Source organism: Nicotiana tomentosiformis, chromosome 3 (genome assembly GCF_000390325.3).
Source record: "Nicotiana tomentosiformis chromosome 3, ASM39032v3, whole genome shotgun sequence".
NCBI lineage: Eukaryota > Viridiplantae > Streptophyta > Magnoliopsida > Solanales > Solanaceae > Nicotiana > Nicotiana tomentosiformis.
In genome coordinates, this window is record NC_090814.1 from 60,837,661 (window position 1) to 60,909,749 (window position 72,089).

The 72,089-nt window shown below is 37.0% G+C and overlaps 4 protein-coding genes across 6 annotated transcripts; 3 read left to right on the top strand and 1 right to left on the bottom strand.

Moving 5' to 3' along the window:
* Positions 1 to 13,842: 13,842 nt before the first annotated feature.
* On the top strand, positions 13,843 to 14,716 carry LOC138907881 (secreted RxLR effector protein 161-like). The gene is made up of 3 exons (XM_070198502.1): positions 13,843 to 14,007; positions 14,199 to 14,266; positions 14,377 to 14,716. Exons 1-3 carry the CDS (start codon positions 13,843 to 13,845, stop codon positions 14,714 to 14,716), a joined length of 573 nt encoding a protein of 190 aa, XP_070054603.1.
* A 3,909-nt stretch (positions 14,717 to 18,625) lies between these two features.
* LOC104086411 (uncharacterized) lies at positions 18,626 to 25,826 on the bottom strand. 3 transcript variants are annotated; one of them, XM_009590653.4, is made up of 7 exons: positions 25,271 to 25,826; positions 23,927 to 24,725; positions 23,386 to 23,665; positions 21,150 to 21,257; positions 20,770 to 21,048; positions 20,370 to 20,513; positions 18,626 to 19,178 (listed from the first exon to the last, which is right to left on the bottom strand). In XM_009590653.4, the coding sequence occupies exons 1-7, from the start codon at positions 25,554 to 25,556 to the stop codon at positions 19,002 to 19,004; spliced, it is 2,073 nt and encodes a 690-aa protein (XP_009588948.1). In that variant the 5' UTR covers positions 25,557 to 25,826; the 3' UTR covers positions 18,626 to 19,001. The 3 variants fall into 3 exon arrangements, with proteins under 3 accessions (XP_009588948.1, XP_009588950.1, XP_070053110.1); XM_009590655.4 differs by having other exon boundaries at positions 23,927 to 24,750; positions 25,271 to 25,469; XM_070197009.1 differs by lacking the exons at positions 23,386 to 23,665; positions 23,927 to 24,725; positions 25,271 to 25,826 and adding an exon at positions 21,437 to 21,527.
* A 2,227-nt stretch (positions 25,827 to 28,053) lies between these two features.
* Positions 28,054 to 30,862, top strand: LOC138907882 (uncharacterized). The gene is made up of 4 exons (XM_070198503.1): positions 28,054 to 28,996; positions 29,085 to 29,456; positions 29,643 to 29,761; positions 29,960 to 30,862. Exons 1-4 carry the CDS (start codon positions 28,054 to 28,056, stop codon positions 30,860 to 30,862), a joined length of 2,337 nt encoding a protein of 778 aa, XP_070054604.1.
* A 1,596-nt stretch (positions 30,863 to 32,458) lies between these two features.
* LOC138907883 (secreted RxLR effector protein 161-like) lies at positions 32,459 to 33,019 on the top strand. The gene has a single exon (XM_070198504.1). It carries the CDS (start codon positions 32,459 to 32,461, stop codon positions 33,017 to 33,019), a length of 561 nt encoding a protein of 186 aa, XP_070054605.1.
* Positions 33,020 to 72,089: the final 39,070 nt, after the last annotated feature.

Genomic DNA, 72,089 nt, shown 5'->3' on the forward strand with positions numbered 1-72,089 from the left:
TTTCTCCCTTGATATCTTCTTGCTTACTCTTGTTGCAATTGTCATTAGCCAATAGTTAGAATTTTAGTTAATATTAGTTTTAATTTATAAATTTAAATTGTTGATCATCTTGAATAGAAATAAAGTTGTAAACTACGAAAACATTGTTTAACTCCAATCCTCGCAGATACGATATTTTCTATACTATGTTCGACTAGCGAGCATAATTTTGTATTATATTTTTAGCTCGTCAATTGTTTTAAAGTCATTTAAACTGCAATTGCAATTTAAGAAATAGAACTAGGAAATTATTTTTGTTATTTTTCAAATATTGTAAAACGCCTAGGGCTATGATCTTCACCTAGGTGTTTGCCTAATGGGATATAAACTTTAAAGCTTATTTTATTGGTCGGGGTGTATTATAGCTATCAACACTTAATACCTCTCGGTCAAAGAGTGATTTTGCCAAATTTGGCTTTCTCAAGTCCAAATGGGTATTGAACAAAACGGTTGATAAAAGCTCAAGTCGGGTTTTTACTATCTCTAGGTTCAACCCTTTAATTGGGCTTATCAATCTCTCGATTGACCCAATTTCTTGTTAGCCAAGTTTTTATAGACTAAGTCTCTCTTTCTCAAGTAGAGACCAAGTCAAATAGGCATGAACTAATGTTTGCAACCATTAATTCCACAAATAAAAGCAAGAACAAGAATAAATAATAAATACCCAACCATAAACAAGCAATAAATCAAACACCCATTAAGTTTACACACTAGGGTTGGGTCACAACCCTAATGAAAATCTAGCTACTCATGCTTGGAATGGAAGAAATATAAGAAGAAATAATAATAAAACTCATATTGTTAATTAAAATGAGAAAATCTATGTTCAAATAGCCCAAAATATGAAAAATTACTAAAAAGAGTAAAAACAAAACGGTTGTTGTAGCAGCTGATGTCAAAAATTAACCTAAAAATGTGAAACTTATATATTTATACAGGGCTGGAAATTTCTGACAAAAATGCCCTTTTGGAGGTTCTGCGGCCGCACAATTCCATGTGCGGTCCGCACTTTTCTTCAGCTTGACAGGATTGAAAATCTGCAGCTGCATAATTCTGAACTGCGGCCGTACTGCACTCTTTCTGCGGTCCGCAGATTTGTAGCTGCCACCGCATCTTGCTCTTTTGTGGTCCGCACAATTGTAACTGCAGTCGCATAGCTCTTCTTCTGCGTCCACATAATAATTATGCGGGCCACACTTTTGATAGACTTGAATTGTAGATTTTCTGAACTTTGCTCTGACTCAGATTCTGCGGCCGCACAATTCATGTGCGGATCGCACTTTGCACCAGTCTCTCATGGATTTTCCTTCATAACCTGCGGCTGCAGATGATATTCTGCGGTCCGCACTTCTGAGCTTTTGTGCCTTTTTTGTCCTTGAGTTCAGGTTACTTCTTCTTAAGTTGGATTTCATCTCGGGAGTTTATTTTCCAATATTCCTGCAATTAAACACATTTTATCAGTTTTGGGCACACAATTAAATGTTTTTGGACTAAAACAAAAGCTAAAAAGGCGCTAATAAATAGTCAAAATCCCCACTTATCAACTCCCCCAAACTTAAGCTTTTGCTTGTCTTCAAGCAAATAAAGTGATTCCCACCTCCACAAGTTAAGAGTCATTCCAGCAAAACAAAGTGAGTCACTCACATATCAATTGGGACCAACAATTACCTACACCACTTATGAATTATCAACAAGGCAACAAGTTAAACTTTTAAGCACAAATAGTTCTAATATGACACTTGAGCTTCAAGAGTTGACTTTATTCATCAAGTAAGCTCGCTCTTTCTAGGTCATTGTGGATCCCAAACTCCTCCTCCTCTACTCTTCGTTTAACTATCTCACTAAAGAATTTAGCACTCAATGCAAGGATTTGCGAAAGGTTCACTCATCTCTCTCAAGGGATTGTCGCAAGTACGACTTTAAGTACCATAGGTTTGCCCCTCATGTAGATTACTACTAATGTAAGCTCACTCGGCTTGAAATCACGTAGGGCTTTTTCAAGATGCAATGAAGGCTTTTGGACTAAGGTTGAATATGCTATGATAGAACTGGTTCATCTTTCCTTAAGCACTCCATTTTCGTTTTTCGTTTCATACTTTGCTAACTCTTTGAGGCATTTTCTTTTTCTTAGGGGAACTAGAGAGACTTAACATCACTCTTTCTTGATCATGACGTTCATTTTCTCCCTTTGATTTCTCCATGCTTTGTATCATTACTTTTCGTTGAATCCCTTCAACTCTTCAACTTATTCACTTTCTTTTTGCATTTTTCTTTTTTTTTTCTTGCCTTTCCTTCTCATCATTTCTTTTCTATTTTTGTGCCTTGATACCTCTTTCAAGTTCCTCGTATCCCCCCCCCCCCCAAACTTACGTTTTTAGCCAATTTTTTCACAAAAGTGTTAAGAAAAGCTCAGGTGCCAAGAGAGGTTCACGACAAAACGGGTAAAGACTTGTAACATGGTTATCAAATGAGAAAGGTTTTAGGCTCAAATGGGTTGACTAGGGATAAAACATTGGTGGACAATGGAAAACTTCAAGCGGGACAAGGAGAGCCTACAATCACTTCTCAAGCCAAGCAAAACTTAAAATATTTCCTAGAAACACATTCGGGGCAAGTTCTAGACTATTCGCACGGGTACTTGGACTTGCACAACAACATCTCACCTCTCCCGCAGCTGGATTGTTAAAGAGGATAGAGTCGAGGGCCCACAACGACCATATTCAAGATTGAAAATCACTATGGTTCGATTAAACCACTCGATGATAGCCTAAGTCAACACAAGAGTCACAAGGTCACTAACTAGAGCTATTTCTTTCCCAAAAAACCTTGTTTTTAATTATAAGCATGCCGTTAAGTGTGTTGGTACCAAGTGAAGCATTTTTAACTCTTCGAGCATGACTCAATTAGGCCTTGTTATTCATTACTACTACTATTAATACCTAAACACCAAAAACGGACTTAATCCCTTAAGAAGGTTGACACGCCATCCATCGTTGGGAAGAGTCACCCGGTTCACACAAAAACTACCTTTGGAAAGAACCGTGGCATTAAGAAAACTAAAGGCCTATTATCCACTAAAACATAAAAAGAAGTTATTAAATAAAAAAGAAGCTAATAAAAGTAAATTACAGGCCAAATGTCTCATAGTTATCAAAAAACATACTCATCAAGATGTGTCAAAGAAACTCCACCCCCACCCCGAATAAAAATAAGCATTATCCCCAATGCTTAACAAAATAAGAGTAAAAGAAGGGTGAGAGTGAAGAAAACTCCCTATAGCTCTGTGTCCATCTCTGTGTCCCCAGCAGTGGCACCGACCTCAGCCTCATCTAATTGGATCTCATCATCCTCAAGTTCGGGAGTGGCTGGGTTGGTGAGCATCTAACGCACTACCTCATCAGTGTCAGTAGCAGTGTCTGTCTCCTCAAACTGGCCAGTTGGTGCTATAGGATCTGGGCATGGGTGGTGCGAGTCAATCAGCATATCAAATGGAATGTCTCCAGCTGTTGCAAGCTTGGTAACTGGTCACCGGAGCTTGTCCACTGACTTTTTGGAGGCCTGGGACTTTCGCATCTTCTTCACTTATTTGCCCAACTCCTCGATAATGGACCCATGTTGTATCAGAGTGGCCATAATAGTGTTTTGATTTTCCAGGAGCTTCTTCAAAGTTTCTTCAATTGTGGGGGGAATCTGGGGTGCCGGAATGGATGATTGTGCTGCAACCTGACTGGATATGTCAGACAACTTTGCAGTAGTTGTCTGCATCCCAGTTGTTGAGGCTCGCTAGTGTCTAGGAGACTCACAATATAGAAAGAGGACCAGAGGGCATAGGCATCGGCTTCAAAGCTGGGGTGGAAGGCACTGAGGCTGAAGGTGGAGGCATGGCAGTTGTACTGGTAGAAGGCTCGGCTGAAGTGGATGGTATGTCAGCTGTCTCTGTACCCACCATCGATGGCTCATCAGACTGGCCTACGGTGGTAGTCGGCTGACCCTTTATCTTCGCGTTGTGTGTATCCATCAGAGAATACCAAGAGAAAGTCTTCTTCGCCCGAACCTTCGTGGCATAATCTCTGGGCTCTACTCATGCATCCGTAAGGTACTCAGTGATGGTGTTGGGATACGGGTAGGAGGTATCATCTTGCCTGGCGACCAGTGACATGTTGGCCGACATCAGATCACCCACATTGATCGGGTACCCCGACCATAATAGAGGCGACTAGAACTGCCCGTGGAATAGGTAGGTTGGTTTCATTCTAGAACGAGTCTAGTCTGCTGCATACGAAGGTCTGTCATCCCTTCGCTTCAAAATTTAGGGTGTTCTGCTGAATAGGAACCCATGCAGTGATCCATGGTGGTGGTGGCCCAGGGGATGAAAGAAGCTCAGCTAGCCATGGGCAAGCTGAATCACCCATCGCCAGCTTCTCCAGATATTGTGCAAGCTCCACATCTTCAAACCCCAAATAGGAGTTCAATATGTGTTGGTCAAATCTCACCTTCAAATTTCTCACTTTGTCACTTTGGTCCCTTTGTTTATGTGTCCCACATTGGCATAGAACTCCCGGACCAAATACTCCTTGGTGTCCACAACATTCTAGGTGAACCACATCCACCCCTTCTCTCTCGGAACTATCTCAACACTGTTGGATTGTACTTGTCGAGATCTTTGAGTAGGAACTGTTGCTCAAGAGTGAGCGATCTCACTGGCCACCATCCACGCAAGCTGGTGAAGGCAGCTAGACTGACGAAACGGTCCTCCCAGACCTCTTTGTTCTTTGACCTCTCAAGGCCGGTAACTGTAGTATCACCCCCTCGGCCATCATCTGGAACATCGTCAATAGAAGCCACTGGTGCCTCAGGGACAGGTGTAGAAGAGGGCTCTAAAGCCCGACTGGCACTCTCCGAACCCTCGGAGGTTCTATGTGAGGAGGAAGGCTCGTCCCGAAGTTGATACCTTCCCTATGGCAGTGATTGGACAGCAGGCTGCTCTTGCACTGAGTCGCCCTCCGATGCTTCCCGAGATGGGGAATATGAACTAGACTCAGAGGGCTCTGGACTTCTTCCTCTGTCGAATGTAGCTTTCTTGGTGATAATCTTTTGGAGGGCGAGGGGTAAAGTGTTTTTTCCTTGACCTCTCGAAGGTTCACCCCTCCCCTTTTATGTATCTCCACGACCTCGAGATCTAACCATTATCTGTAACAAGCAACAATGGCAATCAGTTGTAATTAAAATGCAAACAAATAGTAACACACAGTTTAGAACATGCTGGCAAGGTGGGAAGTGCGGTCGTAGACTGGGTTATGCGGATCGCACAATTTGAACTTGCGGCCGCAGAAATACAACTGTGGACCGCACAATTATCATTGTGGCCGCACATTGGACATCCCAAAATGTCAACTCTCTGAAGACAAAGAATAGGCTGTTTTGTAGCCGCACACACTTTTCTGCGGTCACGGTGGAATTTCTGCGGTCCGCACAATTTCAAGTGCGGCCGCAGAATTTACTTGACGAAAGACCCTAAATCTCAACTTTTGCGGGCCACACAATTTCTTGTGCGGACGCAGATTTTATACCTAAATCGATCACACTTCCTAGGATTTTCAATTTTTTTACACACATTCAACATGTTATTAACAAGTAAGCATGAAAATCAATTTACCTAGTCCCCATAAAGCAATTAGCAATTGATCCATTACAGATCGAACCCCATATGGTAGTAAAATTAAAATCTATTAACAAATGGCCTAAACTACCAAAAATTGTAAATTAAACTAAAAGATTGAGAAATTCTATGTGTAATTGAAGCATACCAGATATGAAGTAATGTAGATGAGTGATCACAGATGTGGATTGAGTGTGGCCGATGATTGAACAGACGATTTCAATGTTTTAGAGCTTAGAGTGCCCAGAGAGGGAAAAAATATATAGTAGCCCCTAAGGTTACTATTTATACTTAACGATCAGACCTGAGGGACAAAGGGAGGAGTGTGGTCGCAGAATTCCTTCTGCGATCCTCACTCTACTACCTGGGGCTCAAATGCCCTTGATGATCCGCGGTCCGCAGAATTTGTGGTGTAGCCGCAAATTTTTGGTGCAAACTGCATATTTTGTTGTGCGGCCGCACTTTGGCCATTTCTTTGATAGACCAAACTTCAGAGAGTTTGCAATTTCCCATCTCAATTTGTGTGTTCCGCACTTTAATTGTGCGGACCCAGTTCCCTTATGCTGTAGCACCCACAATTATGCGGTCCGCACAATACATGTGTGGTGCGCATTGTCTCCACACTTAGCCAAATTTTTTTCTGAGCACAGTTCCTGTAAATCACACTCATTCCTGCGACACACTTCAAATCTAGTTAGCACAAAAATAACACCTATCTACAAAATAAGAAAAGAAAAAGAAACGTGGATTGCCTCCAAAGAAGCGCTTGATTTAACGTCGCAGCACGATGCAGATTACCATCACTTCAAATGAACAATTGCCACCATGTGGCCATCATCAACTTGTCCCAAATAATGCTTCACCCGGTGACCATTGACTCGGAATTCCTCATCATTTTTGTTCTTCAAGTCCAATGCACCAAAAGGTGTCACAACCATAATTTCAAAGGGACCACTCCATTTAGATTTCAGTTTTCCGGGAAACATCTTCAATCGTGAGTTGAACAACAACACAAGATTGCCCACATTGAACTCTCTATTTCGGAGGTATTTGTCATGAAGGTGATTCATCTTCATTTTGTACAAGGACGAACGTGCATAAGCATGGTACCGGAACTTATCCAATTCATTCAAATGTGCAACCCGCAAATTAGCGCCTGCATCCCAATCAAGATTCAACTTCTTTAAAGTCCACATGGCTTTGTGCTCAAGTTCCACCGGAAGATGACAAGCGTTACCAAACACCAACCAGTATGGAGACATCCCGATAGGAGTTTTGAAAGCAGTCCGATAAGCCCATTGTGCATCATCAAGCTTCTTTGACCAATCCGTCTAGTTAGCATTCAGTGTTTTGGACAAGATTCTCTTTATCTCCCGGTTGGAGACTTCCACTTGCCCGCTAGCTTGTGGATGATAAGGGGTCAAAATCCTTGTTGCAAAAATGCGACCCCCATCGCTTATGATAGCCCGCAGAGTGACAAATCTTGTGAAAATATTATTCTTCAAGAACGCCACCACATTTTTCACTTCATTGTTGGGTAGAGCAATGGACTCAATCCATTTAGACACATAATCAACCGCGACCAAAATGTAGGTGTTTCCGCAAGAACTCACAAAAGGTCCCATGAAGTCAATACCCCACACATCGAAGATATCAATCTCCAAAATGGTAGTGAGAGGCATTTCATTTTTCTTTGAGATTCCACCGGCCCGTTGGCATTCATCACACCTCTTCACCATATCACTTGAATATTTGTAGATATTGGGCCAATAAAATCCACAACTTAACACTTTAGCCGCCGTTCTTGCTCCGCCATGGTAACCACTATAAGGCGAAGAATGGCAAGACTCAAGAATAACATTTTGCTCTTCATCCGGCACACATCTTCTAATTACCCCATCCGTGTAAATTCGGAAGAGGTAAGGCTCGTCCCAATAATAATCTTGACAATCCCGTTTGAGATTCTTCCTTTGATTTGAAGAGAACTCATCCGGGATGATTCCACACATAAGGAAGTTTGCTAGATCAGCGAACCATGGCACATCTTCATTGAAATAGCCAAGAGTTGCTCGTCGGGGAAGGAGTTATTGATTTCAAGGCCATCATGCGGCCTCCCCTCCTCCTCCAAACGAGACAAGTGGTCTGCCACTTGATTTTCACTCCCTTTTCGATCTTGGATGTCAATATCCAACTCTTGCAATAATAGCACCCATCATATCAACCTTTCTTGCTTATAAGATAGCAAAGTTCCGCATGATCCGTATGAACAATAACCTTTGCACCCATCAAGCATGGGTGGAACTTCTCAATTGCAAACACAATGGCAAGGATCTCTTTCTCTGTAATAGTTTAATTGACTTGGGCATCATTTATGGTCTTACTAGCATAGTATAAAGGATGAAAAATCTTGTGATACGTTTCCCCAAAACCGCTCCAACCGCTACATCACTAGCATCGTACATAAGCTCAAAAGGAATACTCCAATTAGGAGTTGTGTTGTGATAATGGGAGTGGTTGTCAGCATGAACTTTAGCAATTCAAAGGCTCTCATGCAATCATCATTGAAGTGAAATTTAGAATCTTTCTCTAATAGCTTGCACAATGGATTCACCACGTTAGAAAAATCCTTTATAAAGCACCGGTAGAACCCCGCGTGACCCAAGAAACTTCTCACGCCTTTCACTGAAGTTGGGGGTGGAATTTTAGAAATCACTTCTATCTCCGCCTTTTCGACCTCTATGCCATTCTTTGAAATTTTGTGGCCAAGGACAATGCCTTCCTTGACCATAAAATGGAATTTCTCTCAATTCAATACCAAGTTTGTTTCTTCACACCTTGCCAATACACTATCCAACTTTGCCAAGCAATTATCAAAGGAATCCCTGACTACCAAGAAATCATCCATGAAGACTTCAAGGTAGTCTTCTACCATATCCGTAAAGATCGCCATCATACACCGTTGAAAAGTTGCTGATGCATAGCATAAGCCAAATGGCATCCAGTTGAAAGTGAAAGTGCCATAAGGACAAGTGAAAGTTGTTTTCTCTTGATCTTCCAAGGCAATAAGAATTTGGTTGTAGCCCGAATATCCATCTAGAAAGCAATAGAAAGCACGGTCGGCCAACCTATTAAGCATTTGGTCAGGGAAGGAGAGTGGAAAATGGTCTTTCCTTGTGACTTTGTTTAGCTTCCGATAGTCCATACACACTCTCCACCGGGTCACCGTTCTTGTGGGAATCAACTTGTTCTTGTCATTGGTGACCACTGTTATGCCCCTATTTTTCGGGACACATTGCACCGGAGCAGTCTATGAACTGTCGGAAATAAGGTAGACCACCCAGGCATCCAACCACTTGATAATCTCCTTTTTGACCACGTCTTGCATGGCTTCATTGAGTTTCCTTTAATGTTCAATGGAGGGTTTGGCATCTTTCTCCAAGTTAATCTTGTGCATGCAAAATGCGGGGCTTATTCCTCGAATATCCGCCAAAGTCCACCGAATAGATTTCTTCCTCTTGTGGAGCATCGCCAATGTAAATTCAACCTGCACGTTAGTCAAGCAAGAGGAAAGAATAACCGGTAAAGTAGAACAAGGGCCAAAAAACTCATACTTGAGATGTGGAGGCAGTGGCTTCAACTCCAAGATAGGAGGCTCTTCATTGAAGGCTTTGTAGGAGGAGTTTTCCTATTCTCAAGATCCAAGGAAAGTTTTCGTGGTGCATAGTTGTGCGACCCCATTCCTTGCAAAGAATTAACACATTCCATGAAGTCATCCATCTCATCATCATCAAAATTGAGCAAGATAGCCTCCAATATATCACCCACATTAATCGTGGAACTTGTATCATCAATAATCACATCGTTCACCAAGTCCACGAATGAACACACTTTATTGCTAGTCACACGTGGAACACCACCTTTTCATCACCCACCTGCAAAGTGAGTTCTCCATCTTCCACATCAATAAGAGCCTTCCCCGTAGCAAGGAAAGGTCTACCAAGAATAATCGGCACCTCATAGTCCACTTCAATCAAGAATAACAAAATCCACCGGGAGAATGAACTTATCAACACGAACCAATACATCTTCAATCACCCCCAACGGTCTCTTCATTGTACGATCGGCCATTTGTAATCTCATAGATGTGGTCTTAGTTGCCTAATTCCCAAGGTCTTGAAAACCGAATAGGGCATCAAATTGATTCTCGCCCCAAGATCACAAAGAGCTTTGGCAAACTCGGCACTTCCAATGGTGCAAAGGATTGTGAAAGCACCGGGATCTTCCAACTTAGGAGACATCGAATGCATAATTGCACTCACTTGGTGAGTGACTTTGATAGTTTCAAAATTCATCGACCACTTCTTTGTCACCAAATCCTTCATAAATTTTGCGTATCCGGGATTTTTCTCCAAGGCTTCAACTAATGGCACATTTATCGAGAGACTCTTTATCATATCAATGAACTTTTTGAATTGACTCTCGCCATTTGCTTGGCAAGCCTTTGAGGATATGGAGGAGGTGGCTTAGGCAATGGTGCTTTAGCCTTTTGCACTACCAGTTCCGGTATGTCAATCACATGCTCCCTAGACGAATTCACTTCCACTTGAGTCTCTTCCACTGTGTCATTAATATCAATCCGCACTTCATCATTTGTTTGTACTACATTCGTTGGGATCTCCTCTTCTTCTACCACTTGCTCATCATCCACAAGTTGTCTTTGACTTGAGGTGGGTGTATTCTCACCTCTTCCACTTCTTGTAGTAACGGCCATGGCATGCCCCGTATTGTTCCCACCCTTCCGGTTCACCATCATATCACTTGATAGTGCCCCCTTAGGACGAGAATTTAAAGCTTGAGAGATTTGACCCATTTGCACCTCTAGATTGCTTATCGATGTGTTGTGTGAAGCAAGTTGGGCATCGACATTCTTCTCCATCATTTGCTTGAACATGTTCTCAATGCAGCCCATTTCATTGTTGGAAGAACTAGGACCATGGGAAGTATAAGGAGGTGGGTTACTCGATTATTGATACATCGGGGGCCTTTGAAAACCCGACTCCCGATTTCCTTGGTTGTTATTCCACCCACCTTGATTGTTGCCTCCCCAATTTCCTTGGTTAGTATTGTTACGCCATGTCCCTTGATTATTGTTTCCACTCCAATTGACTTGATTGTTGTTGTAATTCCAATTGCTTTAATTGTGAAAATTCCAATTGCCTTGATTATTGTTATTATTCCAATTGCTTTGATTGTGAGAATTCCAATTTCCTTGATTATTTGAAGGTCTCCATTGTTGTTGACTAGGGCCTTGGAAGTTGTATCTTTTCCCTTGAAAGTTGTTCACATATTGGACCTCTTCCTATTGATCATTATAAGAATCACCTTGATCAAATCCACTATCATCTTGCACAAAATTGTACACTCTTTGTTGCACTTGTGGACTTCTTGTTCTTCTTTTGTTCACCATCATATATCCTTCCTCCATTGCATTTACTTGCCTCGGGCTTTGCACTTGTTGAAGTTGAGCCTTTGCCAGTTGGTTCATGGTGGTTGTCAACTCGGTTATAGCTTGTCCATGGTCATGTAACTCTTTATGAAGAAGAATCACATTGGGATCACCTTGTGGAATATTGGCTCTAAATTGCCACACCGATAAAGTATCTGCCATCTCATTCAAAATATCACATGCCTCTGCATAAGGCGTATTCATGAAGTTCCCACCGGCAAGCTGATTCACTACACATTGGTTGGTGGTATTGATCCCCCGATAGAAAGTTTGTTGAATCATGTTCTCCATCATATCGTTGTTGGGGCACTCTTTCACCATTGTTCTATACCTTTCTCATATCTCGTGTAGTGGTTCATTGGGCTCTTGCTTGAATACTAGAATTTCATCCAGAAGAATAGCCATGTGCCCGAGAGGGAAGTACTTAGAAATAAATTTCTCCGCTAGTTCATCCCAATTATGAATGGAATGTTTTGGCAAACGTTCCAACTAATCTAAAGCTTTCCCCCGTAGAGAGAAGGGAAAAAGCCTTAGCCTCAAAGCATCCTTGGAGATATTTGTTTGTTTTCTCCCCAACACGTATCGACGAATCCCTTCAATTGTTAATATGCATTTTGACCAGGTGCACCGGTGAAGAACCCTCGTTGCTTGAGCAAAGTGAGCATCACGTTGGTTATTTGGAAGTTGCCCGCCCTAATACAAGGAGGGACTATAACACTTGAATACCTTCATTCGGCAACACCTGGTGTGGAGTTGTTCCTGGTGGAGGTGGGGGTGGAACGAGAACATTGTCTTGAGCCGCTCGGCCTCGTCTATTGGCTTGAGGTTCAATAGGGACCTTATCCATGTGATCATCCTCAACGTCCACATCCCCTAAAGCTATATTTTCGAGCTCGTTGTTTGCCATAATTGCACCTACAATACTCACACGTTAGTAACAAGGAAGAAAAATAATATATCCCAAAAATACACCTAAATATATAGCTAACACTGTTTTTAGCTCCCCGACAACGACGCCAAAAATTGATCTCGTCCAATTTCACTCCTCAATTGGAGGTTATGAAAATGGTCGATGCAATAATAATACCCAACAAGAGTCGGTGTCAAATTCCGCAGGGATCTATAAAAGTGGGAGTTAGTAGTATATATCGTAGCGTGTGAGTTTGTATATCTAAATTTGCACTTACACAAAATTGGGTTGTTTTAAAGTCTAATTTAAATTACAATTGCAATTTAAGAAATAGAACTAGGAAATTATTTTTGTTGTTTTTCGAATGTTTTAAAAAGCCTAGGGCTATGACCTTCACCTTGATGTTTGCCTAATGGGATATAAACTTTAAAGCTTATTTTATTGGTCGGAGTGTATTATAGCTATCAACACTTAATTACCCACTCAATACCTCTCGGAAAAAGAGTGATTTTGCCAAATTTGGCTTTCTCAAGTCCAAATGGGTATTGAACAAAACGATTGATAAAAGCTCAAGTCGGGTTGTTACTATCTCTAGGTTCAACCCTTTAATTGGGCTTATCAATCTCTCGATTGACCCAATTTCTTGTTAGCTAAGTTTTCCTAAACTAAGTCTCTCTTTATCAAGTAGAGACCAAGTCAAATAGGCATGAACTTATGTTTGTAATCATTAATTCCACAAATAAAAGCAAGAACATGGCTAAATAATAAACACCCAACCATAAACAAGAAATAAATCAAACACCCATTAAGTTTACACACTAGGGTTGGGTTACAACCCTAGTGAAAATCTAGCTACTCATTCTTGGAATGGAAGAAATAGAAGAAAAAATGATAATAAAACTCATATTGTTAATTAAAATGATAAAATCTATGTTCAAATAGCCCAAAATATGAAAAACTACTAAAAAGAGTAAAAGAAAACGGCTACTGTAGCACATGATGTCAAAAGTTAACCTAAAAATATGAAACTTGTCTATTTATACAGGGCTAGAAATTTCAGACAAAAATACCCTTTCGGAGGTTCTGCGGCCGCACAATTCCATGTGCGGTCCGCACTTTTCTTCAGCTTGACAGGATTGGAAATTTGCGGCTGCATAATTCTGAACTGCGGCCGCATACACTCTTTCTGCGGTTTGTAGATTTGTAACTGCGGCCGCATCTTGCTCTTCTGCGGTCCGCACAATTGTAACTGCGACCGCATAGCTCTTCTTCTGCGGCCGTACAATAATTGTGCAGTCCGCACTTTTGATGGACTTGAATTGCAGATTCTCTGAACTTTGCTCTGACCCGGCTTCTGCGGCCACACAATTCATGTGTTGACCGTACTTTGTACTAGTCTTTGATGGATTTTCCTTCATAACCTGCGGCCGCAGATGATATTCTGCGGTCCGCACTTCTGAGCTCTTGTGCCTTTTGTCCTTGAGTTCAGATTACTCCTTGAGTTGGATTTCATCTGCGGGAGTTCATCTTTCAATATTCCTGAAATTAAGCACATTTCATCAGTTTTTAGGGACACAATTAAACGCTTTTGGACTAAAATAAAATCTAAAAAGGTACTAATAAGTAGTCAAAATCCCCACTTATTAAGTACAAAGCTAGATTAGTTGTCAAAAGACTTAATAAAAAAAAAAAGCTGATTTTGATGAGATATTCTCTTCAGTTTCGAAGATGTCATCCATTCATGTGGTTCTAGGCTTAGCTGCAAATCTTGATTTTGAAGTGAAACAAATGAATGTTAAAACTGCTTTTCTCCAGTGTGATCTTACATGCAACAACCAGAAGGTTTCTAAGTCAAGGGATAAGAAAAGTATGTTGCAAATTGAAGAAGAGCTTGTATGATTTGAAACAAGCTCCCAAGTAGGGGTACATGAAGTTTGGTTCTTTTATAAGTCAACACGGCTTCAAGAAGACTTCGTCAGACTATTGATTTTTGAGTAAAAAGTCTATGATGATGACTTTATTATTTTATTGCTTATATTGATGACATACTTATTGTTGGTCATAATGTTTATACAATTCAAAAGTTGAAGTTAAAATTGAATAAGTATTCTGCTATGAATAACTTAGGACCAACAAGGCAGATTCTTGGCATGTAGAAAAGTAGAGTTAGAAAATACTTTGCAGGTTCAACATAGATAAAGTTAAGATTGTCAGTACACCTTTAGCTATGCACTTTAAATTAAGTATGAAGTATCCTTCCAGTGATGATAAGAAGGACGATATGAAGAAAGTTCTTTATGCTTTAGCTATTGGTAGTTTGATGTATGCAATAATTTGTACAAGACATAATATTGCTCACGTTGTTGGTATTACTAGCCATTTTCTTTTTAATCTAAGAAGAGAGCATTGGAACACGATCAAGATGATAATGAGATATCTTTATGGTACTTCTAGTCTGAGTTTATATTTTGGGACAAGGAAACCTATTCTTTGTGGTTATACTAATGCATATATGATAGGTGATATTGATACTCACAAGTATACTTCAGGCTATTTGGTTACTTTTGCAGGGAGAACTGTATCTTGGCAATCTAAGTTGTAAAATATTTTGCTTTATCTACCACAGAAGTTGAGCTTATTGCTTTTGTTGAAACTTGTAAAGAGTTATTCCAAATGAAGAGATTTCTAGGGGAACTTAGCTTTGCTCAAGAGAGGTATATGCTTTATTGTGACAACCAAAATAATATTTATCTTGGCAAGAGTTTTATATTTCATGGTAGGTCTAAACATATTTATGTGAACATTATTGGATTTGAGATGTCTTCGATTCTAAGTTGCTTGAACTTGAGAAGATTCATACGGATGATAATGGTTCTGACATGTTCACCAAATCTTTGCCAAAACAAAGTTTGAAGAATGTTATTTGATCGTCGGGATAACAGTCTCCTCCACATAGTCGGAAGGGGAAAAATTATTGGGTTTGAGTCTTCTTTTTTCCTATGTAGATAAATAAATACTCATTGGACCAGCCTATATTTTACAAACCCACTAATATCTAAGACAACTAAAAGATCTAATATTTAGGTCTTAATTTGGAGGGTAAGAGAGAGAAATAGTAGCCATTTCAACACAACATAGAGAAAATGCAGATTTTTCTGCAAACAAATCAGCTTGAGCAGTCATCTTCAAATTGTAATTCCCCCTTTGTTTCGTATCAGATTAAGCTAAAAATTCAACTGGGTGTTCTCAATATCTTGATCTTCGAGTAAACATTAAAAGTACATGATTTGGAGTCTTGTAGTTCCATATTTGAAATCGTGAGCAATAGCTACGATTTTAATGATTTTCTTCCAATCTTCTCATGTTCGGTGATTATTCTTTGTTGCTATTGTTGCTCCGTATTTGATATTGATATTGTAGTTATATGTAAGGCTGGAAAGTGGGCCGGTCTAGGCCCGGGACCGCAGGCCAAACCGTCCAGGACCGTTAGAGGGTCGGTCCTATGCTTTGGGCCCGCCAGGACCGGGACCATTTGGCCTCCCAGGGACCGGGACCGGACTGTCCCCTTAGCGGGCCAAATGGTCCCAACGGTCAACTTTTTAAAAAAAAAAATTAATTTAAAATATAGTCGTTGGGCTGTCAAAAATAGTCGTTGGCTATTTATAAAATAGCCATTTAACCCCCTCTCCCCTCCCCAACTTTGTTTTAACCCCAAACTTTTTATAATTATACTTTTTCCCTATTTTCAACTATAAATACTCCCTCATTTTTTTATTTTTCTTACAAAATCATCAATCTATCACAATCTCTCTCTAATTTTCTTCTATAATTGCTACTATTGCTTACTTTATTGTTACTAAGTGTATAATATATAAGCTATATTCGATATATATATATATATATATATATATATATATATATATACTATACACTTAGTATATATATATATACACTTTTTAGTAGTAACATGAAAGGACCAAAGTATGGTACTTTTTAGCTGGTATAAATATGGGATGATGGAAGATCAAGTTTTAGCTCAACTCAGATTATAGTTTCAACTAATTTTCCACTCTTAGATATATTATCCTCTTTATCGGCTAGCCACACCAGTAGCATAACTAAATATAATGTCTCTTAAAATTATAGTAGAGAATTTGGCAATTGGTGACCCCATTAGCCGAATAAAAGATGTACAATCTTATATCGTATTATACTATATATAATACGGCTAATGGGGTCACCAGCTGACAAATTCTCTGCTGTGATGCGACATTATATTTAGCTATGCTACTGGTGTAGCTAGCCGATAAAGAGGATAATATATCTGAGAGTGGGAAATTAGTTGAAATTGTAATCTGAGTTGAGCTAAAACTTGATCTTCCATCATCCCATATTTATACCAGCTAAAAAGTACCATACTTTGGTCCTTTCATGTTACTACTAAAAAGTGTATATATATATATACTAAGTGTATAGTATATAAGCTATATAAAATGTACATATAGTATAGTATATATATATAAGTTATATTCAATATAAGATGTATATATAGTATAGTATAGTGTGTATATATATATATATATATATATAAGCTATATTCGATATTAAATATTGAATATTAAAATTTAGGATGTTAAATAAAATTTAGGTTACAATTATATAATAAATTTACTAATATCTATTTAATTTTTTTTTTAACATCCTTTTGTCTCTAATATCTATTTAAATTTTTTTTAAAAAAGAATTGTTGGGCCCACTTAGTCCATTTAGCCCGCGGGCCGGGACCGTTTAGCCCGGGACTAAACGGTCCCGATCCCGGACCGGTCTCTACAAAAAGACCGTTTAGTCCGGGACCGTTTGACCCGTTTAATTTGGGACCGGCCCGGGACCGGGATCGTTTGGACCGACCCACTTGACCCGTTTAGGTCCGGGACCGGCCCACTTGCCACCCTTAACCACATGGACAACTTTTGTAACTTTTTTATTTACTTAGTGGAGCTTTAGCGGTTTTTACTCTTCACACTAGTGTGAAGAAATTTAAATTTTTCATGTAAATTTGGTGTCTCTTGCGTTGATTTACTTTTGCCTTATCATATCTATTAGCTGTTGTTATAACTGCTGCCCGGGGTTATGTGTGTTAGTGTTTGTTGTATGCCCTTAGTTCAATTAGATTTAAGAAATTGGATTTCGGTATCTTTTTGCTGTTACCTTATCATACATTTATTAGTGCATTACTTTTCCCCAACACTTAAAAAAGATAACCGAAGTAAATAATTTAACGTGATTATGAGTAGTATATGCTTTAAGGGCAAGAGGAAGAATTAGCAATCCACGCGCGTGGGGTAAGGAAAAGATGCTGTGGACAAAACAAAAGCAGTATTAGGAATAGTTCACTGTTGGATAACCACTACTAGAATCAGCCAACCACAACAGACAACGTTTCCTTCTTTTGGACTTTGGAGGCTTTGTCCAATCCATCTTTCAATCGTCAATTCTTATATTTAAAAATAATTTATATTTATTTAATGATTTATGATCACATAAAATATATGTTCAAAAATTTTTTTTAAAAATATGTATCAAATCAAATAAGTTCAAACATAAGTTGAAATGAAAGGAGAATAATATTATGGAATTTATTGCTACTCTTTCCTTTTATATGCAATTTGATTTTTTTCTTGTATCACTTTTAGTTTTGATCATGGTTTTTATTTTACTTTTTGAACTTTTCTTTATAAATATTATTTTTTTAATTTATATGCGTACTATGTGAGAATTCACTTGGCATGTTGTTGTTTTATTTATATGCGTAAACATTGATTTTGGATTCTAACATTCACCTTCTTAGCTTTTGCGACAATCTTGTAGACATTTCTAGAAGTTGAAAAATATGAGTTTAGAGTTGAAGTTGAAAGATAGTATTTAGACTGTCTCATCCGATTTTGCTAGTAAAACTTATCTTAAACAATGTTATATCAACTACTAAAGTAACACTTTAGAGTAGTGATTCATTGTTTTTTCTTTTTCAATCAATAAAAGGATACATATAATGCTAAGATAGCACATATTTGACAATAATTAAGATTTCAACCTTAAACTTGTGATGTAAGTGCCTCTTTACAAATAGAGATCAATTCGATGTGACCATCTCATATGTGATAAAAGGAAAAGACCAAGTTAATTTCAGAGATAGCCTGCCATTTAAAGACATAAAAACTGGTCATTTGCACGTCTATGGTAGAGCCAACATGTTTGACCCTACAACACACGGTGTAACTTAAACACTAGATGATTTCTTCTAGTATAAAGTTACCCCGTAACTATACTAGTGAAAAATAACAGATATCTCGTGAAATAGCCGAGGTATGCGCAAGCTGACCCGAACACCACGGTTATTTTAAAAAAAAATACACAATGTAATTCTTAATTATGACATGGAATTTTGCTTTTCGAGTCGTCTAATAGCCTAAAGATCAAAACCAAAATCAGAGAAGCATCATTTATAAACCAATTGAATCAAGAGAATGCTTTTATTATTTACAAATTACAAAAAAATCATGAATACACGTCAAGAGCATATTCATATGTGACAAGACTCAAAACTGTATTGGTTCCCTATACTTTTTGATAAACTGGAAGACTGGTTTACACCCTGCTGGGCAAACAAAACAGTATTTTTCCTATAATATCTACAACAAAGCATCAGCATTGAAAATCCGCAATCGATATACACAACAGAGAATATGACGACTATGTACTCATTGAATCAATATCCGCAACAAAGAACAAACCTTTTGCTCTGTCAGGAAACTTTCCGAGAACAGCTTCGAGCTGATGATATACCACGAAACATGAACAACAATATTAAAAAGACGTTAACTTGGATTCTACTCGTACCAATGGGAAAGCCAAGGGTGACCTAGGGCCTCTTTGGCCGTAGGACGCCTTTGAGGATTTATCTCAAGCAACTTTCTGACAAAGTCGAGGAACAATGGATCAGATACTGCCAGCTGATGCTCCAATGACGTTTCCTCGGGGATTATGTATTCAAGTAGGTCAGTGTCCTATTACAGATAAATCAAACATAAATCAGAAGTTGGAAAACTCTACCATTCTATAGTTTATCCAGTTTTATATAGTTGCAAACAGTAGCCACGCTTAGCAGGCAACTCATATGGAAAAGGGAATGAAGAAATCTTTGTTCACAAATATGGGCGAAAGCATAGTTTTCACAATTTTTAAACTTTTTGAAGGTTTAAAAATTAAAATAAAGTTGTGCATTGCTGCTAGCTGCCCCCCCCCCCCCCCAAAAAAAAAAAATTCAACCCCAGATTCATAGAGAGGTAGCTTATGTACCAAGCATATCAAATAAAATGATGATAGATTTTGGCAGTTCTTATAGATTTGATTATTGAAATTACAAGTGAATGAACATGACTAGCGGGAATATATAGAAATTGGACTCTCAGATTCACTTTCTGAATTAGATCGTTTTATGAGAGCAACAGTCAAAGCAAAATCTAGCTGGCTAGACTCTAGAGTGTATAGATATTGCTAGCTTAAATGAGGCTTTAACGGTTTTCTGAGGAATCACGCCAGAAATATAACAAATTTTCTATCAATAATCTTAATCTTATGAGATTTGACTATGAGGAGGAACTTGTCATTTAAACAGAATTTACATCAGACATGTCAAATAAAGAGCTCCTTGTCATACAAAAAAATTCAAGATCAGGTTCAAATAAAGTAAAGTCCCCCCGAAAAAAAGCATGCAGACAGTTTTTTTAAAATATTATTTAAATGGGCAAACCAGCAGAAGCCAGTGCTCTCAGTTAATTAAAAATGTAGGTGGATGATCCATGCACTCATAAATAACGCAGCTCCCTACTACTTTCGTCGTCTTAGTTTAACTGCTCTAAGTTGAAATTGCATTGATGAAATACAAGAATTAAGCAAACAGATTCAACGGTTACTTTCTAGTAAGGTAAAGGATAAAAGTTCGCTTCAGTATAACTCAAATAAATAAAGCCTAAATTTAGCAAATAATGAACATGAAGAAACTTTTACTTTGTGGAAAATGGGGTACTTCTTGGTATAAAACAAAAATAAGAGAAAGAAAATGGGAAAAGAGAACGAAGGATACCGAATAAGCACATGCCAAGACTAAACATTCACATGAATACGAGCACAAAAAATGCTAAATTTGTTAATAATAGAGTGTTGAAAGAATGAAAAGGATGAACTAGGAGGCAAACCTCATTTATATGATAAAGGTCATAATCCTTTGTGAAATATTTGTGTGCCTCCTGTCCCCTTTGTAGCATGTCCCCGTCTATAGGACCAAGCATTCCAATCATACGTGCAAGCAACATGACAACTGCTTCATTTGGAAAAAGCACCTACCAAACAATAAGAATATTTAAGAGTGTATGCCTGCGAAACACAAGCTAATGAAGCCTTTTAACTTGTTCTGCACGCCACACCACACCCCCTCCCAAATTGGGCTAAAACAGGAAGAGGAACAAAATACTATTTGCAATTTGAAACATACCAAGCAATAAAGTAAACGATGGTAAAAGGAAAGGTTAAGAAAAAATGAAAAAAAGAACCATACGAATGGATGTTACATAATTCAAAGGAAAAGCAGGAGGATACCTCCCCAGAGCACAGCTCTCCCAAGATGCAGCCAAGAGACCAAAGATCAATTTTTGCGTCATAAGAGAGGCCTAAGATGACTTCAGGAGCTCTATAGGAACGAGACTGTACATATAAGGACAAGGGGTCTGACTGAAAGCAACTGCTTCCGAGATCAATAACTTTTATCTCACATCTTCGATAACTTTTGATGAGAATATTTTCTGGCTTTAGATCACAGTGGATGATCCCCAAATTGTGCAAGAACACAAGTGCCTCCAAGCACTGTCGTGTTATGGTCTGTTAAGGAACATTTCCAACACAATTACATTTCATGGCTTTCCTTAGATATATTTTGTGGTTTTGCTGACAAATTTTAACTTACAAGAGAAAATACGGACCTGCAGCCTGCTCATTGTAAAATAAGGCTCTAGATCAGATTCTCGGTTGTATTTCTGAAACTCATATAAATTTGCTCGGAGAAGTTCACAAACAATAAAGAGGTGCTCCTGCATGTTATAACATCAGAAGAAAGAGTACAGTTAATAAATATTCAACATCAGATTCTAGGCAATATCTTCTATTTGTTCTTAAGCAATGGCAGAAGTTCCAAAACAAAAAATCCACAAGAAATTACAGTACTGATCATCCTTTTTATCAAGAAGGATAGTTAATGATTCACAACTACCTCTCTAAATTCATATACTCCAAAAATTCAACAAGGCCCATATCAATATCATCTAAACTACCCTTGCACCAAATATAAAGATTTTGTAAGCATCTACACTTTACAGTAATAATAATTAGATAAGATACCAATGATGTGTGAGCTGGATGTGAACCAAAAGAACAGTATTGCAACATTCATTGGTGATTTCAATATTTATCCTAAGGTAATAAATAAAAGAAAAATGCTATATGACTGTGAATGTTGAGTTTCTAAGTCCCAACATAGCCACAACATAACTACCTTAATAATGTGAATGTTAAAGATAGATATGTGGATATACAAAATTGAACAAGACTAGAAATGATCAGGATTAATAGGGGGTGCAATAGCACACTCAGGGGTCATTTGTTTACAAGGATAAGGGATAACAATCCTGGAATAAAATGTGGGATTATTAGTCCATGGTTGATTGAATTTTTGATTCTGGTATAAGCAATTCCAGAATTATTTATACCACATTCTGCTATTATTTTTCAACCTGAAATTCCTAATCCCAGGACTAAACAACAAAATGACAAAGATGCCCTTATCCAACACTCTTCTTCCAAAGTCCTTTAAGAAAGCAAAGGAAAAAATTGAAATTAAATAAAAGTTTATCCAAGTGTAAAATCAAACACATGTTTTATATTATACCCCGTATACATCATTTTAGGCTAACAATCCAAACATCTATGAATAAAAGTATATTCATTAAATAATTCCGTCACTATTTACTCCTCGTATTATAATATCCATATTATAATCCCAGAATAACTTGTTCACAAACCAAACGATCCCTTAAAGGGTGAAAAGAAATAAGGTCGTGCAAAAATATTTGGTCATATCCCACAAATCTTCAGATGTTGCACCCGTCTATGGGTGCGAAAATGTGATCATTGAAGATGTTAACTTAAATGAGATTGACTTAAAATCACAGGGAGGAAAGTTAATTTCAAAGACCTAAGATCTCTCGGAATCAATGTAGATTTAACTAAGAACATATACTAATGGAAGCAAAAGATTCATAGATGCGAGACCAACCTAGCTAGTTGGGAATCATCAAGTTAAGGTAAACATGAGAATAGAGGATTCGCGTAAACAACTTGTGGTTGAGGCATAGTTAATTGATTGTATTAAGGTAATAAACTACAGCCTAACCTCTGGGAAAGTGTAGAAGAACAGACCAGTTGTGGATAAAAGATGCAAATGTTTTTTTAGTTAATCGGGAACATATCATTTTAATCCAAGAACTATCAATCAACGTCCCAATAAAAGTTGAAACCAATTGTTTTTGGAACTAAATCCTTCCTAATTGAACCAAAGTAAGTCCACAGGGCTCTTATCAAAAACTCATCTAAGTACATTTTCAAGTCTTCTCCCAGCTATGGTGGAAAAAGAATCAACGCCCTTGCTAAGACTTTACCTTGCAAATACAGCCATCATATATCCAATCTTGATCAAATCAAAATTCTAGTGTTTCTATTCTACCAGTGTTTACGGTTTTAGCCTTATAATATATATATGCATGTACGTACACACACATATCGATAGGTTTACACTTACACTATATTCTTATATCATATAAAACCTTTAATCTCCAGAAATCATATGAAACTAGAAAGTTTACGTTAAAAGTTTAGATATGGCTATTAGTGCTAACTACATAAATTCCTTGATGGCACGAGATCCCTCCAGACAAGATATGTCAGTAAATCTGCCACTAATACCTAGCTGTACGTTTCGATTGGTTTATAACTTTATAGTTGTCCTTGCCACACACCTCTCCCTTATATCAAAAACAGAAAAATGGTAAATTCTGAATGCTGATCGTCTTGTTCATTTAGAGGCTGGGCAATCGATCTTTAGTTCGTTATAAGTCTTGATTCAAAGCAAAGGACTCAAAAGAACAAACATTTTCTCAAGCATACCTGGTGGTAGAAGTAATCATATAGTCGCAGTATATGGTGCTCATCACAAGGGTCATTCTTGTTCACAAACTTGAGAAGCTTAATCTCATCTAAACTCTGATCAAAGAAGTCCTTGTCATTCTTTATTATCTTCAAGCAAACGTCTATTCCGGTGTGCATATCATGAGCCTGAATCACTTTGCTGAATGCAGCTGAACCAAGGTATTCCGTTACATAGTATCTACCAGCGATAATGCTATTTAAAACAATAGGCAGGTCCTTGCTCTCCTCAAATCCAGTCCTGCGTATGGGGCAGAACAAATCAGTACAACTATTGTCTACAAATGAACCTGCAAGAAACAAGCTCAATATCTACATTAAATGTTAGAACAACTTTAGTGCCTAGAATGAATGATGAAATTAGAACTTGATGCGATATACATGCTGAACATGTAATTATCAAACAAACATTGCTCTCAAGTCCTATAGAAAAACACCTTGTTTTCACTCACTCGTCGATATTGGACTTAGAATTTGGAGGTATGGATATATGAAAATGAACCTGTTTTTTCTGTGTATAATTCTCAGATTAAATACATCAAACTCATCTTCGCCTTCAAACATCAAAAGTTCATCTGATGTAACACCTCCCTCTTCATCTGCTGCTGCATCGGGTTCAATACCCTCATTATCCTCTAATCTATCATCTTTTGGCTCGTAGTCTCCATGTACATATGAGTAGTAATCTTTGTCAACAGCCTTAGGCTGAAGGTCAGGGGCACCGTTGAGATCTCCAACCAAGTCACTGTTGCAACTTGTTTTAATTGAATAGTTGTTTCTATCTTCAGTTTTCCTCTCACTCATTGGTTCATACTCTAAATAATTAGAGTCAGTTAGGTTGATACCCGTGTCGTCAGGATCACCGCCATAAATCCCTTTTGGCCCCTTGCAGCAAGCACAAAGTGGGGATGAACAGCTAAATTCTCCCTTCCCACCTTTCACTTCAAGCTGCTTTCGTCTATCCAAATGATAGTAATCTTTCAAGCCTACATCTTGCCCGTTGTGCAATGTGACTATAGGCCATCCTTCCGATTTATAATCCCAACTGGGACTTGTGGCTTTCTGTTTCTCGGACACTTCAGTCATCACAAACTTGTCCTCACTAGGGCCCGCGAGACCATCCGAGCTTCCAAAGTAAGGTGGCATTGGAAAATCTTCATCTTTCTCCCGGTACCAGAACAGGTCATTTTGCATATCAAAATCATGGTAATCTCTAGCAGTACCAAATTGAGATAATCTATCAGATGATGCTTGAGAACTGAGAGCTGTCGTAGTACGAATTCCATATGGATTTGTAAATTCTGCACCAGAGACAACAGGATAAACCTAAAAAAATATGCAGAAGAGACAAAAACAGAGGAAATAATCATAAAGTGTTGACCAAAAGTTGCAATAACACAAGATGATCAGTTCTTGGGTCACATTAATCTAAAAATCATAGTATTAACTTTTCGATACTCCAAAATCTTAAAATCATTTTGCCGAAATGGAATAAAATGCAACTCTTAGAAATTAAAGAATAAATGTCAATCATCCATTTCTGTCAATTCTAATTTCCAGGGGCAAAAGTTCTATATACTTACATCAATAACGTCCTATTTAAGGAAGTAGAAATTGTCAAATTACTAAAGTCTGAATTGGGCAAGTTTTATTTTAGCTTTTGCACAATCCACAAAGCGGTAAACAAATATTCCAGAAAGAGAAACACAAGTTCTTGTCATAAAGAATCAGAATTAAATCTTTAGAAATATATAAATGGTCAAATAAACTACTCAAAGTGTCACAAACTAAAAATAGAAAATTCAAAAAAGGGAAAAGGGAGAAAAAGGAAGGAACTTTAATTTACCAGAGGAGCAAAAATCGCTAGTAGAAGAACCCAAGCTGACAAATTCCTCATCAGAAGAAACAGAGTTCGACTGATTAATCTTAGCAGAAATTAAGTCATCAAGCCGCCGAGCAGAAGGAATCTTAAGAGGAGGTGGCGGCGGAATCATAGGAAATAAGAATCTTTCATAATCCAATGAACCCAATTCAGATTTCTCCATAATATCTTCCATAAGAGCTGATTCCGATTCTGAAAACCCATTATTTTTCAAGAATTCCAATACTTCTTTAATGTCAGAAACAGCCATGAGAAAAAAGAAGAACAAAGTCTAAGAAGAAGGAAAAATAAGAGAGTGTAGTAAGTAGAGGAAGTGGAGAAGAGGTGGGTTCATGGGAATGGAGTGAATTATGGGAAAAAGGGTCAAAAGGGGGAAATTCTGAGTTGGGTTTTGCATGTTTTTTTCTTTGCTATGTTATAGAAAGAGAAAGAGGAGAGAGAGAGAGTGTGTGTGTGTGTGTGTGATGACTTTCTGCTTTTCTCTTGAGTTTGTCTGCTGTAAAACTGAAGCTAACGGCAGGAGAAGGAAACGAAATATCGATATCTTACCAACTTTGACAAGTATAAGAAAGCTAGCTAGCTGTTGGAATGTGGGGTCCTGTCCTGCTGAAACAACAGTGAGTATAGCATACAACATGGATTTTTCGATGTAATCTAGGTTTTTTCTACTCTGGTTCTTATTTGTGGTCAAAATTTTCTACAGTGAGATAAGAGATTCAAGTAGTCGTTGCCGCGTTATCTCAGTTTTATCTCAAAATTCCACAAGCTGAATTTTGCATGAATATAAGATGTTCGGATTGCTTTGTCTTTTTACCCACGTTCATATTTGTGGTTTAAGTAAGATGATTACTAAGTAATCAAATGTAGTTGTTGCCACGTTGTACACTTATACTAAAATACATATTAAAGTTAGCGAAAACCAGCATAAGTTTACTTGCCCCCTTCTTAAATCTTACTGATATTTTAAAAAAATTATCTCTCCACAAAACTTTACCCAGCATCAGTTTGTTTTCGGCGCAAAGGGACGTACGACAGGCGTTCGGTGACATGACATAAAAATGTGGTATGACAAAAATCAAATAAGTATAGAATAAAGTTACAGTTGAAGGCATTACATTACGCAAGCAATTTGTAGCTTTTACTTTTATCTTCTTTTGTCCTCTTAGTTTTAGTTTTGTTTATTCTTCTTTTGGTCAAAAGAAAAATACTCTTATTGCTACTAAAGTTTGTTACTTAACTTGATTTGTCATGATACCTACGACAATTATTTTCATAAAATGATAAAGCAAAGAAGGGGTACATTATAAAACATTAGTCCATTATAATTTTTCGAATTACGTTCATATTTTATTAGGCTATTCATTACTTTGTCACCTTTCCTGAATATATACTTGTTTTTCTCTTTTACTGCGATTTTAATTTCTCGGAAGAACCCTTTCCTTAAATTGTAATTGGAGCTCCTAAAAAATAATTCTTAGTTTCTGGAGTTCTGATAATAATTGGTAGTAGAGTGTTGAATTTTTTTGGTCATAAGTATGCTTTGCTACTTGATGAAATGTTGAACAAGGTACCTAGTGGTATAAGATATCAAAATTACGATTTTTTTTATAGCACTTGATAAATACATCAGCAGTGATGAGTTTCTATGTTCAATATGAGAATCAATAAATCCATTGATAAGTTATGTGTCTTGTTATATTTTGATGATTTAACAAACTTTATTGAGAACCAGATGGAGAACTTGTTCCACATCCTCTGAGTGCTCAAAGATCAACAAGTCTCAAGTCTGGGACATGTTCCAACATTCAGAGTCCAAGAAACAACAGAGGGAACATATCGACATCAATTCCCTTGCTGACAGTACCAGTCAACTCCCCACAACTGTAACGTGACTGCAATTGTTCCTCTGCACATACGCAACAGTGCAAACAGTGGAGCAGTCACTTTATGTGGAATGCCTTTGTATCAAACATGCTTGCATCATTCAAGTGATGTCACTTATGTAATATCAATACGATGCAAAGTAAAAACAACACACTTGCACACTCTAGAATTAATCAAGCTCTCTCTCAAGTGTATTGCCAACCTGCAAGTAACATTCAAGGCGTCAAGAACAAAGAGCAACATAACGAAGGACCAGTTTTCTGCATTGAGTCATCATATGTCCTTAGTTGTGTAGCATCTTTGTCAAAGTGATTTACTTGTAATTCCTACTTAGCTTAGTTAGAAATATTGTGTAGGAAACTTTTGTAAAATCATAAACCATGTGTTTGTGTCTTGGCTAGAGTTAGTCGAGTTGTAAGCTTTGTAATAGAGTTATTACAAAGGGGCTTGTAATAGAGTTATTACAAGTTAGTGAGAGATTAAGAGGTTAATTCCTAGGTTACAATAGTTTATAATCTGAAGTTTGCTCGGTAGTAAAGTTGATATCCTACAAGGGTAGGTCGTGATTTTTAATCCAGTGAGTTGGGAGTTTTTCACGTAAAACTCTATTGTGTTATTTACTTACAACTGTGTGAGTGTGTTCTGTGGGAACTAATAGAGAACCTAGTTCTCTATATAAGTTTGGTGGACCCTTAGTGTCTATCAATTAGTATCAGAGCATGTTCTTTCTATCATGCTAACACCTAGAAAGGATGCTCATGGCTGCTCCACCAAACTTCGAAGAAGGTCAATCCATCTACAGACCACCAAGATTCAATGGCAAATACTATGGATAGTGGAAGACAAGGATGCATGATTTTATCATGGCTGATGATTCAGAGCTTTGGGATGTTATCTACGATGGTCCTTTCATTCCTATGAAAACCATTGGAGAACCAGCAGTGACAGTTCCCAAGTATAGGAAGGAATATAACGATGTTGACCGCAAGGCTATAGAGAAGAACTTTCGAGCAAAGAAAATCCCCGTCTGTGGCATTGGGCCAGATGAATACAACAGGATTTCGGCTTGTCAATCTGCTAAGGAGATCTGGGAAGCTCTCCAAACAGCACATGAAGGGACAACTCAAGTCAAGCAGTCGAAGATTAATATGCTAACCACTGAGTATGAACTCTTCAAAATGAAGGACGATGAGTCCATTCAGGACATGCACACTCGCTTCACCTCTATCATCAATGAGCTCCATTCCCTGGGAGAAATCATTCCAAGGAACAAACTTGTCAGGAAAATAATCAGTGTATTACCTGATTCCTGGGAAAGAAAAGTAAATGTTATCACGGAGGCAAAGGATCTACAAAAACTAACCATTGATGAACTCATTGGTAATTTGAAAACTTATGAAATAAAGAAGAAAAAGGATCATGAGAGAAAAGAGCACAAAAGGGAGAAGAACCTGGTCCTCAAGACAGAGAACAATGAATCAAGTAGTGAGGATGTTGATATGGTTTACTTGACAAAGAGATTTCAGAAGATGGTCTGCAAAAATGGAGGTATTCCAAAGAAGGGCAGCTCCAGCAAGCCAAGAGGATATGACTTATGTCATAAGTACGGGAAGCCAGGACATTTTATCAAGGATTGTCCCCTCCTCAAGCAAGACCAGTACAAGCACAACATAGACAAAACAGTCAAGAGGAACCCGGTTCCTAACAAAAGATTTAAAAGAAAAGAAGTCGCTGACAATGTTGTGAAACAAACTCTTGCTGCATGGGGAGACTCTTCCATCGAATTTGGAGAAGATGATGCACAAGGTGACACCTCCATGATGGCAGTCGAAAGTGAAGCAGCTAATTATGATTCCATCTTTTTCCCTAATGGCAAAATCTGACGATGATGAAGATAATGATGATGATGAGATAAACTTTCTAGACGTTCAGAAAAATCTGAAGTCTTACTCTAAAAAAAAGCTCATATCCTTGGGAAATATTTTAATTGACGCTTATCACAATCTTATAAACGATAAAAATGCCTTAACTATAGAGTTAGGAGAGGTACAAAATGAGAGAGATGATTTGGTAGTTGTAGTGGCCGACCTAAAAGAAACCATTAAGAATCTAGTGAAAGAAAAAAGTATTCTGATTAAAAAGGCTGAAAACATAGAGAATGAGAGAGATGACTTGTTAGTAGTTATCATGGACCTAAAAGAAATAATAGAGGAATTAAAAAAGGGAAATAGTTTTGGGACTGTCCAAAAGGGGAAGGAAGTTGCAAGTGAGGCACACATTAAGCATGAAAATGAACTACAGTCTATGAAATCTAGTCTATGTGTTGAACTTGAAAGAAACAGACAACATCAAGAGATCTAGGCAGAGTTAAAAATGACCTCAAAAAATCTCTAAAGTGGACCTGATCCTCTGATATAATTGTTGCCATGTATACAAGCAATGGTGTGAACAGGCAGGTCGTCGGGTTCCAAAGGGAAAAGACTCCCAACAATCCACATAGCAAGTATGTTACTGTCCTTGATAACTGGCTTTGCACTCACAGTGGCAACATATGTCACTTTAAAGAAAACTGTAAGGCTATAATTCAGTCCCAATAGAAAAATAAGGTGTTTGTTGAAAAGGCAACTACTGCTAAGGAACCTGGTCCCTCCGTTAAAAAATGTATACTGCCTGCCTAGACAAAAAGAAGTTTAATTCTACCCTTTCCTCACTACAAGGGACCCAAACTTGTTTGGGTCCCTTGGTCTAATCCTTGATTCTCTTGTGCAGGGAGCAGTGAAAGGAAGCAATCAAAAATGGTACATGGATAGTGGTTGTTCTAAGCACATGACTGGAAGCATCGACGATTTCCTTCCACTCAAAGCCCTGCAAGGAGGCAGTGTGTCATTTAGCAATGGCAAAAAGGGATACATTCTGGGAGTAGGAAGACTTGGGAAGTCACTCACCCACTCAATTGAAAATGTGTACTATGTGAACGGCTTGAAATACGGCCTACTGAGTGTTTTTCAAATCTGCGACAAAGGAAACAAAGTGGAATTTGTGTCAAAAGTCTGCACAGTTACAAACCTTGTGACTGGTGAAGTGGTCCTGATGGCAAAAAGATACAAGAACATTTATGTTGTTGATTTTGAGTCCCTGCAAAATGGGGATCTCACTTGCCTGAGTGCTTTTGATGATGATGTTGAACTATGGCACAAAAAATTGGGTCATGCAAGCTTTACGTTGCTGAACAAACTGGTCAGGGAGGACCTGGTTCGTGGGCTGCCGATGTCAAGTTTCAAAGACCACAAGGTGTGTGATACATGTGTAAAAGGAAAGCAAGTCAGGTCTTCTTTCAAGCCCAAAAAGGATGTTAGCACCTCAAGGCCACTCGATCTCCTCCATATGGATCTGTGTGGACCTATGAGGGTGCCAAGTATAGGAGGAAAGAAGTACATTTTTGTTATAGTGGATGACTATTCTAGATTCACCTGGACCTTGTTCCTCAAAACAAAGGATGAAACTTTTCCAGTGTTTGTTGCTTTCGTGAAGAAGATCCAAATGAAGGTGAGCCACAATGTTGCATGCATAATATCTGATCATGACACAGAGTTTGATAATGCAAAATTCGACAAATTCTGTGTTGAAAATGGGATAAGTCATAATTTCTCAGCTCCAAGAACACCTCAATAAAACGGTGTTGTAGAGAGGAAAAATAGGACTCTTGAAGACATGGCAAGGACAATGTTGATTGACAGTGGCATTGCTAAAAATTTCTGGGCAGAAGCAGTTAACACTGCATGCTATTTTGTGAACAGGTGTATGATCAAGTCCCTCCAGAACAAGACTCTGTATGAACTGCTGAACGGAAGGAAACCCAAGCTAACACATTTGAGAACATTTGGCTGCAAATGTTTTGTCCTCAACAATGGTGAGGAAGCTCTTGGAAAATTTGATGCCAAAAGTGATGAAGGAATATTTTTGGGCTATTCATCACAAAGCAAAGCATACAAAGTCTACAATAAAAGAACTCAATGTGTTGAGGAAAGCATACATGTGATCTTTGATGAATCACGCCACCTACGTGGAAAAGATTCACATAATAAGATTGATCAAGACGGAGAGCAGTCAACAGTCCCTGGTGAAGTCAATGATATGGCAAATGGAAAGGATGACATGATGAACTACGTCAAGGAGTCAAATGATGATGATGTAGCGGTCTCTCCGGGGGATGTAGAGGAACCTGGTTCCTCGATCACAACAACTGAAGCTGAGAATAGAGTTGTTGATACTGTGCAAGGAACCCCAGATGCTGAGCTGAGAAGTGGGACTCACATCAACCATGGGCCATATTCAGAAGTACCTGGACCCTCTCACAATGAGATTCAGGTGTCTAACTAGAAGCACAAAAGCTCGCGACCTCTTCAAAATGTGATCACTCCTCTCGAATCAGGGATTCAAACTAGATCAAAGTCTAGAAACTCACTTGCCTTCTTAGTCTTTCTCTCTCAAGTTGAGCCCAAAAATATCAAGGAAGCATTGGAAGATGTTGACTGGATTACTTCTATGCAATATGAACTCCATCAATTTGAGAGGAAAAACGTATGGCACATGGTATCTCGACGTGCTGACAGAACTGTTATAGGAACCAGTTGGGTATTCATAAACAAACTTGATGAGTTTGGGAACACAATAAGGAACAAGGCAAGGCTGGTAGTTCAAGGGTACAATCAAGAAGAAGGGATTGACTATGATGAAACTTTTGCCCCGGTTGCTCGAATGGAGGCCATCAGAATCCTTATTGCATTTGCATCCCATATGGAATTCAAATTGTTCCAAAGATGTCAAAAGTGCATTTCTGAATGGCTTTCTAAAAGAAGAAGTCTTCGTCAAGCAACCTCCTGGCTTTGAATGTTATGAGCATCCTGAACATGTTTTCAAACTCTACACGTCCTTATATGGGCTGAAGCAGGCTCCTCGCGCATGGTATGAAAGGTTGTACAGATTTCTCCTAGAAAATGGTTTTACAAGAGGAAAATTGACAACACCTTATTTTTGAAGAAACGGGGGAAGAATATGCTCATTGTGCAAGTTTATGTTGACGGCATCATCTTTGGTGCAACAAATGATTCTCTGTATGAGGAGTTTGCAAAGCTCATGGGAAGTGAGTTTGAAATGAGTATGATGGGAGAATAGAATTTCTTCTTAGGCCTACAAGTCAAGCAAACTCCTAAAGGCACAATGATAAGTTAGCAGAAGTACATTAAAGTGCTTTTGAAGAGACTTGAAATGGAAAGCTCAAAAGTCATTGACACTCCTATTGCCACTGCCACTCGACTGGACATGGATGAACCTAGTTCCCCTGTGAACGAGACTATGTACAATGGTATCATTGGGTCACTCTTGTATCTCACAACAAGCAGACCAGATATCATTTTCAGTGTGGGACTATGTATCAGGTTTCAATCAAATCCAAAGAAATCTTATCTGAAGGATGCCAAGAGAATCCTGAGATATCTAAAGGGAACGCATAACCTGGTTCTCTACTACCCCTCAGGAGACAACTTCGACTTGATCGGGTATGCTGATGCTGATTATGCTGGTTATCTGGTGGACAGGAAAAATACTTCTGGCATGGCACACTTTATGGGTTCGTGTCTAATTTCACGGGGTACAAGAAAACAAAACTCAGTGGCTCTTTCAACTGCAGAAGTTGAATATGTGGTGGCTGCCTCTTGCTGTGCTCAACTGCTGTGGATCAAGCAGCAACTTACAGATTTTGGTATGTTTTCTAATTGTGTGTCGTTACTATGTGACAACACCAGTGCTCTCAACATGGCAAAAAACTAAGTTCAGCATAAGAGAACAAAACACATTGATGTCCAACATCATTTTCTCAGAGACAATGTTGAAAAGGGGCTTATCTGCATAAAGTTCTACAGCACAGAAGATCAAATTGCAGACATCTTCACCAAAGCACTGAGTAGAGAGCACTTTGAAAAGAATCGTCTTGCACTAGGGTTGATAAAATCAAGTTGAGGACTTGGTCCCTCGATGATTGGCTATGAAAGAAATATATAGGTGAAATTGCTAAAAAGTTTTTTCTGGCAAGGTCTAACTCATTTTTTATACCGTTACAGGTAGACACACATGACGAGTACAGAGCAAACAAGGAGATAATGTATTGCATCTTCGCAAAAGGATGAGGATCACATTTACAAAATCTGTGATGGAACCTGGTTCCTGCGACACAGGTTAGTAGTTCCTTTTGTACTCGTATGCACAACTTTTTAAACGGCTAAAAATGTGCCACGTCATTAAATTATCAGCTTCTTTTCTTTGGAACCCAAGCGTCCTACCCGTTACAAAATGACCTGTCTACCCAGAAAATCAAGACTCGTTCCCAACCGGTCCCTCACCCCCTTTTAATAAACCCAAACTCTGTCACTCTCACAACTGTTCACATCAAAAGCCAAATTTTCCCTTTTTTTCTCAACAACCAAACACTCTCTTCTTTCATAAACTCTCATTACACTCTATAATGTCTGAGAATCTCGAAGCCTCAAATGTCCCCAGTGTCGTCCCCACTGTATCTTTATCTCTTGAATCACCAGTGACAGAGTCTAAGTACCTTACGCCACCCAATCCATACCCTAAGCAAGATTTCCAACCACCCACTACCTCTTCTCCACCCCAATCAAGTTCTGGTACTCATCGAAGTCGCAAAATTTCAAATCCTAAGAGGTTTGTGGCTACGACCTCTCCCTCTGCCTCGCCGAAAAAAATGGCTGAGGGAGAAGAAAATCAGGAAATTTCCAGTCTGCATTTAGAAGAGAGTTCTAAGGCACAACAAAGTGTGTTTAACACAATGATTACCCCAAGTCTCGATTTGAATGCTGCAGATCTTATAAGTAATATTCCTTCTGTGACTTCTGAGTTTCCTTTGGGGTTAGAAGAACAAGAGGCTATAGAAAATATGTTGTCAACAGCTACTGAGGGGTGTATGGATGGTTGTTATGAAGGTGTGTCTTAAACCAATGGGTCTTAGGGGGAAGGTGGGAGTCTATAGGAAGAGGGTAGGGAACTGATGCCTATCAAAAATTTGGCACCTGAACGTACTACTGGGGAACCACTCGAGGGACCTGATCCCCCCGCCCAAGAAGAGCCCTTTGCTCCTACTTGGGATGAAACCCCTTGTTCATCAAAAGAACCCCAGGTCAGTACTAATACCGATCCCTCTCCTTATTTCTATGCTGAGTCATTGGCCATTGTTGCTCCCGAGATGAGATCTCTGTCTGAGGAAGAGAATGATGGTAGTGAAGAAGACTATGATAATGTGGCTCTTGCAAGCTTTATTAGTGCTAGGAGTAGCAGGGCAACTCCCAAAACACCCACTCCTAAAAGACCTACTACTAGGCTGCAACAGAAAAAGGCTCTTGAGTCAGCTCTGAAGAAAAGTAAGAAAGAAAAGAAGAGGAGAAGGTTAGTAAAGGGTAGAAATTGATGACGAGGTGGATGAGGAACCCAGTCCCTTAATTCGTAAGTCCTCCAAGAAACCTGCGGTTCAAAATTCTAGAAAAGAGTCATCTGTGAAAGTGATGGGAATTAGTAATGTTAAAGTGGGTGAGTCTAGAGAAAAAGTGGCTGAGGGGTATGGTAAGAACGTGTCTGAGAAATCTGTATCTGGAAAACCTACAGAGAAAGCTAAAAGTATGAGAAAATCAGTGAAATGGAAGGCTAGTGCCAATGAGGAGCCTGGTTCCTAAAAAAGGACCAAGGTGGGGGTGGCCAAGAATAAAGGAACGAAAAATATGAGAAATGAGAAAGTGCTGTGGGGCAGAACATTTTCCCCTTATATTCTTGACATGCCAGGAATGCGCCAACTGGTTGATATATGTGACTTTCAACAGTGGACACCTTTGTTCATAAATGAGAGTCTTAAAGTATATGAGGTCGAAGTGCGCAGTTTTTATGCTGATTTTTTCACAGTTGAGGATGACAACATCTGCATGAAGGTGAATATAGTTGATTTTGTGTTGGATGAAGCTTTGTTGGGAACCATCTTGGGTGTGCCTACTGACAGAATATTCTCCATTGAGGGGACTTGTTCGTCAAACTTCAAAAATGCCATTCTGAAGGATGATGCAGTACAGCAGGGGGAAGGGGTACACAAGAAGGCCCTCCTTCCAGTGTATCAGCTGTTATTTGAGATGGTGAACAAGGTGTTGCTCCCTTATGCAGAAAGACGTTCTGTTACGTCTCGAGCAGAATTGTTCCTCATGGAAGCATTGGATGCTTATTCCACTATTAATCTGCCGAGTATCATGATTGAGCACATGAAGAAAGTGGCAGATTTCAAAGATGGTAATCATGGGCTACCCTACGGGTTTCTACTCACCAAAGTTTTTGAGTTCTTCAAAGTCCCTTTGGGAAAGGCTACGGTGGGTACTCGCAAGCAGAGCATCTCCAAAACCACCTTAGAAGAGTGTGAGTGTATCGATAAGAAATGAGGGGTTGGCAGTGATTCCACTATCTCTCAACTAATTGAAACTCAGAATACTGCCAATGAAGATATAAGGAAGTTTAATGCAAGGAATGTTATCCTTGAGGGACAACTTAGTCAGGCCTAGGAGGCACCAGGTTCCAGCAGCTCACAAAGCACAGAGGTTGCCCGTTTGACCAATGAGAATACTGATCTCAGGAAACAAGTCGAGGCCTGAAGGAGAGGTTACTCACTGGGCAAGGGTCTTCTAATGTTCGAATGGATATCCTCCTTAGAACGCTTGCCTCTTCATCATTGTCTGCCCCTTCCAGTGCTCCTTAAAACCATTTTCTTCTCAGTGTCAAGTTCTAGTGTCTTTCTGTTTTGGTATTCTGAAGTTGGATATGTTTAGCGGCTGGTACTCCTTTTTTTTGCTGTTTTTATTTTGTGGAATGATTATGCAACAAATGGAACTGCTCCCTGTTTATTTCCAAAATTAATGAATATCCCGTCCTTTTGCTATGCTTATCTTATCTTCTTTCTTGCTTTATTTTTAGTCATGTTTGTGTGCATACAAGTGGCATGGGTTAATCAGGCTAGACTTCTTTTTGCTTATTGCCTGTCACTATTCTTTTTATGATGCCAAAAGGAGGAAAATTAATTGAGGGGGAACAAGAGGGGGAACAAGCACAGTTTCAGGGGAAATTTCAATTACAAGTTTGTCATCATCAAAAAGGAAAAAATTGATAAGTTATGTGTCTTACTCTGTTTTGATGATTTAACAACTTTGTTGAGAACCAGATGGGGAACCTGTTCCACATCCTCTGAGTGCTCAAAGATCAACAAGTCTCAAGTCTGGGACATGTTCCAACATTCAGAGTCCAAGAAACAACAGAGGAAACAGATCGACATCAGTTCCCTTGCTGACAGTACCAGTCAACTCTCCACAGGTGTAAAGTGACTGCAATTATTCCTCTGCACACATGCAACAGTGCAAACAGTGGAGCAGTCACTTTATGGGGAATGCCTTTGTACTAAACATATTTGCATCATTCAAGTGATGTCACTTATGTAATATTAACATGAAGCAAAGTAAAAACAACACACTTGCACACTCTAGATTTGATCAAGCTCTCTCTCAAGTGTATTGCCAACCTGCAAGTGACATTCAAGGCGTCAAGAACAAAGAGCAACATAACGAAGGACCAGTTTCCTGCGTTGAGTCATCATATGTCCTTAGTTATGTAGCATCTTTGTCAAAGTGATTTACTTGTAATTCCTACTTAGATTAGTTAGAAACATTGTGTAGAAAACCTTTGTAAAATCATAAACCATATGTTTGTGTCTTGGCTAGAGTTAGTCGAGTTGTAAGCTTTATAATGGAGTTATTACAAAGGGGCTTGTAATAGAGTTATTACAAGTTAGTGAGGGATTAAGAGGTTAATTTCTAGGTTACAATAGTTTGTAATATGAAGTTTGCTCAGTAGTGAAGTTGAAATCCTACAAGGGTAGGTCGTGATTTTTAATCCCGCGAGTTGGGAGTTTTCCACGTAAAACTCTATTGTGTTATTTACTTACAACTGCATGAGTGTGTCATGTGAGAATTAATAGAGAATCTGATTATCTATATAAGTTTGATGGACCCTTAATGTCGGTCAAAACTCCAATGTTACTTTTTGAAGATGAGCTACACCCTATGCAGAATATAAAGTATAAAAGTAGAATTGATTGAAGAGCTTCAGTTTCGGATAAGGAGAAGAGGTTCATTCCAGAGATTGAGATTGCAGCAAAAGAGGAAATTAAAGAAACATAGCAAATAGGCTTTACATTTATTTGCATGTCACTTTTGATTATGAAAAAGACCTGACCAATTGAACTAATAATAAAGTTACATGTACTAGCTTCATGCATGGGCTATTCATTGGAGCTTTGTTACACACAACTTAATAGCTCTTAGTAGTTCCAATTGTACAATAGTGAATGGAGAGTACAATTATTGGGTGGATCCACGAAATATATATATATATATATATATATATATATATATATATATATATATATATATATATATGAAAATTTATTAAAATTTTAACAGATATTAAATTGTAAATTATAATTTCAAAAGTTGGAGTAAGTAATACACAAAGATCAAACCTATCAAATTTAAATTCTTGATCTCCTCCCTCCAAGTTTTGTTATTCAATTTTTGTACATCCTTTTTAGCGGGAAACTATTCTCTTTCTCTCGTTACTTTAAGTTCTCTTTTCTTTCTTTAACCAAACAAGAGAAAGAAAAAAAATATTGTATTCTCTTTTTCTCTTTCCGTCCTTACTTTCTGAACAGAGCAGAAGAGTGACAACATACTTTATACTAGCATTGATTGTGCCCGTGCACATGCACGGTCCAACTTGCAAAACAAAAGCTATAGAGAACTCATAAATTAACAAAAAAGTCAATAAGTTTCTTGAAAATTGGCAAACACATCACAACTAGATTTTATGCAATTTGCGTAACAACTTAACAAGATAGAGAAAAATTAAATTGCACAATCAACATTCATTATCTTGCAAAAAAAGGAATTGATTTGCACAATCAAACATTCATTATCTTGCAAATTTATGTTACTATTTATTACGACGTGGTATGATTTTCCCTCCCAACCACCTACTCTATACAATCCTTGTAAATTATTCAATACTCTCTCTTCTGTTTGTTGTAACAATAATTGAATGCTTTATTGTTACCCTTGCCCTCATCTAAATTCCATACAGCTAACAAATTATGATAGACATTATCTTTCTCTCTCTCCACACACACACACACAAAAAAAAAAAAATTAATGCAACAAGTTTGACTTGTTATAGATAAATTTGGTAGTTGGTGATGACTTTTTAGTAGTATAATAATTTAATAATAAAATATACTAATCACTATTGAGAAAAAGAATTAAATTCAAGTTTCATATCATATCCAGTAATTTTGACATTAAAGTCTAATTTTCATGCGTCAAATGGAAAAGCACAAACGGTACCAGCGAAAATACAATTTGAAGAATACTAAAAGCACTAACATACTAGTGACACCGTCGCAAAACCAGGAAATTCAACAAGGGTGTTCAAACCTTTATCAGTGGGCTATGTAAAAGTGTTCAAAATCTATTTTCAATCAATAACAAGCAATATTTTATCTTATACGGAGTATAATTTTCCGGCGAAGGGTGGTCAGTTGACCACCCTTGGTTGCACGTAGTTTCGCCCCTGGTTGGACAATATATGTAAGGATATATTTATTCGAACATGCGCAGCGGAAGCAAGCATACAATTCAGGCATCAAATACATGTAAACTAGACAATAATATAATTACGAGATTAGAAACCACTAACCTCTTGAAAACGTTGCACAAGTCCTTCTCAGAGCAAGAATCCAGGGCTGCAGTCTTCTGCTATGGTCCTAGTAAGACCTTGAACGCAATTTCTTTGAGTGAGCAAGAACAATATAATTCAAAAAGGTCAGTTATTGGGTGAATATGTCTTCCTTATGTAGGCTCGTTTTTCAGCCAACGAGGGCTCCAAAAACGTGTAGGATTCTGCTTGTGCAAGCAGAATCCTATTCTAACTCTCTAAGATGACTTTTCTTCCAAGTCACTTTTTACCCAAGTCAGTCCATGTTTTTATTAGGTATAGCAGGGACCACAGAAATAGTAAGAGGCTACCAATTATAACATTAATTCGAAAATTTGGATGAATTAATTCCTACTATAATTTATTGCAGTTTATTCCACTAAAAATTGCAATTGAATTCCTCAATATGAATTTCAAAAATTCACTAACACTTATTTTAACTCCCCATGTTAAGATCACAAATACCAGTTAATTAAATTAAATCACTGATAATTTAATTTAATCAACTAATTAAATCCTCTATAATTCCGCTTAAACTATTTTATGTGACGGATACAAAATTCACCGACTGGATTTTCACATAAAAACTTATAAGCTTACATAAAGGGGTATCATCAAACTCAAAACCGAGTCATGGATTCTATCAACTGATTATTATTTCATAAATGCTATTCGTTATTGTCCAATCTATTAGGCATACACTACTAAATAGAGTTGTACCTTTTGATAGATCAAAACAATAAACAAATCACATTGATCATAATAATTATATCAAGATTAGGAGTATAAACTCATTTAATGAATTAGAGAAAATATTTTATATATATTCAGTAAAAAAATATCTTTTCTCTACTAGGTCCGTTCAATATACACTAAGTATACTGGTACAAGAAGTCAGAGTAAAATCACTCCCATAATCAAGACAAATTATACTATAATCTTGTGCTACAATCATCAAGATATTTTTCCCAATAACATCTTCGATTGTGAACATAGTTTATTAATTATGAGCACCGACAATTTAATCTTTTGTGCATGAGATAAGACTCCATACACTAAATTGTGTACTACATAACTAAAGGTCACACATATAACAAATGATCTATTTGAAATAGTACTTTATTGAATTGAATAAATTAAATAAATAATTGTTTCATAAAGTATAAAATACAATACTATATCTAAAACTGCATGATTAATAATATATCCCAACAATATTTAGATGAGATTTAAACCTTAAATACCAAAAAGAACAAACTTTTTTGAGATGATGCTGGTAATATACATATGTTTTAGACTTTAGTGGCATGTTTTGAAGTAATGCCGCCATACCGAGCGGGCATTACTTCATTTTGCCGCCATACCGGGCGGGCCACCCTTCGCCCACCTCTCCTCGCAAAATAAAACCAAATAAAAATAAAATTATTTGATTAGTAAGTAAGCACATGATTAAGGGTGACTTACCTCTCAAACAAGTGCAATAATGATGCTACACGTGGTCATCGAGTATATTTTAATCACTACAAGACAAAAGGGTACGATGAACAAAAACACCATCTCAATAATTAATATTTAGTCAAGAAAATAAGCTCTCTATCTATTTCTCTTGAGGATTTTAATTGACTATATATGTTTCCAAATAATAAAGAGCGTACCAGATAAAACATTTCAGAATTCAACTACTCCTATAAATTTGTTCGTAGATAAATATATTTAATATGCTCAAAAAGGGAGTAAATTAAAAGAACTTTATCTGATTTACTTTTTTCTTTTCCACTTAGAACTTGAGCTAGGGAGTCTCTCAAAATTATTACTATAATGTTAAAAGTCATTATTTTGTTTTGGTTAGAATTAACTAGTGTGAGATAGTTGCTTGTCACCAAATGCTTTTTTCGTAATAATATTTCCGAATTACGGTCCACTAATATATTGGAGGCTCCTAAGGAGAATATTGCAAACTATGAATATTTATTCCAAGTTTCCGCACATAAATGGAAAAGTTATCGAACCAGGAAATTAGACTAAAATCTCAAAAAACAAATAACTAAAATTGCTTCTCTCTTATCAAGAATGCTTCTGCCACAACTTCATCAATACTTCCACTCTGGGAAATGCAAATGATTTATATATTCTGACCACTGTTTATATTATATTTGAATTTTATGGATTCTTACGACTAGTCAAGTTAATATACACTGATAATTGTAATCATAATTAAAGAAAATTCATGTTTTAGATAATTTCTTTTTCTATTTAACCATTTTATTGTTTTAATAAAATGTCAAGACCCAATTTAAGTGGTCCCTTTTTTCCAAACGTTCATTTATTAGTAGGTAAAGAAGTCAACTTCACAAACCCATTTTTCGCTCTACTTTATTTTACCTCCAGGCAGAATCATAGCGGTCTTATGCTGGTGAAATTTACTGTCATCTGTTTTCATTTTTTCATTATATACTTTTTGATTTGTATTTTTTCATTTATATACTTTGGGAAAACTCTTGTTAAATGATGAGTAAGGTCTTGAATATTGAAGTTTGCACTAGTTTTACCTACTGAATTTGAAAACGTTATCAAAGAGAGAGGTCATATCACCATCTAATTCTGCTAAGCACCTTACACTCTTCCTCCCATCACAATAACGCACCTATTTCAAATGAGTTTAAGTTATATATACGGTTAGTTTAAGAAATTTTTATTCCATCAGGTCATTTTTACTTATTATAGCTTTTTTAATAGATGCAAAATCCAATTTTCAGCCGCAATTCTTTAAAGTAACAAAATTCCAAAATGACAATTGACAAGGAAATATGAATAAATTTCACGGGTGGTCATTCATGTTTGTTTTCATTACCCCAAAGTCATTTTTTTTGTTATGTAAAAGTCATTCAATTTTGTGTTCATTACCCAAAAGTCACTTTTCTTTCTTTTGTTACACAAAATTTTACTATGTTCTGATTATCACAATAGTCACTTTGACCAGATTTTATAAAAGTTTCATCTAAAAAGTCTATTATGTCCTTGACATTATAAATCTCCCCCTAATTTATGTAATAGCTTCTATATTATATACTACTATAATATAGCTTTACCTAGGCATTTTATTTATAGGTAAAATAACTTAATATTATTTTATTTATTATTTTTATAATACATTGGTACATTTGATTTTTCTTTAATGTTAATTTTCAAGATATATAGGTAGCATTATTAAATTGTTAGTAACATTACCGTAAATAAATCTCAAGTCAACGTCTTAACCATGCCTAATGAAATGTTTAACGAAAATTATAAAATTAAAGCTCACAGATTTATCAGCCAAATAATATTCGTTGATCAAATAAATAAAATACTCACATTTAGCACCCCTGACACATCAGATTAACACTTTCAAATAAATAATATTAACAAATAAAGTTTTAAAATGCTTAAGATTAAACACAAATATCTTTGAATTATTTTTAAAGTTTACTAAATATAAAAAATATCATTTGTTAAACAAATATATTTTTATTAGTTCAAATAAATATTTTTTATCGTTCTTATATTTTAAAATATGTTCATGTTTGAATATGATTAAAAAAATTCAGTGCCATAAATAAATTAAATGTATGAATATATTATAAAAATAATAAATAAAATAGTATAAAGCTATTTAATTATAAGTAAAATACCTAGCTAAAAATATATTATAAATTATAAAGTTATAATATAAAAGGTATTACATGAATGAGAGGATTTATAATATCAAGGGCATATAGACTTTTGAGGTGAAAGTTTTATAAAATTTGGTCAAATTGACTATTGTAATAACTATAAAGCATAATAAAATAATTTTTGTATAACAAAACAAAGAAAAATGACTTTTGGGTAGTGAACACAAAGTTGAATGACATTTATGTAACAAAATAAAAAAAAATAACTTTTGGATAACGAAGACAAAACTAAATGACCACCCATACCCATGAAATTTACTCAGAAAATAACTAGTTAATGAAGAAATTAAACCATAATATGGCTTCTATTCAAAAGTGGTGAATAAACATTTGGAGTCCTCCGCTACTCTAAAACCATAAAAAAAAGAAAAAGTAAAACCAATGTTTCTTAGAACTATGAAACGTAGGTTGGGTTGTGAGAGAAACGAGAAGATTTTAAGTGGGCGTTTGGATATAAGAATTGTGAAATTCCGAAAAAAGTAATTGTTTTTCTAAGTGAATACAATTTGGAACTATTTTTGAATTTTTGTGAGTGATTTGAAGTGAATTTTGAAAAATAATATTTTGGAGTTTTTTAAATTTTATAAAAAATTTAAAATTCAACTTCAAGTGAAATTTAAAAATTTTATAACCAAAACACTGATTCCGAAAAAAAAGAAAGGGTCAAAGGCCCTAAAAAGAGAAGAAAAAGGAAGATAAGGTTAAAAAGTAATTAAGTTTTACTTAGTGGTCCACATTATGAATTTTGTATTGAAATGGAGGGAATTGTTCCCTTTTTTTTTAATGATGGTTATATTAATAATAATAATAAACAGGTGCAACCAACTTTTCACGGGAGGATGAATAATTAGAAAGACCCACCTCAAACCATGATTTTTGTTCTGTTGTTTGGCACTCTTTCTTTTTCCCTTTCTGTCATGTGCTATCTGCCTCAAATCTCTCATTGGGTCTCGGCTTTTATTAATCTCTTTATTAAATTTTTTTTTGTTGGTTGATTTTTCTTTTAAAATGTACTGCCATAATTTTTTTAAAACTTCAAGTCCTAAGTGGCAAAATCATTCAATTAAATCGACAAGTCAATTCCAAATTCAAGGTTTGTGAATTTTTGTAACTGTTATGCTCCCATTGGACCACTTTCGTTCCATTACTTCATTTATCTTAAGAGTCAATCTGAAGTTTTCTAAAATTATAAATTCTTCGAGTCTCTTACTTATTACATACAAGTCTAGAAACTAGTCGACACTGTGATTGTTGACTTTCTAATTAATAAAAAATAATTCAAGATACTATTTTATTCATGTTATTTTAGATATATCTCATCGTCTTTTTTTACACTTTTAATTAATCATGTGCAATAGACAAACAAAAATAGATTAGTTTAATCATGTATCCCATCATTGTCCCTATATTTTTATGAGTTATGACCAATATGGTCCTACTTGAATATTTCAAATATTACTAGACGAATAATACTCTATTATTCAGAAACAAATTATTTACTCCAAGCAGGCCGCGGATCCAACATAATGGTAACGAGTTCAATTAAACTCATAACTTGCGATGCGGAACATAAGTTTATGCGTAAAAATTCACTAAAATTATAACAAATATTAGATATGAACCCATATTTTTAAAAATATAATGAGTTTAATACTAAAAGTCTTAAAGGTTAAACTCAAATAGTTTAAATCCTGAATTCGCCTCTGATTCTAATAATATCGGTTCAAATATGTATATTCCTTTTCTAAGTACTTGTAAACATACACACTTTAAATTCACTCATCTCTCATGATCAGGGGCGTGACGTGAAAATGTTGTATTTTCTCAATCATTTCCAATCAAATAAAGTATAATAAACAAGTTAAACTCTAGACAAATTAAACCGATTACACACCAGAAATTAGGCCGTAATAGCTTTTCAATGACCCATTAGATGCCAAAAATCATCGTATTATTGTTCTTTCTTCCGAAAACCTATTCCCTCATAAAGCTATCCGACAGCTTCTTTTGATTTGTATATATATAGAGCTAAACAACATTCAAACTCATATTATGAGATGATAAAAATTTATATTAAAGCACCGATAGCTAGGAATGCACGTAGCTTTAGAAACAAAGTTAGTACAACAACAGTAACAAAAAAACCCAGTGCAATCCCACATGTGGGGTCTGGGAAGGGTAATGTCTACGTAGACCTTATCCCTACCTTATGAAGGAAGAGAGGTTGTTGCCGATAGGCCCTCGGCAACAGTGAAAATGACACAATAAACAAACAACAACAAAGGCAAGAAAATAAAATAACAGAAACAAATAGCAGATCATGTAATAGCACAAAAACTAGGAATACGAAGCTATAAGAAAAGTGCGAAAACTACCAATGCCATATTGTCTAATCAACAAGGAACTCGAAATAAGAGAATACAAGACTAGTACTAATACTACCAGTACAACTAGAAGAGACTCTCGACTACCTGTCAACCCACAACCCTAATCCTCGACCTTCACACCTCCCTATCGAAAGTCATGTCCTCGATCGGTAAGCTGAAGTAGTGTCATGTCCTGCCTAATCACCTCTTTCCAGTACTTCCTAGGCCTCCCCTACCTCTCCTCTGACCCGCTACGGTCAACCTCTCGCATCTACTCACCGGGACAACAATGTCTCTCCTCTTCACATGCCCGAACCATCTCAGCCTCGATTCCTGCAACTTGTCTTCCACAGGGGCCACACCCACCTTGTCCCTAATAACTTCATTCCTAATCGATATGGTCTTTCCTGGTATGCCCATACATCTATCTCAACATCCTCATCTATACTACTTTCATCTTCTGGACATGAGATTTCTTATTGGCCAATACTCGATTCCATACGACATAGTCGGCCTAATTACCACTTTGTAGAACTTGCCCTTAAGTCTTGGTGGCACATTCCTATCACACAAAACACCAGACGCAAGCCTCCATTTCATCCACCCCGCTCCAACACGATGCGTAACATCCTCGTTAATCTCCCCGTTCCCCTGAATAACAGACCCAAGATATTTGAAACTATCTCTCTTGGGGATGACTTGTGTGTCAAGTGTCACCTCCACTTCTGTTTCCTGCATCCCCACACTGAACTTGCACTCCAAGTATTCAGTTTTTGTCCTACTCAACTTGAAACCTTTAGACTCCAGGGTTTGCCTTCACAACACCAGCTGATCGTTAACCCCGCAACGTCTCATCGATTATCACTATGTCATTTGCAAATAATATACACCATGGCACCTGCCCTTGAATGTGGCACGTCAGCACGTCTATTGCTAGGGCAAATAAAAATGGACTAAGAGCTGAACCCTGATGTAACCCCATTATCACAGGAAAATAGTCCCAGTCTCCTCCCACAGTCCTCACCCGAGTCTCCGCTCCATCGTACGTATCCTTAATCACCCTAATGTACGCTACCAGAACACCAATAACCTCCCGATATCTCCATAGAACCTCCCTCGGAACTTTCAACCTCCTCACAAAATGAATGGCTTCTGTGGTCGGTTAGAAACAAGGTTAGTAAATTGCATAAAACACTAAAGTATTGGTAAAAACCATATCTTTTTCCAACTAAGTAGACGAAGTTATAGTATCTATATGGTCACTTGCAATTTCTTTCGATCACATTTGGACATAGTGTTGAAGTAACAAGAGAAACGAGTCCGCGGATCATCCATCTTAGTAACACGTAGAAAAAGAAATTAGTCGTCCAAGCGTACTTGATCCCTATATAATTTCATGTACACAACTAGTACATTGGCTGTTGTTATCACGTCTTGATGTAAATAATGAATATTGTTGATAACGTTTAATTTTATTATAAATTAAACAAAAATGGTTAATTAACACGCGTAGGAGGACGCAAAATGTTCATTTTTCTATATACTTGTTTCGTTGTTGAGGCTAGAATTTTAATAAATCAATTAGTAAGCTAGCATTTATTAGTCCCGCCAATATTGCTGTATTTGTAAATAATGATTCTGGAAAATATAAGTTATCGTAATGAAACAGTAATTAATTTGAGCCCACTGAATTCACAGTGTTTCCTTAAGGAATTTAATCCCCTCCTAGTACCCAAGGTTATGGATTATTTCCTCCCAGGATAGAACGAATCACATACTGGTATAGCGGTACTTCAAACCCCAGTGTTTCAGCGAACACAAAGTTCGGTAGCAAATCACACTTACAGTTGCTTTGTTTGAAGTTAAAACAATGCAGAACAAAGGAGTAGAAACTCAGAAAATCGTATGGAAATGCTGAGAGGAAGGTTGAGCATTTTCAGCGTGGTGTTTTTCTTCAACAGCTGCTGCACATATTTATAGCAGTCAGCTTTGAAGATGAACGACCCTCCACCCTCCATGGTAGAGCATGCACTAGCTTGTTTGTGAAGCAAGTACTTGACCATGGTGGGAAGAGCATTAGGCGGCTGCTATTGCAGCTGGTGGTCAATACACGAATTGGAACATATCCGTTACAAATACGAATAATCTTACGTTAATATTTACTATTAACAAATAAATTTGGTCCAAAAAATTAATCAATCGATCGATCATTTGACCAAATCCGAATCCGAATCCGAATCCGAATCCGAATCCGAAGCCGAAGCCGAAGCCGAGCCGAGCCGAGCCGAGCGAGCGACAACGACGACGGCGTGATGCTTGCTTTCTTCTTAACTCTTTAAGAGCTACAAGAAGAGTAATTATATATATACCCACCAAAAATCTTTTCCTCTTCCAATATGGGACTATGTCTCATTGTCAAGAGGGGGAAACTTAAACTTTTACTCAAAAATTTTATTTTTCCTCCATTTCCCATTCACCCTCATTTTAAGACTATTTCATCTTAAATAACAAAAACCTCAACAATCCCCCACATGAATGGAGAATGGCTATATCACGGAAGTATGCATGGAAAAACTGTGTGATTTGCAAGCAAGGATTAATCGCATCTGGATAAGTAGGTTTCCCTTTGAACTTTCCGTAGTGAACTTATGTCGGATATACTCGGTCAATCGGTAGATTTGATATCTTTGAACCGTCGAACTTTGGTGTATACCTAGACAACCATAAGTCACACAACCGACCCTTAACCGTCTTTGGCTCTCATTGTTGTGTTCGTTTCAGCCATGAACACCGCCTGGTTTCATAAGTGCGTAGAGAACTGGCCTTACAAAGTTCTCCTTGAAGCGGCTAACACTTCACACTTACATAGGTGATTCCTAAACGTATCATCCTGTAGATACACTATTTGATATACCCTGTATCAAATTTAGAAATCATTAAAAAGCCTTAATGCTTTATCCTTGGTACTGAACATTGTCTCATCACGAGAACGGACTAAAATTATATTTGACAATGTTGATCCGTCATTAATGACTTTGTTTGATCTCCTTGAACCTAGATCTTGGGATCTCCAGTCTTCTAGGTAGAGTTACCGCCACAATGACTTGTTCTCGGCCATAACCACATTCCCCTTGATGATTTCTTAACTACCTCTCTAGTTAGGCCTTTTGTAAGTAGATCCGACACATTATCACTTGACTTTACATAGTCAATCGTGATAATTCCTCTAGAGAGTAATTGCCTAACGGTTTTATGTCTTCGTCGTATATGACGAGATTTACCGTTATACATAACGCTCCCAGCCCTTCCAATTGCCGCTTGACTATCACAATGTATGCATATTGGTGCCAACGGTTTGGGCCAAAATGGAATGTCTTCCAAGAAATTTCGGAGCCATTCAGCTTCTTCACCGGCTTTATCTAAGGCTATGAATTCAGCCTCCATTGTAGAGCGGGCAATACATGTTTGTTTGGACGACTTCCAAGATACCGCTCCTCCACCAATAGTGAATACATATCCACTCGTGGACTTAGAATCAGTTGAACCGGTGATCCAATTTGCATCACAGTATCCCTCAATCACCGCAGGGAAATTACTGTAGTGCAATTCAAAGTTCTGGGTATGTTCTAAATATCCCAAAACTCGTTTCATTGCCATCCAATGAGATTGGCCTGGATTGCTCGTATATCGACTCAGTTTACTTATAGCACAAGCTATATCTGGTCGTGTACAATTCATGATATACATTAAGCATCCCAACACACGAGCATAATCCAATTGTGATATGCTTTGGCCTTTATTCTTTGCTAATGCAAGATTCACGTCAATTGGAGTCTTTGCAACTTTAAAGCCCAAGTGCTTGAATTTTTCAAGTACTGTCTTAATATAATGAGATTGTGACAATGCCAGACCTTGAGGAGTCTTATGGATCTTAATTCCCAGAATTAAATCAGCAACTCCCAAGTCTTTCATATCAAACTTGCTATTGAGCATACGCTTAGTAGCATTTATGTTGGCAATGTCATTACTCATTATCAGCATATCATCCACATATAGGCAAACAATGACTATGTGATTTGGAACATTTTTAATGTACACACATTTATCACATTCGTTTATCTTAAAACCATTTGACAACATTGTTTGGTCAAATTTCGCATGCCATTGTTTGGGTGCTTGTTTTAGTCCGTAAAGAGACTTAACAAGTCTACATGCTTTCTTTTCTTTACCTGGAACCACAAACCCTTCAGGTTGTTCCATGTAAATTTCTTCCTCCAACTCTCCATTTAAGAAGGCCGTCTTAACATCCATTTGATGAATTTCAAGACCATACACTGCAGCTAATGCTACTAACATTCGTATGGACGTAATTCTTATAACTGGAGAGTATGTATCAAAGTAGTTTAGACCTTCTCGTTGTCTATACCCTTTGACTACGAGTCTTGCCTTGAATTTATCAATAGCGCCATCATCTTTGATTTTTCTCTTAAAAATCCATTTAGAACCCAAAGGTTTATTTCCAGGAGGAAGATCAACCAATTCCCATGTATGGTTGTTCAATATTGATTCTATTTCACTATTGACTGCCTCTTTCCAAAACAATGATTCCGAAGAAGTCATAGCTTCTTTAAATGTTTGAGGCTCATTCTCCAATAAGAAAGTCACAAAATCTGGTCCAAATGAAGTAGACGTTCTTCGACGTTTACTATGTCTTGGATCCTCCTGATTAGATATACTTTCTTTTGTTTCTTCCCGAGGTCGTTTAGACCCTTCACCAAACGACTCACATTCCTTTTTATACGGATATATATTTTCAAAGAACTCAGCATTATCTGATTCTATAACCGTATTATTATGAATGTCGGGATTTTCTGATAGAAATCGATATGCTTTACTATTTGTCGCATATCCTATGAAAATACAATCAACGGTTTTCGGTCCCATCTTTACCCTTTTGGGTTTAGGAACTTGTACTTTTGCCAAACACCCCCACACTTTAAAATAATTCAAGTTGGGCTTCCCTCCTTTCCATTTTTCATATGGAATGGATTGTGTTTTGCTATGGGGCACTCGATTTAATATTCGATTAGCCGTAAGAATGGCTTCCCCCCACAAGTTCTGTGGCAAACCAGAACTTATCAACAACGCGTTCATCATCTCCTTTAATGTGCGATTCTTTCTTTCCACAATCCCATTAGATTGGGGCGTGTAAGGGGCTGTTGTTTGATGAATAGTTCCATATTTTAAATATATTTCTTCAAAAGGAGATTCATATTCACCACCCCTATCACTTCTTATCATTTTAACTTTCTTGTTAAGTTGCGTTTCAACTTCATTTTTGTATTGCCTGAATGCGTCTATTGCTTCATCTTTACTATTCAGTAAGTAAACATAGCAATATCGAGTAACATCGTCAATAAAAGTTATGAAATACTTCTTTCCACCGCGAGATGGTATTGACTTCATGTCACAAATATCTGTGTGAATTAAGTCTAAAGGATTTGAATTCATTTCAACTGACTTATAAGGATGTTTAACATACTTAGATTCCACACATGTTTGACATTTTGATTTTTCGCATTCAAACTTAGGCAGTACTTCCAAGTTAATCATTTTCCGCAAGGTTTTATAATTGACATGACTCAAACGTACATGCCATAAATCATTTGACTCAAGTAAGTAAGAAGAAGCTGAAATATTATTATTTTTTTCCACAACCATTACATTTAGATTGAAAAGGCTCTCGGTGAGGTAACCTTTTCCTACAAATATTTCATTCTTACTTATGACAACCTTGTCGGACACAAAAACGCACTTAAAACCGTGCTTAACAAGAAGTCCAGTAGAGACTAAATTCTTTCTTATTTCAGGAACATGAAGGACATTGTTCAAAGTCATGAACTTGCCAGAAGTCATTTTCAGAAATATCTTCCCATATCCTTCAAATTTTGCTGTTGAAGCATTTCCCATATAAACTGTCTCTCCGGGTCCAGCAGGAGCATAAGTAGCAAAAGCTTCTATAACTGCACAAATATGGCGAGTGGCTCCTGAATCAAACCACCACAGTTTAGGATTTCCCACCAAGTTACATTCAGAAAGCATGACACACAAGTTATCAACATCATCATGCTTTACTACCATGTTTGCTTGACCCCTTTTCTTGTCTTTCTTCGGAGCACGACACTCCGTAGATTTGTGTCCGATTTTCCCACAGTTGTAGCAGTTTCCACTGAACCACTTCTTGCTTGGGTTGTATTTCAAACCAGAAGCCTTCTTCCTCTTTTTGTTATCTTCAACAATATTTGCTCTCATTATTGTTGAATTTCCACGGCCTTTCCTTTCAGCAACTTTATTGTCCTCTTCGATTCTCAACCGAACAATGAGATCTTCAAGGGACATTTCCTTTCGTTTGTGTTTCAAATAATTTTTGATGTCCTTCCACAACGAAGGCAACTTCTCAATCATTGCTGCTACTTGGAATGCTTCATTGATGACAAGACCTTCAGCAAGTAGATCATGAATAATCACTTGCAATTCCTAAACTTGGGTAATAACATACTTGCTATCTACCATTTTGTAGTCCAAAAATTTTACGGCAACGAATTTCTTCATCCCGGCATCTTCAGTTTTATATTTCTTTTCAAGCGCATTCCACAATTCTTTTGACGTCTCCATGCCACTGTATACATTATACAGATTATCATTCAGTCCGCTAAGAATATAATTCTTGCATAAAAAATCAGAATGCTTCCACGCTTCAATCACGATAAAGCGTTCATTCTCTGGAGTTTTATCTGGCAGATCAGGAACATCTTTCTTGATGAACTTCTGTAGACATAACGTAGTTAAGTAGAAGAATATCTTCTGCTGCCAGCGTTGAAATCAATCCTGAAATTTTTTTTGGGTTTTTCTGCCGGTGCCAACGCCGGTGTTCGGCTTGTCGATGCGTTGGCAGTCACCGTCGGAACAGCTTGGTTTTCGCTTTCAGTCGTCATTTTTTTCTGTAAAATAATGACACAAACAAACGTTTAATACACGTTTTCAAACTGGAGTAAAAATCACATAGATTTTAATCTCCAACAAAATGCCACGAAGGCTTTACTCTCGCAATGGGAGTACACAAAATCACAAAGGTTTTAGTTTGCAGAATAATAAGAATAACACAAATACAGAAATAAATATTAAATTCCTTAAGATTGTTAGTCACGCCAATATTGTTGTATTTGTAAATAATAATTCTGGGAAATATAAGTTATCGTAACGAAACAATAATTAATTCGAGCCTACTGAATTCACAGTGTTTCCTTAAGGAATTTAATCCCCTCCTAGTACCCAAGGTTATGGATTATTTCCTCCCAGGATAGAACGAATCACACACTGGTGTAGCGGTACTTCAAACCCCAGTGTTTCAGCGAACACAAAGTTCGGTAGCAAATCACACTTACAGTTGCTTTGTTTGAAGTTAAAACAATGCAGAACAAAGGAGTAGAAACTCAGAAAATCGTATGGAAATGCTGAGAGGAAGGAGTGCAATGTATAGCCAAAGTTGAGCGTTTTCCTTCAACAGCTGCTGCACATATTTATCGCAGTCAGCTTTGAAGATGAACGACCCTCCACCCTCCATGGTGGAGCATGCACTAGCTTGTTTGTGGAGCAAGCACTTGGCCATGGTGGGAAGAGCATTAGGCGGCTGCTATTGCAGTTGGTGGTCAATACACTGATTGGAACATATCTGTTACAAATGCGGATAATCTTACGTTAATATTTACTATTAACAAATAAATTTGGTCCAAAATATTAATCAATCAATCGATCATTTGACCAAATCCAAATCCAAATCCAAATCCGAATTCGAATCCAAATCCGAATCCGAATCCGAATCCGAATCCGAAGCCGAAGCCGAAGCCGAAGCCGAGCCGAGCCGAGCGAGCGACGACGACGACGGTGCGAGGCTTGCTTTCTTTTTAACTCTTTAAGAGTTACAAGAAGAGCAATTATATATATACCCACCAAAAATCTTTTCCTCTTCCAATATGGGACAATGTCTCATTGTCAAGAGGGGAAAACTTAAAATTTTACTCAAAAATTTCATTTTCCCTCCATTTCCCATTCACCCTCATTTTAAGACTATTTCATCTTTAAAAAAAAACCTCAACAATCCCCCACATGAATGGGGAATGGCTATATCACGGAAGTATATATGGAAAAACTGTGTGATTTGCAAGCAAGGATTAATCGTATCTGGATAAGTAGGTTTCCCTTTGAACTTTCCGTAGTGAACTTATGTCGGATATACTTGGTCAATCGGTAGATTTGATACCTTTGAACTGTCGAACTTTGGTGTATACCTAGACAACCATAAGTCACACAACCGACCCTTAACCGTCTTTGGCTCTCATTGTTGTGTTCGTTTCAGCCATGAACACCGCCTGGTTTCATAAGTGCGTAGAGAACTGGCCTTACAAAGTTCTCCTTGAAGCGGCTAACACTTCACACTTACATAGGTGATTCCTAAACGTGTCATCCTGTAGATACACTATTTGATATACCCTGTATCAAATTTAGAAATCATTAAAAAGCCTTAATGCTTTATCCTTGGTACTGAACATTGTCTCATCACGAGAACGGACTAAAATTTTATTTGACAATATTGATCCGTCATTAATGACTTTGTTTGATCTCCTTGAACCTAGATCTTGGGATCTCTAGTCTTCTAGGTAGAGTTACCGCCACAATGACTTGTTCTCGGCCATAGCCCCATTCCCCTTGATGATTTCTCAACTACCTCTCTAGTTAGGCCTTCTGTAAGTGGATCCGATACATTATCACTTGACTTTACATAGTCAATCGTGATAATTCCTCTAGAGAGTAATTGCCTAATGGTTTTATGTCTTCGTCGTATATGACGAGATTTACCGTTATACATAACGCTACCAGCCCTTCCAATTGCCGCTTGACTATCACAATGTATGCATATTGGTGCCAACGGTTTGGGCCAAAATGGAATGTCTTCCAAGAAATTCCGGAGCCATTCAGCTTCTTCACCGGCTTTATCTAAGGCTATGAATTCAGCCTCCATTGTAGAGCGGGCAATACATGTTTGTTTGGACGACTTCCAAGATACCGCTCCTCCACCAATAGTGAATACATATCCACTCGTGGACTTAGAATCAGTTGAACCGGTGATCCAATTTGCATCACAGTATCCCTCAATCACCGCAGGGAAATTACTGTAGTGCAATTCAAAGTTCTGGGTATGTTCTAAATATCCCAAAACTCGTTTCATTGCCATCCAATGAGATTGGCCTGGATTGCTCGTATATCGACTTAGTTTACTTATAGCACAAGCTATATCTGGTCGTGTACAATTCATGATATACATTAAGCATCCCAACACACGAGTATAATCCAATTGTGATATGCTTTGGCTTTTATTCTTTGCTAATGCAAGATTCACGTCAATTGGAGTCTTTGCAACTTTAAAGCCCAAGTGCTTTAATTTTTCAAGTACTGTCTTAATATAATGAGATTGTGACAATGCCAGACCTTGAGGAGTCTTATGGATCTTAATTCCAAGAATTAAATCAGCAACTCTCAAGTCTTTCATATCAAACTTGCTATTGAGCATATGCTTAGTAGCATTTATGTTGGCAATGTCATTACTCATTATCAACATATCATCCACATATAGGCAAACAATGGCTATGTGATTTGGAACATTTTTAATGTACACACATTTATCACATTCATTTATCTTAAAACCATTTGACAACATTGTTTGGTCAAATTTCGCATGCCATTGTTTGGGTGCTTGTTTTAGTCCGTAAAGAGACTTAACAAGTCTACATACCTTCTTTTCTTTACCTGGAACCACAAACCCTTCAGGTTGTTCCATGTAAATTTCTTCCTCCAACTCTCCATTTAAGAAGGCCGTCTTAACATCCATTTGATGAATTTCAAGACCATACACTGCAGCTAATGCTACTAACATCCGTATGGACGTAATTCTTATAACTGGAGAGTATGTATCAAAGTAGTCTAGACCTTCTCGTTGTCTATACCCTTTGACTATGAGTCTTGCCTTGAATTTATCAATAGTGCCATCATCTTTGATTTTTCTCTTAAAAATCCATTTAGAACCCAAAGGTTTATTTCCAGGAGGAAGATCAACCAATTCCCATGTATGGTTTTTCAATATTGATTCTATTTCACTATTGACTGCCTCTTTCCAAAATAATGATTCCGAAGAAGTCATAGCTTCTTTAAATGTTTGAGGCTCATTCTCCAATAAGAAAGTCACAAAATCTGGTCCAAATGAAGTAGACGTTCTTTGACGTTTACTACATCTTGGATCCTCCTGATTACATATACTTTCTTTTGTTTCTTCCCGAGGTCGTTTAGATCCTTCACCAAACGACTCACATTCCTTTTTATACGGATATATATTTTCAAAGAACTCAGCATTATCTGATTCTATAACCGTATTATTATGAATGTCGGGATTTTCTGATTTATGAACCAGAAATCGATATGCTTTACTATTTGTCGCATATCCTATGAAAACACAATCAACGGTTTTCGGTCCTATCTTTACCCTTTTGGGTTTAGGAACTTGCACTTTTGCCAAACACCCCCACACTTTAAAATAATTCAAGTTGGGCTTCCTTCCTTTCCATTTTTCATATGGAATGGATTGTGTTTTGCTATGGGGCACTCGATTTAATATTCGATTAGCCGTAAGAATGGCTTCCCCCCACAAGTTCTGTGGCAAACCAGAACTTATCAACAACGCATTCATCATCTCCTTTAATGTGCGATTCTTTCTTTCCGCAATCCCATTAGATTGGGGCGTGTAAGGGGCTGTTGTTTGATGAATAATTCCATATTCTAAACATATTTCTTCAAAAGGAGATTCATATTCACCACCCCTATCACTTCTTATCATTTTTACTTTCTTGTTAAGTTGCGTTTCAACTTCATTTTTGTATTGCCTGAATGCGTCTATTGCTTCATCTTTACTATTCAGTAAGTAAACATAGCAATATCGAGTACCATCGTCAATAAAAGTTATGAAATACTTCTTTCCACCGCGAGATGGTATTGACTTCATGTCACAAATATCTGTGTGAATTAAGTCTAAAGGATTTGAATTCCTTTCAACTGACTTATAAGGATGTTTAACATACTTAGATTCCACACATGTTTGACATTTTGATTTTTCGCATTCAAACTTAGGCAGTACTTCCAAGTTAATCATTTTTCGCAAGGTTTTATAATTGACATGACCCAAACGTACATGCCATAAATCATTTGAGTCAAGTAAGTAAGAAGAAGCTGAAATATTATTATTGTTTTCCACAACTATTACATTTAGATTGAAAAGGTCCTCGGTGAGGTAACCTTTTCCTACAAATATTTCATTCTTACTTATGACAACCTTGTCGGACACAAAAACGCACTTAAAATCGTGCTTAACAAGAAGTCCAGTAGAGACTAAATTCTTTCTCATTTCGGGAACATGAAGGACATTGTTCAAAGTCATGACCTTACCAGAAGTCATTTTCAGAAATATCTTCCCATATCCTTCAACTTTTGCTGTTGAAGCATTTCCCATATAAACTGTCTCTCCGGGTCCAGTAGGAGCATAAGTAGCAAAAGCTTCTCTAACTGCACAAACATGGCGAGTGGCTCCTGAATCAAACCACCACAGTTTAGGATTTCCCACCAAGTTACATTCAGAAAGCATGACACACAAGTTATCAACATCATCATGCTTTACTACCATGTTTGCTTGACCCCTTTTCTTGTTTTTTTTTGGAGCATGACACTCCGTAGATTTGTGTCTGATTTTCCCACAGTTGTAGCAGTTTCCACTGAACCGCTTCTTGCTTGGGTTGTATTTCGGACCAGAAGCCTTCTTCCTCTTTTTGTTATTTTCAACAATATTTGCTCCCATTATTATTGAATTTCTGCGGCCTCTCCTTTCAACAGCTTTATTGTCCTCTTCGATTCTCAACCGAACAATGAGATCTTCAAGGGACATTTCCTTTCGTTTGTGTTTCAAATAATTTTTGAAGTCCTTCCACAACGGAGGCAACTTCTCAATCATTGCTGCTACTTGGAATGCTTCATTGATGACAAGACCTTCAGCAAGTAGATCATGAATAATCACTTGCAATTCCTGAACTTGGGTAATAACAGACTTGCTATCTACCATTTTGTAGTCCAAAAATTTTTGCGGCAACGCATTTCTTCATCCCGGCATCTTCAGTTTTATATTTCTATTCAAGCACATTCCACAATTCTTTGGACGTCTCCACGCCACTGTATACATTATACAGATTATCATCCAGTCCGCTAAGAATATAATTCTTGCATAAAAAATCAGAATGCTTCCACGCTTCAATCACGATAAAACGTTCATTCTCTGGAGTTTTATCTGGCGTATCAGGAACATCTTCCTTGATGAACTTCTGTAGACATAACGTAGTTAAGTAGAAGAATATCTTCTGCTGCCAGCGTTGAAATCAATCCTGAAATTTTTTTTGGGTTTTTCTGCCGGTGCCAACGCCGGTGTTCGGCTTGTCGATGCGTTGGCAGTCACCGTCGGAACAGCTTGGTTTTCGCTTTCAGTCGTCATTTTTTTCTGTAAAATAATGACACAAACAAACGTTTAATACACGTTTTCAAACTGGAGTAAAAATCACATAGATTTTAATCTCCAACAAAATGCCACGAAGGCTTTACTCTCGCAATGGGAGTACACAAAATCACAAAGGTTTTAGTTTGCAGAATAATAAGAATAACACAAATACAGAAATAAATATTAAATTCCTTAAGATTGTTAGTCACGCCAATATTGTTGTATTTGTAAATAATAATTCTGGGAAATATAAGTTATCGTAACGAAACAATAATTAATTCGAGCCTACTGAATTCACAGTGTTTCCTTAAGGAATTTAATCCCCTCCTAGTACCCAAGGTTATGGATTATTTCCTCCCAGGATAGAACGAATCACACACTGGTGTAGCGGTACTTCAAACCCCAGTGTTTCAGCGAACACAAAGTTCGGTAGCAAATCACACTTACAGTTGCTTTGTTTGAAGTTAAAACAATGCAGAACAAAGGAGTAGAAACTCAGAAAATCATATGGAAATGCTGAGAGGAAGGTTGAGCGTTTTCAGTGCGGTGTTTTTCTTCAACAACTGCTGCACATATTTATAGCAGTCAGCTTTGAAGATGAACGACCCTCCACCCTCCATGGTGGAGCATGCACTAGCTTGTTTGTGGAGCAAGCACTTGGCCATAGTGGGAAGAGCATTAGGCGGTTGCTATTGCAGCTGGTGGTCAATACACGGATTGGAACATATCCGTTATAAATGCGGGTTCAACAAGCAATCGATATTTCACGATCAAGGGTGTAATACTCTTTGTAGTAGCGGTCCTTATATATCGTATTAACAATCGAAATATGGTCGAAAGAAAAAATCTCTATTTGATAGGGCTTCTTCCTATACCTATGAATTCCATTGGACCCAGAAATGATACATTGGAAGAATCCGTTGGGTCTTCCAATATCAATAGGTTGATTGTTTCGCTCCTGTATCTTCCCAAAGGAAAAAAGATCTCTGAGAGTTGTTTCCTGAATCCGAAAGAGAGTACTTGGGTTCTCCCAATAACTAAAAAGTGTAGCATGCCTGAATCTAACTGGGGTTCGCGTTGGTGGAGGAACTGGATCGGAAAAAAGAGGGATTCTAGTTGTAAGATATCTAATGAAACCGTCGCTGGCATTGAGATCTTATTCAAAGAGAAAGATCTCAAATATCTGGAGTTTCTTTTTGTATATTATATGGATGATCCGATCCGCAAGGACCATGATTGGGAATTGTTTGATCGTCTTTCTCTGAGGAAGAGTCGAAATAGAATCAACTTGAATTCGGGACCGCTATTCGAAATCTTAGTGAAACACTGGATTTCTTATCTCATGTCTGCTTTTCGTGAAAAAATACCAATTGAAGTGAGGCGGCTGCTATTGCAGCTGGTGGTCAATACACGGATTGGAATATATCCGTTATAAATGCGGATAATCTTACGTTAATATTTACTATCAACAAATAAATTTGGTCCCGAAGCCGAAGCCGAAGCCGAGCGAGCGACGACGACGACGACACAAGGTTTGCTTTCATCTTAACTCTTTAAGAGCTATAAGAAAAGCAATTATATATATACCCACCAAAAATCTTTTGCTCTTCCAATATGGGCCAATGTCTCATTGTCAAGAGGAAAAAATTTAAAATTTTACTCAAAAATTTCATTTTCCCTCCATTTTCTATTCACACTCATTTTAAGACTATTTTATCTTAAATAACAAAACCTCAACAACATTTTTGTACTCTTTCAATTTTAGAGACTTTAGTTTAGGATTGTCTGTACGTAATTTTAGTAGTGTTTAAGAATTAGTGTATGTTGCTTCTAGTCTTGGATAATTTACATTCTTATCTCCCAGGAAAAAAAAGAAGCAAAAAAGAAAAAGAAGCAGAAGGAAGGTTGCAGAGTTTATTCTTGTGAATTTCTTTTTCTTTTAATTTCTCCCGTCCACAACTGCTAAGTTGTACTTTCATATTTGGAAGATAAAATTCGATAAGATTTCATTTGATGATATAATTTTATTTATTTTATGGACGATACTAAAAATTTTGGTGGAATAAGATCATTATGATTATTAATGAAAAAGATGAAGAATCCTCCCTACCATATTTGATTATCAATTAGTTAGAAGTGAAATTAAATCAGCAGAATGACATTTGCATCTCTTTCGAGAGTAAACGTAGCACGAGCTAGCCAGTTTTCGGACTGGTAATTCAAAAATAGCCAGTGTTTGCAAAGTCATTAAAAAATAGTCACTATTTTGCTGCAACACGGACCGGTCAAGCATAATATACTGGAGATTGATGCACATGTGTATGAACTTCCAGCATATTATGCTGGAACTCCAACACGCGGAAAGTTCCAGCATAATATACTAGATATTGGAGCACTTGTGTATGAACTTCCAACATATTATGCTGGATCGATATATTATACTGGAACTCCAGTATATTATGCTGGAGTATTTTTCGGATTTTGAATAATATTTTAGTTCAGATTTATCTTTACATGAAAAATTGCTAAATTTTGATTACTTTTAAAAATGTAACTATTTTTTAATTACCATTTGTAAATCTGGTTATTTTTGAATTTCTCCCCTTTGGAGAAGCATTTGCTTTAGCTGCATACTCTTTGATGACATGTTGGTTAGTTTGTTGGAGTTGGACTTGATGCAGTTGGGCTGAAACTTGCTGGTCCAACGTGAAGGCCCAATTTCTATTTGAAGATTGAAATCCATCAATTTAGCTTGGAAGATTGAAGAATAGATCTGCACACCAACAACAACAGACCCAGTATATTTCCAACAGGTGGGGTCTGGGGAGGGTAATTACGTCCGGGAGTGAAGGTAAAGAGGTGATTGAAGAATAGATCCATTTAAAGGTAAATTGCGAAAATATAACACTTCTTGAGGTGGTCTTTAACTTTTAATCTCCGCTTGGGCAAAAATTCAAGGTCAAACATTTAAAGTGTTGCCCATGGAGCAAGCGATGAGCAACACTTATTAAACCCGGAGTTCTATCTTAGCGGGGACAAAAATTCAAGACTATCCACTTTGAAGGATATTTGTATACTTTACCTCGAAAAGCATATTTACTGTTTGCTTTGGGATCTTTACATAAATATTCAGTTAGATTTACTGTCTATTTTTCTTAGCCGGTATACGTAGATTATATACTATTATACACATATATTATACATAAACTATATATCCGTTGACTATTTTTAATTTAAGTGGTTGGATAGCTAATTAAGTTAATTTATTTTTTTTTACTCAGCGTATCCATAAAAGATGGCCCTAAAACTCCAATATCTGATGCCAATCTTGTTTTGAATTTCCCCCCTAAAATTTAACCAATCAATGTTGGTGAAGCAAGAGCTTTCTGTCGAATTTCTTTAAGCAAATGTCAGATATTGCAGCTACTGATTTGCACTACATTTTGGTTGCTTTGAGCTACTGACGTAGTGTAAAATTTGGTTACTGGTACAAGCCTATTTAAGATAGATTTCTTTGTTTGATTGTTTGACCCTACTCTTGTGCAGAAATTAAGTGATTCTCTGGGATCTTGGAGAAAAATAATAAATATATGATTAATGAGTTCTTGTTATGAAATACTATTAGAAATTACATTGGAAATTTTTAACACATTTGGTCCTTCGGTCAAAAATATTTGTTCTCCCGAATGACCCAAATCATTGATTTATAACAATTAATAAAATTTTATTTTATGTGCTATTGTTGTAATTTACTTTTCTGAATATTTTCTGACTTTTATCATGGACAACTTCCACTTACCATAATTTTCAAACCTTTTTACAAAGTTCAAGTAACGACCAAGTATATCATCCAAATTCAAATCGTGAAACCACTTCAAGAAGTACGAACTATTCCTTCTTTTTTAAGTAGTCCATGTTTTATCACTTTTTTGTTAATTTGATGACCTTTCATTTTCTGTTGGCAAATGTGATAATGTATAATTTTGCCAAAACTTCTAGCAAAAAATAAAACAAGGAACTTTTACCTATTTATGCTACATTATAAACTTAATTACTCTCAGAGAGGTTATCACTTAATTATCATTTCATATACATATTTATCGTTTATATAAACTAACTAATATAGTAGACTCCAAGAGGAAATAGGAAAGAAATTATCCACTAACATTCTCCGGTCTTCATTACAAGCATCAGTACAGAGCTTTAAACTCCAGCTCTTTCATCTTCCAAACTCTATTTTTCTCTCACCTCTAAACCCTAGAATCCTTTACCCCCAATCCCCAAATCGAATCCCTAGTCTAGCAGAGGTTGGATTTTCATTTGTGGCTCCGAAACTCCGATTTTAATTGTTTTCCGGCCAAAGTCTATCTCCAATTCTCAATATTTGCTCTACAAATCTGAACAAACCTTTTGTCTCTATAGTATACGTTCACAAGATTTCAAGCTGGAGTAATTACGAAAACTCAATTAAAAGCTGAAAAAATCTTCAATGATAAGGCGAAGTGAAGGTTCGGTAAATCTCTAATTAAAAATTTCCAGTGTTCTCTCTAGTTCAGGTGAAAATTTTTCAGGTGGTTGTCTTCTCATTTTTTCGATGGCTGAGTTTTTGGCTGGACTATGATAATTGGGAAAAGGGCCAAATATAATCCACTACTTTCAGATATTGTCTATATTTAACCTTCGTTATACTATCCGGTCAAATTTATCCCTACCGTTACACTATCCGGCTAAATTTATTCCTATAATTAGCAAACTTTTAAAAATTACCCCTCAATCCGTCAGGTGACCTAGAATCTCCCAAATTATTTTAATTAAGTCACTGATTCTTTTCTTGGTCCACTATTATTTTTGAAATAATTGGCATTTACATGCTTTCTGAATTGGAGAAAAAAGAAGACGAGAAAATATTAAATAATACAACCGTTACTAAACAAAGTATAGTAAATTGAAGAATCTAAATTAGGTAGCTTGTCTAAATTCTAAAAGTATTTAGAACATCCCAATTTTAATGAATTAGTTGCACCAAATATATGGGGACTTTACAAATATTAGTGATTGAAGTTGAAGTTCCTCGGAGACTTTACATTGTCGAATTGAACTTTGGTTTACTCAAATGCCTACACATTGTGCACTCTTAAGTTAGTCGATCGAACTCTATACTAGCCAGACAATGACAAAATATATCTGAATATACATGTACATACACGACGATTAGCTGCATATAATACACAATAAATATACCCACTGAATTCTACGGTGTGTATATAGTTGAAAAATAAATAAAATTTTAAACCAATTCCAAACCCATTATTACAAGAAAAGAAGTGGGTGCATTGGTAATTAAAAATATTCATGAATAATTTGTATACTCTAGTAACTTTAGCATTCACATCAATAGAAATTTCTGAATATACTGGAGCAGGAAGAACAACAAATGATTTAAATAAAAGAAATTTGAGAGATTTTGGATTACTTAACAGATCAAGGGGTAATTTTTAAATGTTTATTGATGACAGGGGTAAATTTGGCAAGCTAGTATATTGACAAGGATAAACTTGGCCAGATAGTATAACGAAAGTTAAATGTAGACAATATTAAAAAATAGAGGGGTATATTTTGCCCTTTTCCCATGATAATTTATATTTATATATGAATGCATAACATGGGATTTTGATGGTGGCTATGGAGGTTTAATATGGTAGAAATTTTAGTATGGTCGGTGATGGAGAAAAATAAGATGAGGTGGAGAAGAAAGAGAAAAGATGGGAGAGGGAATTTTTTTTTTTAAAAAAAGTAAATGAAAATAGCCACATGTCACCTTTAATTCGTTGTTTTTGCCATGTGAGAAGCACGTGGCATTTTTAATTAAGTATTTTATTTTTTTCTTGAGTTATGACATGTGTCATGACCTTATTAGTGTGTAATATCACACATATTTTAAAAAACTGGTTAACAAAAAAAACTTGTGTGTCTTCGGCACACTCTGAAAAAATTGAGTGTGTAAGATAATATTCATCCGCAAAAAGTGTATAACAAAAATTTGGCCCATAATTTAGAGGGTAACTTATGTATTGCGCCAACTTCCAATTGAAAGATCACGAAAGTACCTGACCTGCAGCCTCATGACCAAGAATGCATGGGAAGAGACAGCAGGACCATTTCAGATTTTCAGATAAAGTCACAAAATATTTTCCAATAATAAGGAATTAAGGAAAAAAAACGTTAATTATGGGAATGGTATCGGACCCATGGTAAATGCAGTTGATGGCAAAGTAATTCTATATTTTTAATTACCTAGATAATTGTCCCTTTATTTAACTAAGAATGACAGATTTTTTCTGAATAAAAAAATACATACCAAGTACATGTAGTCATAAAGGCGGCATAATCATCACTTTGTCAAGTCCCCATCTATGATGATCCGATAGGTCGTTTTGAGTTCTAACCCTTATTTTCGTGTTCCCAGACCTCTATTAGTTCCATTTAGTATTTTTCGATTTACGTGCACAGTCTGTGTCTTTTAAAAAAACATGATTTTTGGCTTTAAAAATAACTTGAATTGTCTACGGTCAATATTTTATGTAAACGATCTCGGATCGATATTTTGATGATCCCGGTGGATCCGTATCATAACTTTGGACTTGAGCGTATGTCCGAAATTGAATTCGAAAGTCCCTAATTTGATTTGACTTGATTTATCAAAAATTAGTAACTTGAAGGTTTAGAGATTTCCTAGATTTGACTGTAGGTTGACTTTATGACTATCGGGTTTGAATTTTGGTTCCACAATATGGTATAGGTTCATTTTGTTATTTGAAACTTCTCTGCAAAGTTTGGTGCAAAATGGAGTTGATTTGATAGAATTCAGACACTCGGTTGTGAATTTGGAAGTTCTTGAGTTTCTTTAAAATTTTATGCATTTTGATGTCCAAATTGTAGTTCTATGTGTTATTATGGTGTTTTGATCGCGCGAGTGAGTTCGTATGATGTTATTACACTTGTGTACATGATTGGTTTAGATCCCGATGTGCTCGGTTGAGTTTCAGATAGGCTACGGACCATTTGAAATTATAAAATTTCTATTTTTTTTTAATCGTTGTTGATGTCTGGTGTATTATGCTTCGCGATTGCGAAAGGAAAAATGGGCTGGGGTGGAGTTCTTCTTCGCGAGCGCGGAGAACTGGTCGCGAATGCACAGCAGTGGAAGGCTTACTCTTCGCGAACGTGACCGTTCACACGCGAACGCGAAGGTTTAAGGGGATTCTGGGGGGAGGCAGGTAGGTACTCTACACAAACGCGAGCCTAGGATCGCGAATGCAAAGGCTAGGGGCTTAGGCCATCGCAAATGAGGAGGGTATCTCTCGAACACGAAGGCCATTTGGGCCGCTGTACATCGCAATCGCGTCAGGTGCTTCGTGAACGCGAAGCACACCTGACGCCCAGTGATTTAAACTTCTAAAAATCGGGGTTTTTCTCATTTTCACAATTTTCAAGTTTAACTCGGCCTAGAGGCGATTTTGGAGAGTTGTTTCATCCTAACTTCATAGGTTAATAGACTTTAACTTGTTTCCTTACATTTCTATAAACACATGTTGATTTTAACCTTTAATCTAAGCTTTTTCATGGTAGAAATTGGAAATTTTAGAAAATTGAGATTTAAACCTCAAATTGAGGTCGGATTTCGAAACTAATTATATAACCGGACTTGGGGGTGAATGGATAATTATTTTTAAAGCCTATTTTGAATTATTTGAACTATATTTGGTTAGATTTTATTGGTTTGGAGGCTGATTCTAGAGGAAAAAGCCGCGGTTGAGCATTAATTTGATTGTGAAGTACGGTATGTGTCGTGGTTAACCTTGACTTGAGGGATTAAGACTTGTTGATTTATTTGCTACGTGAACTATGTGTGGGATTGACGTATATGTGAGGTGACAAGTACATATGCGTTGTTATTGGATTAAAGCATGTAGGTGGGAATTATTTCTTTGTTCTAAGTTGTTTATTCGACTTTGTTTCTCCATGGTTAGGTTAGATTATTACTTTTTTTAAAGCAACTATACCACTCGGCAGCACTTGCCTAGTGGCTAATATATAAATAAAATCCCAAAATGGGTCCAAAGCTTACAAGATGTCCAAAGCAAAATAGAAGTTGCATGAAGCTACTAGCTATTAAAAAGATAGAAAAGCTAAAATCTAATGAACTAGCTATTACAACATAATAAGTTGAATGCTTCCTTCTCCTATCAGTGTATGTGAATCCAATTGTCATTGGCAAATACCAAGCAGCACTTATCAAGCTCTCACCAGGCGCCAGAGTATACTGTCCATAAACTAAAATGAATTCCAAACATCTCCACCACAGAGTTGAAGCCAGCATAGTCTTCCAAGTGTAGCTATTATATGATCTCCATATGCAGTGGACTGATTTTGTCCAAGTATTAATCATGTGCTCACTCATCAAAATTAATGTGTAGAAGAGGAGCTTGGCTTTAGGCAGGCTTTGCAAGGCAAAAGCCAGGAAAAAGCACGAAAGATTATTACTTTTAACTATTCGTCTCATATTTATTATTTATTTTGAAGATGTTAGGAATTTTTGAAAGTTGAGTTTGATATCCTGGCACTATAATTGAAGTGAAATTATTTTCCGCCTTGTATTTATTATCTGGATTGTATTGTTGATTTAGGGAGGAAGAGTGAAAAGCACGAAGGGTGTTGCCGTGACTTATTTACATTTATTATCATGTATTGAGAGATGTTAAGAGTGAAAGCACGAAGGGTGGTACCGTGCCATTTCATTTATGATATTACACGGTGAGGACGAGAGTAAAAGTACTAAGGGTGATGTATTTTTAAGATCAAGCTTAACACATGAAAGATTGCTTATTAACTGATCATTTCCAACACTTTACCTATCTATCTCACTCATCATGGTAACTATTATGGCTATTAAATGCTTTTTAGACATAGCATGGATATTTTCTTTCAAGTTAGAAATACTTACCTAGTTTGTTTCATCTTCAGTCTCTGAGTCGCTCATAGCCATCATTCCTATCACTTATTCTTCTATCTGGATTTCTTCAATTCTATTAGGGCAACCTCAATGTTTTCATTTCCAAAATCAGCCTCTAGCATATATCATAAGCAAAGATACAAGAGTACACCTTAGAGAGAACACTCCTTGGTAGACTTCTATAGAGCAAATCCTTTGCCCTAGCATTTTTCTGGATCATCTGACGATCTTCATCTTTATATTTCTCATCTCTCTTGATACTTTTGTTCCCATCAGTATCCACTTCGGTAGGTATAATTCGTTCATGATTGATAATTATCCATAGATTAAAGTGAGTGTCCTGAAGGAATACTTCCATATGCATCCTCCATTCATCATAGTGGTGTCCATCAAATAGAGAAGGTCTTCCAATGTGCATTCCTACCTGTACAAGAGGTTCAATTTCAACATCCTTGTGTGAATCTATCATGGCATAAAGACTGATAGTCTCGTCCGCCTTCTCCTCCTCTTTATCACTTCCACTGTCTTCATATGCTGCTAGAAAGGCCTTTTTCATGGCCTCAGTGAATCCTTTGCCTAGGAATTTACCTTTGTTTAGCCCCCGCTCTTTCATTTTTTCCTTTCTCTCCTTTTTAACTCTTTCTTTCTTTTATTTTATTTCCCACATTTGACAGTCTTTGACCATGTGGTCTAACTTGTTGTACTTATAACACCCATCGTATGAAGACTTGTTAATCTGCTTAGGTTTACTAATGTTTTCCCTCTTAGATGCATTCTTGGAATTCTTCATGAACATTTTGAACTTAGCAAACATTGCTAGGTCCAGTTTATCATTATCAGACTCATCTTCTTCGGATGTCTTAAAACCAAGGCCTTATCCCTTTTTGATTCCTCCTTGTGCAATTTCAACTTTTGCATTTCATGAGTCTTTAAGTTTCCAATTAACTCGTCCAGTGAAATCTTATCCAACTCCTTTGCTTCTTGGATGGTTGTGACTTTTGATTCCCATTGTCGCGCCCCGTGTTCTCGCGAAGGCGAGTTTCGACATATGACAACCCTTTTAAATGGGTATTAAAAGAGAAGAGTCGCCACCTAACGATTTTTAAGGTGAGTTAGGACACCTATTTGTAAATAACTCTGTATGACTAGTCAACACTACCAAAGATCGGGTAAGGGCTAAAATTACCTCAAAGAGAAGGTATTAGGCACTCTTCGAGGTCCACAACTTTGGATCCCGGCCGAAGTTTACATTATGTGGATTAGATAATTAAGCTAGGTGATAAAATAAACAAAGAAAGATGTAGAAGTTGAAAACTCTATTATAACATAAGAATTAACTATATGACTAATTGATACAAGTCTTAAAAAATCACAATGAGTACAATTGCGTTCATCTATGACTAAGTGCGAACAACCAGTATATAAAAGGATTGGGGGGAGGGGGGGGAGGGCTAAGATTTTTAGCCTAAAGGATTACCCCGTGCAACATAAATAATAATTCGCAACTCCCTTGTGGAAGGGGTTGCTCATATTATTCAGCGGGCACAGACTATCATCTCCTGCTACCCGATTACTATGTTGAAGTTATTACTTAAAGGCGCTCTAATTCGATTCTAAAACGTATCCTATACGTGCACTACCCGACCCATGCCTATGGTCCAAGAGGCTTTGGACCTACTATTATATGGTTCTAGACTTTACTTAGGTTGCTCAAAATGATAAAATTAGGCGACATTCAAAACAGATAGAACTGCACACAATTACAATGAAAGGCTCAAGTTGACCTCCACACATAAGCATAAAAGCACACGATCAGATTCTTATATTAGGCAATAGACAATTTCAGAATTAAGACTTAGTGTCCTTAAGTCCTATAGTCATGGCCTCTAGGTGATTCTAAATTCCAGTATCGTACAAGCAACGTTGTTGTTTCATATTAATGAATTAGCAGATTATAGGTATTATAAACCCTATAGGCATGATCTCTAAATTGTTTGTGCAATGAGACAGTGAAAATGTTTGAAAGCTTAGAATTAATAGTGCTTGATTTATAGACAGACTTTCTAGGCATATAATCGTATCCTATAGGCAGGATTTCTAGAAATTGACAATTAGACTTGATTTTATAACATTTTATCCCTATAGACATGCTATCTAAGTGAGGCAGTACAAAAGCAGCAAGAAGCAGTTGATAAATTATTAAACCTTATAGTCATGGTATGTAGATTAGCGAATGTATTGCATTATTGTATCTTATGGGCATATGATCTAAAAGCGTTGAATAGTAGACATGGAAACAAGTGTAGCATATTTTGACAAGTTAAGTGAAGTGTGTACGTGATTCCTATTGGCATGGTACCTATTAGTGCAACATACACTAAACAAAACAACGGGTAATGCATGCTGGACGTAATAACAAATAGAATACATAGACCATATATGCATGTTTTCTACCCTTTCATGCTAGTATTAGAATACCCCAACCCCCTTTTACTAATCTCCCAATTATTCGTTATTACAAATTATTACATGCCAAATAAATAATGTAAATAGAATAAAACAGTCATAAGCCCAATAGAACAGCTAAAAGCCCAACACAAAGGAATCCTCTGACTTCCTGGGCCTTCAACAGTCTTGCTCTTCATACCACTAGCATGCCCAAATCTCAAGCTCACAAGGACAACTAGAATGCACTTGAATCCAGTATTGAGGTCCAACAACACATATGGCCCATCAAACCAGGCCCAAACGCGAAGATAATTGTCTTGCTTACCCAGTAACCAATAACAAATGCCACAAGTAACAGCCCACACGAACTAATTACTCAAATAACTTAAGATATAGACGTATACATAGAGGAATACTTAGGTGTTATAGCTAATGAAGAAACTGGACCTGTTAAACATGATATCCCAGAGCTAAAAAATCATATAGACGTGCTTGAAACTAGTCCTACAAAACAATCATATAGACACAGTTCCATGGGGTGACAGAGAAACTAGCAGGTATTCGTTTAATTCTAAAGAAACCAGAGATTCTGTAGGTTGATCATGTATGATAAGTTCAGTTATACATCCAGGATTACCTAAAGGCATTAGACTCTAGTAAATTTAACACTAGCATGACAGGATTTCATCATGATAACAGAATTACCGTAACATAGAATAATTAAAACTTTGTTGGGGTTCACTAAAGGTATAAGTCATGCTTGGTCTGAAAACTTGAAACAGTATTGGCATACAAGAACTCATACGATCATGGATTAATTCTAAGGAAAGTTATCAACTTGTTCATGATTGCACCAAGTGTGAGATATAAAGAAGGCATGGTCATAGCTAACTAGTAATCAAACAAGACTTCTTAAAAGTAGGCTGACTAGTAGGCATAGTCCAAATCGACTTACAAACACCCACTTAGTTCAAACGTGAGAGACTTAACACATTCAAATTTAGGCAAACATCAATCATTTCAAGAAGGCTAAAAAATCTAAGGTGATACAGGGACTCATGAAAGATGAAACTATACAAAATTCAAGGTTAACACTAAAGTCAGGTAACGCTCGAGAAAGACAGAATCCATTCGAGTCAAATACACATAATGAGAGTACACTATGTATGTTGAAGCCTATCAAGTTTGATACTAGAGAACATAGAACTGTAGGACATCGTTAAGAGTGAGAGTGAGAGTGAGAGTAATAGCAGTAATCATGTCTCCAAAGGGGAAATTGGGGAGGGGTTATATAGTAGCAAAAATCAAACATCCAAACAAGGAAACATAGTCAATCAAACATAAATAAGGAAAGAAGAGCATGCAGAATCGATTTAGAATCAAATTTGGAGAAAAATCAGGCAAATCCTAGTTTCGCCCGGAATCACAAATTGGCCGAAGAATCTTGTTAAATCGGTGTCATGTAGCCTGGTGGTGAATGTATCAAGTCGAGAATATGGTAACCACCAAGAACCCGAGCCAAAGAAACCTCCTAAATACCAGTTTCCTTAAATAACTCCATACCAAACGAGTAGTATCAAGAAAACAGGAAAGAAATGCTGTGAGTATAGAAAAAGGAAAGGAAATATGGGAGATTTCCATATTTTCTTGGGTACGAACAAGGATTTGGTGTGAGGCGGTTAGAGTTTGGTGTGAGAGGAGAGGAGAGTGTTTGAGGGCGGCGGTCTTTGAGAAGTGGTAGGGTTTCCGGGTGAGTTTGGTTAATTAAGGAGAGGCATGGTTTATGGGCCGTTGATCAAGATTAAAAGAGAGATGGGGCGGGTCACAAAACGGGTCCTGACCGGGTATAAAGTAGGGGTCGTTTGGTTGGGCTGCTGAAGGTGAAATGAAGCGGGCCAAATGTTTTGGGCCTGGTTTTGGTTAGAAATTCACTTTAAAACTGGGCCATAATTTAAATGCACAAAAGTTTATCAAAAACTAATTTATAAAAAGTAATTAACAAATAATAAAATATTATTTATGTAGTTAAGTGTTTGAAAATAATAGCTTAATATTATAAAAATATAAAAATGCTATTTGGGCACAAATAATCTAATAAAAATATAATTATGCATATCATATAGGCTATTATTACAAAATTGTGTAAATAGCTTAAAATACAAATATAATTATATGAAATGAAGTAAAATATTATAAAATATATATGTTGATGCAAATAATAAATTTGGATGATTAAGTCATCACAAAATAATTTTAAGGGGTAATTAATACATATTCAAGTAATTTAAATGCAAGAAAATTAATTTTAAAGCTTTACAAATTATGGAAAATTATAGAAAATACTTATATGACCCTTGTAAGTTAGGTAATAATGCAAAAATAATATTTTGAAAGTATACATGATATTTATAAAATGTGAGGGCAAAATTGGGTAACAACAGCTGCCTCTCTTTACCCGGGAATGATGAAAAGAATTGTCAGGTGAAGAAAATGATGATCATTTTTGTCCGAAATGATCGGGGGATGATGCGTTTTTGAAAAAATGGGGGCTGAACCCTGGTTCTTAAGTTGCCTACAAATTCCTGGTATTTCGGAAATCAGGCCGTGTGTAGTTCTGGATCCAACAGCGAACGAAACAGATGGAGTTGATATAAGAGTAGTTGTGTGTTTTGCAAAGGATCTTTTTGATATGATAGGGTCGTGAGTAACTGATAATTTCAGGTGAAGCTATGAACGCGAATTTGAACGTTACGGATGCATAAGACAAATACTTGAGCGGTTACAGAACACAGGGTAATCAATTGCTAATCATCGGTTACGTTTGAGGTGATCGAAGGATGTGAATGTTGTGCAC

Excerpts from the sequence above, each read along its gene's own strand:
- LOC138907881 (XM_070198502.1), top strand. The coding sequence starts at position 13,843 with ATGTCATCCATTCATGTGGTTCTAGGCTTAGCTGCAAATCTTGATTTT. Across the intron at positions 14,008-14,198 it reads TGCAAATTGAAGAAGAGCTT|TTGAAGTTAAAATTGAATAA; the intron begins GTATGATTTGAA and ends ACAATTCAAAAG. Across the intron at positions 14,267-14,376 it reads ACAAGGCAGATTCTTGGCAT|TGATGATAAGAAGGACGATA; the intron begins GTAGAAAAGTAG and ends GTATCCTTCCAG.
- LOC104086411 (XM_009590653.4), bottom strand. The coding sequence starts at position 25,556 with ATGGCTGTTTCTGACATTAAAGAAGTATTGGAATTCTTGAAAAATAAT. Across the intron at positions 23,666-23,926 it reads ATTATACACAGAAAAAACAG|GACTGGATTTGAGGAGAGCA; the intron begins GTTCATTTTCAT and ends CCCCATACGCAG. Across the intron at positions 21,258-23,385 it reads ATGATTACTTCTACCACCAG|GAGCACCTCTTTATTGTTTG; the intron begins GTATGCTTGAGA and ends TATAACATGCAG.
- LOC138907882 (XM_070198503.1), top strand. The coding sequence starts at position 28,054 with ATGGCTGATGATTCAGAGCTTTGGGATGTTATCTACGATGGTCCTTTC. Across the intron at positions 29,457-29,642 it reads AAAGGGGAAGGAAGTTGCAA|GCAGGTCGTCGGGTTCCAAA; the intron begins GTGAGGCACACA and ends TGGTGTGAACAG. Across the intron at positions 29,762-29,959 it reads ATGTCACTTTAAAGAAAACT|GGAGCAGTGAAAGGAAGCAA; the intron begins GTAAGGCTATAA and ends TCTCTTGTGCAG.
- LOC138907883 (XM_070198504.1), top strand. The coding sequence starts at position 32,459 with ATGGAAAGCTCAAAAGTCATTGACACTCCTATTGCCACTGCCACTCGA.